This window comes from Solea solea, chromosome 20, assembly GCF_958295425.1.
Source record: "Solea solea chromosome 20, fSolSol10.1, whole genome shotgun sequence".
Lineage (NCBI taxonomy): Eukaryota > Metazoa > Chordata > Actinopteri > Pleuronectiformes > Soleidae > Solea > Solea solea.
Genome location: NC_081153.1, coordinates 20,102,926 through 20,159,380, shown reverse-complemented (window position 1 = coordinate 20,159,380; position 56,455 = coordinate 20,102,926). Strand labels below are relative to the sequence as shown.

The following is a 56,455-nucleotide window of genomic DNA, read 5'->3' as shown; positions in this document are numbered from 1 at the left end:
AACGTCATAGTATAGTATGTCGTCCAAAATCGGTCAAAAACGTCATAGTATAGTATGTTGTCCAAAATTGGTCAAAAACGTCATAGTATAGTATGTCGTCCAAAATCGGTCCACAACGTCATAGTATAGTATGTCGTCCAAAAACGGTCAAAAACGTCATAGTATAGTATGTCGTCCAAAATCGGTCAAAAACGTCATAGTATAGTATGTCGTCCAAAAACAGACCAAAACGTCATAGTATAGTATGTCGTCCAAAATCGGTCAAAAACGTCATAGTATAGTATGTCGTCCAAAATTGGTCACAAAAGTCATAGTAAAGCATGTCGTCCATAAACGGTCACAAAAGTCATAGTATAGTATGTCGTCCAAAATCGGTCAAAAACGTCATAGTATAGTATGTCGTCCAAAATTGGTCACAAAAGTCATAGTAAAGCATGTCGTCCATAAACGGTCACAAAAGTCATAGTATAGTATGTCGTCCAAAATCGGTCAAAAACGTCATAGTATAGTATGTGGTCCAAAATCGGTCAAAAAATGTCACAGTATAGTATGTCGTCCAAAATCGATCAAAAACGTCATAGTATAGTATGTCGTCCAAAATCACCCGAAAAAGTCAAAGTATAGCATGTCGTCCAAAATCTGTCACAAAAGTCATAGTATAGCATGTCGTCCAAAATCGCCTAAAAAAGTCATAGTATAGCATGTCGTCCAAAATTGGTCAAAAAAGTCATAGTATAGCATGTCGTCCAAAACTGGTCAGAAAAGTCATAGTATAGTATGTCGTCCAAAATCACCCAAAGAAGTCATAGTATATAGTATGTCGTCCAAAATTGGTCAAAAAAGTCATAGTATAGTCTGCCTTCCAAAATCGCCTAAAAAAGTCATAGTATAGCATGTCGTCCAAAATCGGTCAAAAAAGTCATAGTATAGCATGTCGTCCAGAAACACCCAAAAAAGTCATAGTATAGTATGTCGTCCAAAATCGGTCCAAAACGTCATAGTATAGTATGTTGTCCAAAATTGGTCAAAAATGTCATAGTATAGTATGTCGTCCAAAATCGATCAAAAACGTCATAGTATAGTATGTCGTTCAAAATCAGTCCAAAACGTCATAGTATAGTATGTCGTCCAAAAACGGTCAAAAACGTCATAGTATAGTATGTCGTCCAAAATCGGTCAAAAACGTCATAGTATAGTATGTTGTCCAAAATTGGTCAAAAACGTCATAGTATAGTATGTCGTCCAAAATCGGTCCACAACGTCATAGTATAGTATGTCGTCCAAAAACGGTCAAAAACGTCATAGTATAGTATGTCGTCCAAAATCGGTCAAAAACGTCATAGTATAGTATGTCGTCCAAAAACAGACCAAAACGTCATAGTATAGTATGTCGTCCAAAATCGGTCAAAAACGTCATAGTATAGTATGTCGTCCAAAATTGGTCACAAAAGTCATAGTAAAGCATGTCGTCCATAAACGGTCACAAAAGTCATAGTATAGTATGTCGTCCAAAATCGGTCAAAAACGTCATAGTATAGTATGTGGTCCAAAATCGGTCAAAAAATGTCACAGTATAGTATGTCGTCCAAAATCGATCAAAAACGTCATAGTATAGTATGTCGTCCAAAATCACCCGAAAAAGTCAAAGTATAGCATGTCGTCCAAAATCTGTCACAAAAGTCATAGTATAGCATGTCGTCCAAAATCGCCTAAAAAAGTCATAGTATAGCATGTTGTCCAAAATCGGTCAAAAAAGTCATAGTATAGCATGTCGTCCAGAAACACCCAAAAAAGTCATAGTATAGTATGTCGTCCAAAATCGGTCCAAAACGTCATAGTATAGTATGTTGTCCAAAATTGGTCAAAAACGTCATAGTATAGTATGTCGTCCAAAATCGATCAAAAACGTCATAGTATAGTATGTCGTTCAAAATCAGTCCAAAACGTCATAGTATAGTATGTCGTCCAAAAACGGTCAAAAACGTCATAGTATAGTATGTCGTCCAAAATCGGTCAAAAACGTCATAGTATAGTATGTTGTCCAAAATTGGTCAAAAACGTCATAGTATAGTATGTCGTCCAAAATCGGTCCACAACGTCATAGTATAGTATGTCGTCCAAAAACGGTCAAAAACGTCATAGTATAGTATGTCGTCCAAAATCGGTCAAAAACGTCATAGTATAGTATGTCGTCCAAAAACAGACCAAAACGTCATAGTATAGTATGTCGTCCAAAATCGGTCAAAAACGTCATAGTATAGTATGTCGTCCAAAATTGGTCACAAAAGTCATAGTAAAGCATGTCGTCCATAAACGGTCACAAAAGTCATAGTATAGTATGTCGTCCAAAATCGGTCAAAAACGTCATAGTATAGTATGTCGTCCAAAATTGGTCACAAAAGTCATAGTAAAGCATGTCGTCCATAAACGGTCACAAAAGTCATAGTATAGTATGTCGTCCAAAATCGGTCAAAAACGTCATAGTATAGTATGTGGTCCAAAATCGGTCAAAAAATGTCACAGTATAGTATGTCGTCCAAAATCGATCAAAAACGTCATAGTATAGTATGTCGTCCAAAATCACCCGAAAAAGTCAAAGTATAGCATGTCGTCCAAAATCTGTCACAAAAGTCATAGTATAGCATGTCGTCCAAAATCGGTCAAAAAAGTCATAGTATAGCATGTCGTCCAAAATCGGTCAAAAAAGTCATAGTATAGTATGTCGACCAAAATGTGACAAAAAAGTTATAGTATAGTATGTCGTCCAAAATCGGTCAAAAAAGTCATAGTATAGTATGTCGTCCAAAATCGCCCAAAAAAGTCATAGTATAGCATGTCGTCCAAAATCGGTCACAAAAGTCATAGTATAGCATGTCGTCCAAAATCGGTCAAAAAAGTCATAGTATAGCATGTCGTCCAAAATCGGTCAGAAAAGTCATAGCATAGTATGTTGTCCAAAATTGGTCAGAAAAGGCATAGTATAGTATGTCGTCCAAAATCGGTCACAAAAGTTATAGTATAGCATGTCGTCCAAAATCGGTCAAAAAGTCATAGTATAGTATGTCGTCCAAAATCGGTCAAAAAAGTCATAGTATAGTATGTCGTCCAAAATCGCCCAAAAAAGTCATAGTATAGCATGTCGTCCAAAATCGGTCACAAAAGTCATAGTATAGCATGTCGTCCAAAATCGGTCAAAAAAGTCATAGTATAGCATGTCGTCCAAAATCGGTCAGAAAAGTCATAGCATAGTATGTTGTCCAAAATTGGTCAGAAAAGGCATAGTATAGTATGTCGTCCAAAATCGGTCACAAAAGTTATAGTATAGCATGTCGTCCAAAATCGGTCAAAAAGTCATAGTATAGTATGTCGTCCAAAATCGGTCAAAAAAGTCATAGTATAGTATGTCGTCCAAAATCGGTCCGAAAAGTCATAGTATAGTATGTCGTCCAAAATTGGTCAAAAAAGTCATAGTATAGTATGGCGTCCACAATCCGTCAGAAAAGTCATAGTATAGTATGTCGTCCAAAATCGGTCAAAAAAGTCATAGTATAGCATGTCGTCCAAAATCGGTCAAAAAAGTCATAGTATAGTATGTCGTCCAAAATCGGTCCGAAAAGTCATAGTATAGTATGTCGTCCAAAATCGGTCAAAAAAGTCATAGTATAGTATGTCGTCCAAAATCGGTCCGAAAAGTCATAGTATAGTATGTCGTCCAAAATTGGTCAAAAAAGTCAAAGTATAGTATGGCGTCCAAAATGTGACAAAAAAGTCATAGTATAGCATGTCGTCCAAAATCGGTCAAAAAAAGTCATAGTATGTCGTCAAAAATGTGACAAAAAAGTCATAGTATAGTATGTCGTCCAAAATCGGTCACAAAAGTCATACTATAGCATGTCGTCCAAAATCGGTCAAAAAGTCATAGTATAGTATGTCGTCAAAAATGTGACAAAAAAGTCATAGTATAGTATGTCGTCCAAAATCGGTCACAAAAGTCATAGTATAGCATGTCGTCCAAAATCGGTCAAAAAGTCATAGTATAGTATGTCGTCCAAAATCACCTAAAAAAAGTCATAGTATAGTATGTCGTCCAAAATCACCCAAAAAAGTCATAGTATAGTATGTCGTCTTAAATCACCTAAAAAAGTCATAGTATAGTATGTCGTCCAAAATCACCTAAAAAAGTCATAGTATAGTATGTCGTCCAAAATCACCCAAAAAAGTCATATTATGGTATGTCATCCAAAATCACCCGAAAAAGTCAAAGTATAGCATGTCGTCCAAAATCTGTCACAAAAGTCATAGTATAGCATGTCGTCCAAAATCGGTCAAAAAAGTCATAGTATAGCATGTCGTCCAAAATCGGTCAAAAAAGTCATAGTATAGTATGTCGACCAAAATGTGACAAAAAAGTTATAGTATAGTATGTCGTCCAAAATCGGTCAAAAAAGTCATAGTATAGTATGTCGTCCAAAATCGCCCAAAAAAGTCATAGTATAGCATGTCGTCCAAAATCGGTCACAAAAGTCATAGTATAGCATGTCGTCCAAAATCGGTCAAAAAAGTCATAGTATAGCATGTCGTCCAAAATCGGTCAGAAAAGTCATAGCATAGTATGTTGTCCAAAATTGGTCAGAAAAGGCATAGTATAGTATGTCGTCCAAAATCGGTCACAAAAGTTATAGTATAGCATGTCGTCCAAAATCGGTCAAAAAGTCATAGTATAGTATGTCGTCCAAAATCGGTCAAAAAAGTCATAGTATAGTATGTCGTCCAAAATCGGTCCGAAAAGTCATAGTATAGTATGTCGTCCAAAATTGGTCAAAAAAGTCATAGTATAGTATGGCGTCCACAATCCGTCAGAAAAGTCATAGTATAGTATGTCGTCCAAAATCGGTCAAAAAAGTCATAGTATAGCATGTCGTCCAAAATCGGTCAAAAAAGTCATAGTATAGTATGTCGTCCAAAATCGGTCCGAAAAGTCATAGTATAGTATGTCGTCCAAAATCGGTCAAAAAAGTCATAGTATAGTATGTCGTCCAAAATCGGTCCGAAAAGTCATAGTATAGTATGTCGTCCAAAATTGGTCAAAAAAGTCAAAGTATAGTATGGCGTCCAAAATGTGACAAAAAAGTCATAGTATAGCATGTCGTCCAAAATCGGTCAAAAAAAGTCATAGTATGTCGTCAAAAATGTGACAAAAAAGTCATAGTATAGTATGTCGTCCAAAATCGGTCACAAAAGTCATACTATAGCATGTCGTCCAAAATCGGTCAAAAAGTCATAGTATAGTATGTCGTCAAAAATGTGACAAAAAAGTCATAGTATAGTATGTCGTCCAAAATCGGTCACAAAAGTCATAGTATAGCATGTCGTCCAAAATCGGTCAAAAAGTCATAGTATAGTATGTCGTCCAAAATCACCTAAAAAAAGTCATAGTATAGTATGTCGTCCAAAATCACCCAAAAAAGTCATAGTATAGTATGTCGTCTTAAATCACCTAAAAAAGTCATAGTATAGTATGTCGTCCAAAATCACCTAAAAAAGTCATAGTATAGTATGTCGTCCAAAATCACCCAAAAAAGTCATATTATGGTATGTCATCCAAAATCACCCGAAAAAGTCAAAGTATAGCATGTCGTCCAAAATCTGTCACAAAAGTCATAGTATAGCATGTCGTCCAAAATCGGTCAAAAAAGTCATAGTATAGCATGTCGTCCAAAATCGGTCAAAAAAGTCATAGTATAGTATGTCGACCAAAATGTGACAAAAAAGTTATAGTATAGTATGTCGTCCAAAATCGGTCAAAAAAGTCATAGTATAGTATGTCGTCCAAAATCGCCCAAAAAAGTCATAGTATAGCATGTCGTCCAAAATCGGTCACAAAAGTCATAGTATAGCATGTCGTCCAAAATCGGTCACAAAAGTCATAGTATAGCATGTCGTCCAAAATCGGTCAGAAAAGTCATAGCATAGTATGTTGTCCAAAATTGGTCAGAAAAGGCATAGTATAGTATGTCGTCCAAAATCGGTCACAAAAGTTATAGTATAGCATGTCGTCCAAAATCGGTCAAAAAGTCATAGTATAGTATGTCGTCCAAAATCGGTCAAAAAAGTCATAGTATAGTATGTCGTCCAAAATCGGTCCGAAAAGTCATAGTATAGTATGTCGTCCAAAATTGGTCAAAAAAGTCATAGTATAGTATGGCGTCCACAATCCGTCAGAAAAGTCATAGTATAGTATGTCGTCCAAAATCGGTCAAAAAAGTCATAGTATAGCATGTCGTCCAAAATCGGTCAAAAAAGTCATAGTATAGTATGTCGTCCAAAATCGGTCCGAAAAGTCATAGTATAGTATGTCGTCCAAAATCGGTCAAAAAAGTCACAGTATAGTATGTCGTCCAAAATCGGTCCGAAAAGTCATAGTATAGTATGTCGTCCAAAATTGGTCAAAAAAGTCAAAGTATAGTATGGCGTCCAAAATGTGACAAAAAAGTCATAGTATAGCATGTCGTCCAAAATCGGTCAAAAAAAGTCATAGTATGTCGTCAAAAATGTGACAAAAAAGTCATAGTATAGTATGTCGTCCAAAATCGGTCACAAAAGTCATACTATAGCATGTCGTCCAAAATCGGTCAAAAAGTCATAGTATAGTATGTCGTCAAAAATGTGACAAAAAAGTCATAGTATAGTATGTCGTCCAAAATCGGTCACAAAAGTCATAGTATAGCATGTCGTCCAAAATCGGTCAAAAAGTCATAGTATAGTATGTCGTCCAAAATCGGTCAAAAAAGTCATAGTATAGTATGTCGTCCAAAATCGGTCCGAAAAGTCATAGTATAGTATGTCGTCCAAAATCGGTCAAAAAAGTCATAGTATAGCATGTCGTCCAAAATCGGTCAAAAAAGTCATAGTATAGTATGTCGTCCAAAATCGGTCCGAAAAGTCATAGTATAGTATGTCGTCCAAAATCGGTCCAAAAAGTCATAGCATAGTATGTCGTCCAAAATTGGTCAAAAAAGTCAAAGTATAGTATGGCGTCCAAAATGTGACAAAAAAGTCATAGTATAGCATGTTGTCCAAAATCGGTCAAAAAAAGTCATAGTATAGTATGTCGTCAAAAATGTGACAAAAAAGTCATAGTATAGTATGTCGTCCAAAATTGGTAAAAAATGTCATAGTATAGTATGTCGTCCAAAATCATCCAAAAAAGTCATAGTATAGTATGTCGTCAAAAATCGGTCAAAAAAGCTACAGTATGTTGTCCAAAATGTGACAAAAAAGTCATAGTATAATATGTTGTCCAAAATCGGTCAAAAAAGTCATAGTATAGTATGGCATCCAAAATCGGTCAAAAAAATCATAGTTTAGTATGGCGTCCAAAATGTGACAAAACGTCATAGTATAGTATGTTGTCCAAAATTGGTCAAAAACGTCATAGTATAGTATGTCGTCCAAAAACGGTCAAAAACGTCATAGTATAGTATGTCGTCCAAATTGGTCAAAAACGTCATAGTATAGTATGTTGTCCAAAATTGGTCGAAAACGTCATAGTATAGTATGTCGTCCAAAATCGGTCAAAAAAGTCATAGTATAGCATGTCGTCCAAAATCGGTCAAAAAAGTCATAGTATAGTATGTCGTCCAAAATGTGACAAAAAAGTTATAGTATAGTATGTCGTCCAAAATCGGTCAAAAAAGTCATAGTATATAGTATGTCGTCCAAAATCGGTCAAAAAAGTCATAGTATAGTATGCCTTCAAAAATCGGTCAAAAAAGTCATAGTATAGTATGTTGTCCAAAATCGGTCAAAAAAGTCATAGTATAGCATGTCGTCCAAAACTGGTCAGAAAAGTCATAGTATAGTATGTCGTCCAAAATCACCCAAAGAAGTCATAGTATAGTATGTCGTCCAAAATTGGTCAAAAAAGTCATAGTATAGTATGCCTTCCAAAATCGCCTAAAAAAGTCATAGTATAGCATGTCGTCAAAAATTGGTCAAAAACGTCATAGTATAGCATGTCGTCCAAAATCGGTCAAAAAAGTCTAAGTATAGTATGTCGTCCAAATTCGCCCAAAAAAGTCATAGTATAGTATGTCGTCCACAATCCGTCAGAAAAGTCATAGTATAGTATGTCGTCCAAAATTGGTCAAAAAAGTCATAGTATGGTTATGTCGTCCAAAATGTGACAAAAAAGTCATAGTATAGTATTTCGTCCAAAATCGGTCAAAAAAGTCATAGTATAGTATGGCGTCCAAAATTGCCCCAAAAGTCATATTATAGCATGTAGTCCAAAATCGGTCAAAAAAGTCATAATAAAATACATGGCGTCCAAAATCGGTCAAAAAAATCATAGTTTAGTATGGCGTCCAAAATGTGACAAAAAAGTCATAGTATAGCATGGCGTCCAAAATCGGTCAAAAAAATCATAGTTTAGTATGGCGTCCAAAATGTGACAAAAAAGTCATAGTATAGCATGTCGTCCAAAATCGGTCAAAAAAGTCATAGTATAGTATGTCGTCAATGTGACAAAAAAGTCATAGTATAGTATGTCGTCAAAAATCATCCAAAAAAGTCATAGTATAGTATGTCGTCAAAAATCGGTCAAAAAAGCTACAGTATGTTGTCCAAAATGTGACAAAAAAGTCATAGTATAATATGTTGTCCAAAATCGGTCAAAAAAGTCATAGTATAGTATGGCATCCAAAATCGGTCAAAAAAATCATAGTTTAGTATGGCGTCCAAAATGTGACAAAACGTCATAGTATAGTATGTTGTCCAAAATTGGTCAAAAACGTCATAGTATAGTATGTCGTCCAAAAACGGTCAAAAACGTCATAGTATAGTATGTCGTCCAAATTGGTCAAAAACGTCATAGTATAGTATGTTGTCCAAAATTGGTCGAAAACGTCATAGTATAGTATGTCGTCCAAAATCGGTCAAAAAAGTCATAGTATAGCATGTCGTCCAAAATCGGTCAAAAAAGTCATAGTATAGTATGTCGTCCAAAATGTGACAAAAAAGTTATAGTATAGTATGTCGTCCAAAATCGGTCAAAAAAGTCATAGTATATAGTATGTCGTCCAAAATCGGTCAAAAAAGTCATAGTATAGTATGCCTTCAAAAATCGGTCCAAAAAGTCATAGTATAGTATGTTGTCCAAAATCGGTCAAAAAAGTCATAGTATAGCATGTCGTCCAAAACTGGTCAGAAAAGTCATAGTATAGTATGTCGTCCAAAATCACCCAAAGAAGTCATAGTATAGTATGTCGTCCAAAATTGGTCAAAAAAGTCATAGTATAGTATGCCTTCCAAAATCGCCTAAAAAAGTCATAGTATAGCATGTCGTCAAAAATTGGTCAAAAACGTCATAGTATAGCATGTCGTCCAAAATCGGTCAAAAAAGTCTAAGTATAGTATGTCGTCCAAATTCGCCCAAAAAAGTCATAGTATAGTATGTCGTCCACAATCCGTCAGAAAAGTCATAGTATAGTATGTCGTCCAAAATTGGTCAAAAAAGTCATAGTATGGTTATGTCGTCCAAAATGTGACAAAAAAGTCATAGTATAGTATTTCGTCCAAAATCGGTCAAAAAAGTCATAGTATAGTATGGCGTCCAAAATTGCCCCAAAAGTCATATTATAGCATGTAGTCCAAAATCGGTCAAAAAAGTCATAGTAAAATACATGGCGTCCAAAATCGGTCAAAAAAATCATAGTTTAGTATGGCGTCCAAAATGTGACAAAAAAGTCATAGTATAGCATGGCGTCCAAAATCGGTCAAAAAAATCATAGTTTAGTATGGCGTCCAAAATGTGACAAAAAAGTCATAGTATAGCATGTCGTCCAAAATCGGTCAAAAAAGTCATAGTATAGTATGTCGTCAATGTGACAAAAAAGTCATAGTATAGTATGTCGTCAAAAATCATCCAAAAAAGTCATAGTATAGTATGTCGTCAAAAATCGGTCAAAAAAGCTATAGTATGTTGTCCAAAATGTGACAAAAAAGTCATAGTATAATATGTCGTCCAAAATCGGTCAAAAAAGTCATAGTATAGTATGGCATCCAAAATCGGTCAAAAAAATCATAGTTTAGTATGGCGTCCAAAATGTGACAAAAAAGTCATAGTATAGCATGTCGTCCAAAATCGGTCAAAAAAGTCATAGTATAGTATGTCGTCAATGTGACAAAAAAGTCATAGTATAGTATGTCGTCAAAAATCGGTCAAAAATGTCATAGTATAGTATGTCGTCCAAAATCACCTAAAAAAAGTCATAGTATAGTATGTCGTCCAAAATCACCCAAAAAAGTCATAGTATAGTATGTCGTCTTAAATCACCTAAAAAAGTCATAGTATAGTATGTCGTCCAAAATCACCTAAAAAAGTCATAGTATAGTATGTCGTCCAAAATCACCCAAAAAAGTCATATTATGGTATGTCATCCAAAATCACCCGAAAAAGTCAAAGTATAGCATGTCGTCCAAAATCTGTCACAAAAGTCATAGTATAGCATGTCGTCCAAAATCGGTCAAAAAAGTCATAGTATAGCATGTCGTCCAAAATCGGTCAAAAAAGTCATAGTATAGTATGTCGACCAAAATGTGACAAAAAAGTTATAGTATAGTATGTCGTCCAAAATCGGTCAAAAAAGTCATAGTATAGTATGTCGTCCAAAATCGCCCAAAAAAGTCATAGTATAGCATGTCGTCCAAAATCGGTCACAAAAGTCATAGTATAGCATGTCGTCCAAAATCGGTCAAAAAAGTCATAGTATAGCATGTCGTCCAAAATCGGTCAGAAAAGTCATAGCATAGTATGTTGTCCAAAATTGGTCAGAAAAGGCATAGTATAGTATGTCGTCCAAAATCGGTCACAAAAGTTATAGTATAGCATGTCGTCCAAAATCGGTCAAAAAGTCATAGTATAGTATGTCGTCCAAAATCGGTCAAAAAAGTCATAGTATAGTATGTCGTCCAAAATCGGTCCGAAAAGTCATAGTATAGTATGTCGTCCAAAATTGGTCAAAAAAGTCATAGTATAGTATGGCGTCCACAATCCGTCAGAAAAGTCATAGTATAGTATGTCGTCCAAAATCGGTCAAAAAAGTCATAGTATAGCATGTCGTCCAAAATCGGTCAAAAAAGTCATAGTATAGTATGTCGTCCAAAATCGGTCCGAAAAGTCATAGTATAGTATGTCGTCCAAAATCGGTCAAAAAAGTCATAGTATAGTATGTCGTCCAAAATCGGTCCGAAAAGTCATAGTATAGTATGTCGTCCAAAATTGGTCAAAAAAGTCAAAGTATAGTATGGCGTCCAAAATGTGACAAAAAAGTCATAGTATAGCATGTCGTCCAAAATCGGTCAAAAAAAGTCATAGTATGTCGTCAAAAATGTGACAAAAAAGTCATAGTATAGTATGTCGTCCAAAATCGGTCACAAAAGTCATAGTATAGCATGTCGTCCAAAATCGGTCAAAAAGTCATAGTATAGTATGTCGTCAAAAATGTGACAAAAAAGTCATAGTATAGTATGTCGTCCAAAATCGGTCACAAAAGTCATAGTATAGCATGTCGTCCAAAATCGGTCAAAAAGTCATAGTATAGTATGTCGTCCAAAATCGGTCAAAAAAGTCATAGTATAGTATGTCGTCCAAAATCGGTCCGAAAAGTCATAGTATAGTATGTCGTCCAAAATCGGTCAAAAAAGTCATAGTATAGCATGTCGTCCAAAATCGGTCAAAAAAGTCATAGTATAGTATGTCGTCCAAAATCGGTCCGAAAAGTCATAGTATAGTATGTCGTCCAAAATCGGTCCGAAAAGTCATAGTATAGTATGTCGTCCAAAATTGGTCAAAAAAGTCAAAGTACAGTATGGCGTCCAAAATGTGACAAAAAAGTCATAGTATAGCATGTCGTCCAAAATCGGTCAAAAAAAGTCATAGTATAGTATGTCGTCAAAAATGTGACAAAAAAGTCATAGTATAGTATGTCGTCCAAAATTGGTCAAAAATGTCATAGTAAAGCATGTCGTCCAAAATCGGTCAAAAAAGTCATAGTATAGCATGTCGTCCACAATCCGTCAGAAAAGTCATAGTATAGTATGTCGTCCAAAATTGGTCAAAAAAGTCATAGTATAGTAATATCGTCCAAAATGTGACAAAAAAGTCATAGTATAGTATTTCGTCCAAAATCGGTCAAAAAAGTCATAGTATAGTATGGCGTCCAAAATTGCCCCAAAAAGTCATAGTATAGCATGTAGTCCAAAATCGGTCAAAAAAGTCATAGTAAAGCATGTCGTCCAAAATCGGTCAAAAAAGTCATAGTATAGTATGGCGTCCAAAATCGGTCAAAAAAGTCATAGTATAGTATGGCGTCCAAAATGCGACAAAAAAGTCATAGTATAATATGTCGTCCAAAATCGGTCAAAAAAGTCATAGTATAGTATGTCGTCAATGTGACAAAAAAGTCATAGTATAGTATGTCGTCAAAAATCCGTCAAAAAAGCTATAGTATGTCGTCCAAAATCGGTCAAAAAAGTCATAGTATAGCATGTCGTCAAATATCGGTCAAAAATGTCATAGTATAGTATGTCGTCCAAAATCACCCAAAAAATTCATAGTATAGTATGTCGTCCAAAATCACCTAAAAAAGTCAAAGAATAGTATGTGACCACCCACAGGGACTTTAACACCTTAACTGGCTAACTGCTGCTGTGTTTGTTGTAACTTGTGTAATTAGCATTGCAACATTGTAACTTTATTAAATGTAACCATCAGTTTTCCTCTGTCAGGTTTATTGGTATTGAAAAAGTATTCCTCCCAAGTAACATGGAGGTTTTTCTCTCAATGAGAGAACTCTTTTGAATTCACCGTTTAAAAACCCAACACTGACAACACTGCAAAAAACAGCCCTACTAGAAATCAGCCACATATTCTTACTTTTATTTTCTTGTAATAATGATAATGAGAAAATAATCTGTGTGCCTTAAAACGAGGAAAAACCGACTTTGAGAAAGTTGAACTCATCATAAGCAAAGAAATGCTTAGTCTTTCTTTACTTGATTAAGATGACTTTAAGCATTTATACCTCAGACTTTCTTATTTGCACACACCAATCTGTGATAATGGATTAATGTCTTTATTAAACACATTTTAATACACACACAAACCATTGTTTTCGCTAATGACATCTTAAAGTAAGCTGTGATATCATATTAACACAAAGTTAGGTATTTTCTCTTAAAATTAGATTTTTTTTCTAGTGCAAAACTTGCTCGACAAGATTATTTTGTCATATGTGAAATTTGAAAGATGTGGACAGTGAGAGGGTCAAAGCAAAGGAGGAGAAGTTGCGTCATGGGAATTGAAGGAATCCGTGTTTTGCAGGGATTAATGGACAAGGGCTTGTGGAATTAGAAATCTTATAGATCTTATATATTGAATATAAAAACTGCATAAACAGAATATAAAACACGTTTCATGTGACACACGTAGTATGCATTATGTTCCCTCCGAGTGAAGTTAGCAAGCGCAAACAGGATGCTAATCTGTGTGTTTTTAATAATGCGCGGTGTTCAAATGACAAATAAAAGAAAGAGACAGAGTCGACTGAGGATGTTGAATAAGATAATTCATCACACATTGTTGTACAAAGCCTGTGACAGGGCTAGGGCATCGCAGTAAGAGCCTCATTACTGGGCCCTGTAGTCACTTTAGGGGCCTACTGTTGTGAAGTCCGGTAAAATATTGTGGAAAATGTATGTAAAGTTTTGAAAATGAATTGGTGAAAATGTGTGGGAACAGTGTAAATTGTTGGAAATTCAGTGCAACATAAAACTGTCACACAGAGTACATTCTTAAGGCTGGAGGAAATGACTTTAGTATATTCTGCTACATTGTTATTCTACTTTATCTTTACCATGTAAATAATAACACTTATTAAACACTTTTTAAACGTATGGATATGGAGCAAGTATTGCCTCACAGCAAGAAGGTTGATGGTTCGGGACCTTGCATGTTGTCCCTGTGTGAGAGTGGATTTTCTCCAGTTTCCTCACACATGTTCATCCGTGTGTGTTTGCCCTGCGATGGACTGGCGACCTGTCCAGGGTGTCCCCCACCTTTTGTCCTATGTCAGCTGGGATTGGTGACCCTCATGTGGAGGATAAAGTGGGAGACAATGAAAGGAGCAAAACTTTTTTTTCCATTTTTTCCATAGTCACAGAAGAGTCATATTCCCCTTGTCACAGGCTGATTATTTCTCCTCATGGTCCCAATGCTTAAATTCTACCTCTCTTTACCAGGAACCCTTTTGTTTTCCACAGTGAAAATATGTGTATCATGATCTTTGCAGTCTGTGAGGTGTCTTTAAGATGCAGTCAAAGTGTCTGTTAGTGGTAATGCACTCGTCCAATCGTCCCCGTCCCCGTGACCAGGATGTCCGGCTGCCCGTTCCTCCAAATCTCCCTGACGATTCGTTCCCTCTCCTCCAGACGTCTGGCCTTCTCCAGCTCCTCAGCGGAGGCAAACACGTTCACACTCCTCAGAGTTCCATTAGACGGGCTGCTGCAGTCGCTCAGGGACGCCACTGTCACTTTGGGGATGTCTGCCTCTTCGCAGTCTTCCTCTGCGATGCTCTCCTCCTCCTCATCATCCTCCTCCTCCTCTGCACTGGACTCCTTCAGCTGTCTCCTCTCGGGGGATGGTGGGGGTTTGATGCGGCGCCGGGTCCTGCAGGTGAGGGCGGCCACCATGAGGCAGAGCGCCATGAGGAGGCCGAAACAGACGCCCATCATGAAGTAGAGGGCGAAGCTCTCTGGGTTAGCTGTGAGGGTAGAGGAACACAATCAGCAACACTGCCGGCGAGCAGAGGTTTGCAACTTCATTCAAAATTTCAACAAATAACTACTCAGGCATGTAGACATAGTCAAGACAACCTGCTGAAGATCAAACCAAGCTGATTTAAGTGACTGTAAATGTAGCATGCTTCTTGGTATCAGACAGGCTGCTCTGAGTATTTGAGAAACCGCTGATCTACTGATTTTCCTGCAAAACCAAACTGGGAGAAAATGTCTTGTTGGTGCCAGAGGTCAGAGGAGAGTGAGCAGACCGTTTCAAAATGATAGAAAGGCAACAGTAACTCAAATAACCACTCATTACAACCAATAAGACCATCTCTGAATGTATGTGTGTGATGGTCTACAGCACTTTATTACGTGTCCTGTGTACCTGATAAAGTGGCAGGTGAGTATAAATCAATCACAGGCTGGAAAAGCACACTGAGCTTTTACCTTTGATGTGAGCGTAGGTCGCCATGCTGTTACTGAGCAGCTCCATGTCTCTCTTCACAGGCTCCATCCTGGTTCACAGTGGGTTCAGATCTCTAACATGTCCGGGACTTTTCACTCTCTCGACTCCTGCAGCAGCAGCAGCAGCAGCACGTCCTGTAATGCAAAGACACAAGCACAGAGTTCACATGTGATATATTTTAATAAGGAACAAACAGGAAAGTCTGAGCTCATGCAAAACCCAGTGGAACGATTCCTCCAAAGCTCCCCTGTCATTGCTATGATTTAAACGCAGTCTATAGGTCAGCACAGAGGGACAATATGTTCCTCGTAAGTGTTTTACAGTCCAGCCTGTGGCGAGAACAGCAGCGTGAGGCCCCCTCTCGCTCTGTCTGATAGGGATGTTTACATTCATGACATCAGAGCCTGAGCTGGTTCTTTTCCTGTCTCAGGGACATGGGGGTTTTCTTTTTCCCACAGAAAACTGTTGCTCTACCTTTGACTTGTGTTTCCACTGGGGAAACTTCAGTTAATTAATGAAAAAAAAGTCAAGAATTAAAGGGGTAGTTCAGAGAAATTTATCAAAAAAGTACACACACTCACTTGTTGTCTACTGCTTGAGGGTCACACGGTGCTGGAGCCAAACCCAGTTGACATACACCCTGGACAGGTCACCAGTCCATCACAGGGAAAAGTCTACTCTTTCTATAAATGTGCTTTTATGTCCATAGCAGTTGTGACATAACCCATTAGAATCTCAACTCCTGCAATTTGACCGGTGCCATACTGAGTTTTTGCAGCTTGATCTCCTCGACCAGAGGTTTATCAAACCTTTTGTACCAAGTATCACCTGAGAAAATATTGCTCTCTTGAGGTAACACTATCGCCAGCGTTAAAATACAGTGGTGTAAATAAGTCGAGCTAAGTCAAAGTCACGTTCCTGTTATTTGTGTAACCCTGAATCTTGGCATGTGGGTAATAAGCAGGTTGCAGTTCAAACGCTGACAGAATTATTACCGACATGGCAGGACAGTTCCAACGTTCTACTTTTTATTCACACAACATGGGCATTGCATATTATATAACATAACTATTATATTTAATTGCCTATAAGAAGATATAATAAACTTAATTTGTAGTCATGTGCAATTGAAAAGGGTCAACATGAATTAATATGAATACAAAACGATATATACTTTAACCAAAGTTACATTTGTTTAATTTTCCACTCTGATCACATACCCTGATATATAAAGTAGAACAGTATTTCTGATTCTCCTTTAAGTTTCACCAGAGGAAACTTGCGTACCACTGGTGGTACACATACTGCACTTTGAGAACCGAAGTACTGGACATAAGCAACTGTTAAATACACTGGTGTCTACTCATATGTGCCATACTTTACTGTCTATTTTGCTCTAAATGGGACCAAAATTGACAGTTGAAAGTTGATTATAAACGATATAATAATATTGACTGGGAAGTAGAAGCTCATTTAAGCTCTCATAGACTTCCATTCAAACTGAGTTCTTATTATTTTTGCAGTCACCTGGTGGCTATTCAGTATATTCTTACTTCTGAGTTGGCTTCAGCCGGCAAACCGGAAGACTTTGCCACTTTTGTATATGTAATCTACGGTTGGAACTGAAGTACAGACCATTTATCAAATGACTTAATTGCAATACAACACGAGTGCACTCACAAGAAGGCAGGGGAGCAGCTGCAACAAATGAAAACTAATTGTGAGACAGCGGTGAAACGGAGCAGAAAAGAAAAACAAATTAACTCGCAGGAAAACAGTTTAATGTCTGTCTGTCAAGTTTAACTGACTGTGACGTTCCACAGCGACAGTTTATGGTCTGTATTGTTTACCAGCCGACCTACATCCATTTCATGTTCTGTCACAGTGACAAACCGCCATTGTCATTTAGCCTGTTAGCATGCTAATGTTTGTCAACTTTTGTCAACTCAGTTTATTTACACTGAACAGTCGTCTTTGGTTGATGTTGATGATTTTGTTTCTTTTCCTTATCTTTGAGCACCATTTATATTTTGAAAAAAAAAACAAAAAAACATTTAGTTGTTGATTTACAAGTGACTGCTAACTCCGATATAACCTGAATATGCTAAAGTTGATGGTTATTTTCAGGTAGTGGGTCCATGTAAAGTTGTTATAGACAATCCTCATGAATACAAATTTAAACAAAAACAATATAAATAGTTAAGATTGCTCCTGTTGGAATCATTAATGTCGACTCTGTACAGTATTTAAAGTTGGGGGTAGGCAACATATCCTTGGCTTTGACCAAGCACAAGCTGGTTTAGAGTTTCATCTTAAAACGGTGTTTTCAAACAAAAAATAAATCTGTATTCAGCTGCCAAATGATTTTCAGCTTTCATCTGAAGTCCACACTAACACTGGGAAATGTACATAAACCGGACCAATCAGGTTAACTGGACATGTGCGAGCTGAAGATGACAGGAAGCAGATTTATAAGACTGTAAATGACCTTTCAAAACACAGCATTGGGTGCTTTTAAATGACATCAGTGTAGTGTTGGAGCTGCACATACATACATACATACATACATACATACATACATGTCCCTTCAGTGGAAGCTTTCCTGCTCCACAGTTATTAACTGTCTGCACTTCAAAGCACCCCCCAAAAAAATCCAAAAGAGAGATGGACAATAAAGTTAATGAAAAATAAGTAGGAGCTCAAGGACACAGAGCTTTGATCACAACATGTAAGTTAACAATCTGGAGATGAAACTCATCAACTATTTTTTCCCCCTCATAATCCGGCCAACTGCAGCTTTAATGACAAAAAAATTTACCTCATGACTTTATAGTACGTTTTCTACGCGGCACAAACACACAAACTAGTGACTTGTAAAGCAGTTGTTTTCCGTGTAAGGGAATCATTAGAAATCAGTTGATTAAAAAGGTTTGTTAACAGAATCGTTCAGTGCTTCCTGCACGACTGGAGCACCAGAGTCACTGAACTGAAATAACACGGTTGTGATGGCTCACGATTGCCGGCTTCCAGCAATGTTAAATACACCAGACTCCTCTGTTAAATATTGAGATTGTACTCATTTCCTTTGCTAAATGTTGATGGAGAATGAATGAATGGAGATGAACGTCATGTTTTCAGGACTTTTAAGTCTTTCTAACTGATCTACACTTAGGCATTGTTCGGTTTGATTCTTGTTTTGATTCCAGTGACGACACATTCTGACCAATCAGTGAACGGCAGTCTGGCGATGTCACATATTAGTATTGGCTCAGTGTGTTTGGAACCTCGTCAGAGAAGGTACTAAAACAAAAACCCCACCATGTACCAGTTACTATCACTGATAGAAAATAATAATAAAAAAAAACGAGTAGAGTCATGCTGATTAGTGCTAGAACTGTGTTCTGGAAAAGCATCATTAGGCGGCCTTTGCAAACCAGAAATGATGTAAACAATCTTTCACAGCTCTGAAATTCTGCTGTTGAAATAATTCTTACCACGCAAACATATAATGTTTTTGTAATAAGCTTTTAACATTTATGTTACTGGTCCTTTAATGGAGCAGGAGTTTGACCCTAAAGTTGGGAGGATTTTTGTTTCTAAATCCTTGTCACAGATGGTCCCACAGTTACAGTAAAGCTGGATATAAACACGATGACGGATATTTCCCACCCCCTCACATTCCCTGTCATTACAACAACAATGTGCATGGGAGCTCAGTGTTTTCTTTCTACTATTTTCTCTCTGGGGGAAAAAAGCCAAACCATGATCTGCTCCGGCCGCTGCCACCGGGGGCCCCGAGTGTTTCTCTCCCACCCTGATCTTATCCTGGTGACTCTTGGCAGACCCTGAACACTCTTAACGGGCTTATCTTTAAAGGCACTGGCTGGTCGTCACGGTGGGGGCTGAGTCAGGACCCACTGACTCATGGGAAGAAGCATGACTCCATCTGCACTCTCAATTTGCTGCCTCCAGACCTTAACAGCATAAGTGGGCAATTTAGTTTTCAGTGCAGCTCATGTAAAGCCAAACAATGTTTGTTTTAATTAAAGACTTGGCTTTTACGTCCAGTAGTGCTTCCATGCCGTGTTTATCAAACATGTAGCCTTCGCCGCACTGTGGATTATCACCTTGTCATCAAGTCATTCCTCTCTGTAATTTGCTGGCTTAAAGGAGTAGTTTCACATTTTGGGAAGTGTTTGCTCTCCCCACCTACTGTAGCACCTTCTCCGCTCAACAATTAACAAGAGATATCACCGCACTTTGTGGATTTATGTGCCAAAATACTAAGGAAAGTGCTGCCATATTTATTGTATTTTTATTTTAAACGACGATATGTATACAAAAACAAACACACATTTGATGTAGTTTGATTTCTTTTGGACACAGTTTGAAATCAGTTAGTCTTTAAGTGATTTTGTGACGTACTGACACAGTCAGCCCCACCTTGTCACTGTCACTGTCACTGGAAACTAGCCTAGGACTTGGACACCTGCTGCCTCTGAAAGCATGGCTGCCAGGGGGGAAACAAGGAAAAAAACATTCTTATACATAACAACAAATTATATTTAATTATATTATAAATTAACACAGCACACAGGAGCTGTTGATCCTCTGCTGCCTCCATTTCTAAGTTGAAATGTGTTCCTGTGTTGCCATGAGCTAAAAAATGTTGATTTTCTCTATGAGATTTGGTGCAGGAGAGTGAGCAGTTTACAAACGTCAGAAAACTCTAGGATTATTTTCAGTGAGGGCAAGTTTCTGGGTCTGGTTCTCAGTGATGAAATCAGCACCTCATATAACCACACCTCAAGAAACCTTAAGATTTAAGATTTTCACATCGTCACTTTTTCTGTTTTCCAGACAAAGAAACAGCACCACACATACTTTATCTATGCAGAGCGGCACAGATTTATTCACAGTCTGTGGTAAAGTTCACCCTGTGCTGGACACACATCACAAGAAACAGAGGGAGAGACAAATGTCCATTTTACGCGGCCGCTCTCTTCGGAGCAGACAGATTTAACACCTAACATTTCCAGACAAGTCCAATAACTCGTTACTCCACACATGCAAAGCCCCGCAGCCCGAGCTGTTTATGTGACCCCGTAAAAGCACATTCCCCCTTCAACCCTGGGCACATTTCCTGCTTAGATAATCCCATTTAAGTCAAGAAAATGAAATCTGACACCTCTGAAACCAGGACATTATTTTAAACAAGGCACCGCGGCTTCCATCAAGAAGCTGCTGTCAGGGATGCAATGGTGCAGCTTCTGTAGCAGAAAGATGGTAAATGTTTTTTCTTTGCAATGATATTAAAAATATGAAAGATTTTTGTGTGGAAAGTGGCAACTGCAACTTTAATGGACTGTGGTGTTATAAAAAAAAAACATGCTGCAAGTTCTAATAAACCGGGTTTACTGCCTGAAAGCAGAGTTAACTGCAGTACATGTGGTAAAATCCACACACAAATTTAAAATAGTTTAAAAGTCTGGGATTGTGTCAAGTTCACAGAGTAATTTCTCCATGTTAATGTGCACGAAAATCAGAATTGACATGACAATAAAAAGTCAGAACATCACTCACCTTGATCCTGGATGTGACAAAGTTCCCACTGGCAAAACAAACACAACCACAAAGAGCTCAGACACTTGTGTGTCTGACAACATGTGGATAAAATCCTGTGTGTGAGACAGAGGCAGCAGGAGGTGAATGTTGCTGCTGGAGCGGACGAGGAGCAGCTCCACACTGTGATCCACTCCCTCTCATCCTCCAGAGGGAGGAGGAGGACCAGACACAAACAGTCCACAAGAGTTTCCTTTTCCTCCGAGATAAAATTAAACTCCAAAATAAAAGCCCTGATTAACAAAAGAAAAGAAAAAACGTTATCCCTCACTTTCATACAAATCTCACTTTACTGGACTTTTTTTTCCTGCTCCTGATGATGTCTGACCAGAGGGAGGTGATCTGACTCTGCTGGTCACACCACACAGAGGTCTGTTCTCTGTTTAAAGCCAAGAGGGTGGAACAGGAAATAGCAAGTTGGCTGCCCCTGGCACTGGGCAGCGGTGCTGTGGGGGCTCGTGGATTAATTGGGCTCTTTGTATTTTAATCTCAGCATCAAGGGGGGGGAAAAAAAAAAAGAGCTGGGCAGTAAAAGTTTGTGTCTCCAGAGTTTATTAAACAAACAGCGGAGCAGAGCAGCAGGTGCTGTTGTTCCCGGTGTACTTAAAGCTGTAGTGTGTAACTTTTCACGATGAATGGACTTCTGTTAGTTTAGTACTGAAGTACTAAATTCACATATACTGTATATGTGTACTTTACTTTATTTATATTTCTAGTAACGTGTACTTTTACTCCCTCTAACTATCTTTGTTACTCGTTACTACCAAATAAAATCAGAAGAAGAGAGGGTATAATTTGGTCTGTATTTATAAAAGAGCTTTTCTAGTCTTGTTGAGCTGCGTTCCACTACAACATGGGGTTAAATGTCTTGCTCAAGGACACATGTAGACTAGCAGAGCCAGGAATTGAACCCACAAACTTCCTGTTGAAAGACAACACGCCCTACCACTGAGCCACCATGACTCAATCCCTACTCCTCACTATTTTATTACTTTCACTTCTAAAACTTCAGTACATTTTATATCAGAAAATTACTTTTTTTTTATACTTAAGTACAGTAAAGGAGTAATATTATAAAAAGTGACTTCAACTTCTACCAAAGTCACTTTCTGATAACATATTTGTACTTTTACTCAAGTATCCCTTTTAGGTACTTTATACAAAACAGCACACTGGTGGATTATTTAGATTTTTCAAAAACTGAAGTTGGGCACTTGTTATATTTTTCTCATAATACTTATTTTCTCTGGGTAAAATACTGTTGTTGCAGGACTTGTACTACTTGTACTTTTAAATTGGTACTTCTACTTCAGGACACGAGTACATTTAACACTGGTGGAGCCAGTGACACCAAAGCAGTCTGTGTTATGTATTGTAAAAGAGACTGTTCATGCGGTGGAGCCTCTGTAACGTGCTATTCTGGGTCTGTAGAGTGTTGATGTGGCACTCGGTGGTGTTTTTCAGCCAAACAGTAAGCAGTCATTACGTGGGCTGCTGTCATTCAGACGCTCCCAACATTGGTTTTAAAACAAACATAAAAAATACATGTCGCTAAAAACACACAGAGGAAAAACAATGATCACGCTGCCAGAGGGAAATTCCTGTGTGTGGATTCCTCTTAGTCTTAATGCAGTGTTTCTATGTTGAAAATGACACAGCTGCTGAGAGTGCACACACCCATCCTTCCATCCATCCACCCACAGGGCCGGGTTTATCTTCCCTCCACTGCTGGTGTTATGTCAGGCTTGTCCTCTTCCTGACACGGTCTAGGAATAACATACCCCTTTGCAAATTCCTCAAATTCCCAATTGTATTTGTGCATCAGCAAAAGACTGGGGCGGCACTTTCCAAGTGAAACACTCTCTTCCTTTCAGCCGCTCTGCTCATTTCAATTGGCCAAAAGCACTAAGTCCCATCCATGCTCGGCTGGATGTCACAGTAAGAGAGTGAGAGAGAGTGACAGGTCGCCGCAGCAGGGATGTTTGTGAGGTACAACGTGACCACTTGTTTTTCTCTCCACCACACTGTCACTGAATGTGACTAATGTTTTCCTGCGTATGGGCAGTTATTAACTCTGGGCTGGTATCATCGTCAGAAAGACAGATGGGCTTTGTGGTGGATGACAGGATGACTCAAGAGCAGATACACTGACATTCATTGGCTCACACCCACACTCACTATTCCTCACAACAGCTTACCCTAACCCTATATGTCACAGTAGCTTCCTTTTAAATTAAAACTTACTTTAATTAAAGCTGTAGGGTGGAAGTTTCGGCAATTTTTGTTGTTATTCTGCCTTATAGAAGAAGAGGAAGAGGCCTCCTGGATGAGAGGTGAAGAAAATCAAAAATCACTTGTCTATGCAGTAATACTGTTTGTCATGAAACCAGACACTCACAGCTAATTATTTTGAGCTTTGAATTATAAGTAAGAACTAGTTATTTTTGCACACACAATTAGTGATAGTGAATTTATCCTCTGGATATAACATTATGACACAAAAGCCGGACACAGGAGCAGTGGGCAGCACTCTTCTGCACCCAGGGAGAAATGGGGATTTGGTGCCTTGCTCAGGGGCATCCCACCCCTTGACCCGTTTGGGGTTTGAACTGGAAACCCTTCAGTTACAAGCCAGATTCCTTTCCTCTTGGCCATGAACTGCCCACAGAGTAAACCTCAGTCTGTCCCTCTAAGTGATGACTGGTCACGTTCAGCTCTTTAACATCTATAGTTACTGCCCAATAGATCATTAACTGGACTCTTTCTGTGGAGTCATGTTCACTTCATGTTAGTTGATGGACAACATACGGAAATAAGCCCATAGATACAGTCTGGCACATTTAAATGGAAGTGATCATTAACGTGTACCGTGTCTTTTCAAAACAAAATAAAACATTTAAATCTGGGTGAGCATCTCTGTACAATGACTTCACCTATTAAAAAAACCCAAACAGTTTTTAGTTTGTTACATGCAAAAATGATCATAATCACTGCGAAAACACAGCATCCGGTTGAAACTGTGTCTCAGGTCATGTGAACAGCCTTCTACTGGTTCAGCAAATCAGATTTATGATTTATTTATTATTATTTTGGTCATTTAGGCTATATATGTGTATATCAAACCCAGCAAAGATTCCAAAAGAGAGCATACAAAAAGTCAGAAAAACTGTGTTTTATTGTGTAAAATGAACTTCAGTAGAATAATAAGGCTGTACCATTTTCCTTTCTCTCAACCATTTAATGACCCTCAGAAATTAATCTCATGACCCAAAGTCCAGTAATTCATCACTGATTGACAGTGATGCATCAAAAAAATGTATGCCTCCACACTTGCACAGTAGGACCCCAGCGAGAGTTGTGTGTGTCTTTGTACAAAAAAGATAATAAGTTACTTGGTTTTCTTGAACTCTTTTCTTCCTCCTCCTTGACTGGCAAAGTTGCGGACTCTGTGGATCTTGGCCAGCTGGCTCTGTATGGTCTTCATTATGTCCATGTGGTCTGGGATGTGAACATAGCGGACATTCCTGCCGGTGATAAACATGTCCTGCAGCTGAGTGAGCCGACCACGGCGGTCCCTGTACACCACCTCCTCCAGGCGTATGTTCATGAAGGCGTCCACGTTGACCACGCGTCCCCGGGCCGTGCTCTCGTTTCTCAGGTCCACTGTGGTCACCTCTCCGTGCAGACCCTGCAGCAGCACCACCATGCTGTTCTCTGCAATCGTACGCTCACGGATGGAGTTGACGACCTCCACTGGATTGGAAGACGACGGCAGGGATTCACCTCTCTCTGACTCCATGTGCTATGATCTGCAAGCACCAGACAAACCTGCAACCAAAAGGAGTTTGGATTAAATCACAGAAATGACTGCTAAACTGCTTTAAGATATTTCACATCTCTGTACTCTTCTATAAATTTGTTTGATTACATTAATTGTCCATTAGACAAGCTTTTATAGTTAAAAACTAATGTTTGTAAGCTCCTCACTCCCCCACACAGAAAATCAGCATTTTTTAGTGCACAGCGACACATGATCTGCAGCTACCTTGTTCGGCAAATTTGTCGAACTTGGGAAAATCCCAAAGATGGATTTCCAATAACAAAATACCACATTTTAATTTACAAAGCGAAGCAGCAGTGGATCAACAACTCCTGTAACAAATATCCATTTAAGAAAGGAAAACATAAAAGGGGCAGAGGAAACACCATCTCACCGGTATGCAAACAACTAAACCAAATAATAAAATAAGACAGAGAATACATACATGCTGAAGAAACAGGCATTAAAATAAACAATGCAGGATTAAATGAATAAGTAGAAAGATTGAGAGTAGGGCTGCAACTATTATTTGATTATGGATTACTAAATTAATTGTCAGCTATTTTGATAATCCATTTTTTTTAGTTTCCGCTTTTTATTATTAATCTGTTTTTTGTTTTTCCTAGTTTTATACTTACATGTCAAGAGCTGCTGGAAAATGTGAATTTCCCCCATGGGTGAAATTCATACTGTGGGTTTTTTAAAAAAATTAAAACAAGCTTCTTATATTTTCATGTGAATATTTCATGGTTTCTTTGCTCCACATAACAAATAGATCGTTAGAACCCATAACGTTGGTTTGTGGACAAAACAAGACATTGGAGAACATGTCGAAGCTTGGGAAACACTGGTCAAGATTTTTCAACATTTTCTGACATTGTATGGACCGAAAAGCACATGATTCATCGTACAAATAATCAAACAATTAATCGATTATGAAATTATGAAAAATAATTGTTATTTTCTAGCCCTGATTGAGAGAAATCAGCAGGTAAACATTTAAGAAAAGATGCACACTTCTTTATTGATTGTATGCCATTGACTTGGAGCCTGAGTCTGGACCTGTAGTCAGCTACAAAGTTAACGTGCAGCACTTAGAAAACAACAGATTATTTCTCTTATCTTTCAAAAACATAATAATAATACACTTGTTTACAAAAGGCTCCTAATAGCTAATTTCATGTCTGTTTGTTTAAGTAGACAAACAGAGGTTGACGTTTGGTAGACGCTAATTTAGCCAGCATTACTGACTGTTAGCATTAGCAGCAGCTAAATAACGTGGAGCACACTCTCCACAGCTCAAATATAAAACTGTCAGCCTCGCATGTTGTGAGTAACATTTACCTGCAGCGGATAAAACTCCGTTTCATAAGAAAAGCTGCACCAAATCTTTGCAGATGGACACAAAGCAGGTTGGTTTAAGTTCCCGCACGAACAGCGTCACACCGCGGAGACGTAATGTAACGTGATGGCGTCATATCCTGAGACTGATACTACGCTAAAACAAAACAACAGTGCCCTCCTCCGGTGACTGCAGGAACCACATAAACACGATCCAAGCAGTTCAGTGTGTACCTCTAACTCTATTTATATATATATATATATATATATGTATATATACATATATCTTTATTTATTTATTTATATTAAATATAAATATATAATAAAATAAATGAATACAACTAGTTTACAAATTTACACCATAAATGTATGATAGAACACTAATTATGTACTAATTATATATTACTAATTAATGTTATTTTTTTACTTATAATATAATATATATATATATATAATAATGGACCTACAATATGTAAAAAAAAAAAAATTGAATGGACAATTGGACACATTTGAATAAATACGTTATACTTTATACTTTATGGGAAAATAAAATAATACTTAATCAAATATACTGAATGTTACAGTTAATGTAATTAAAATAAAAAGTAAAATATAAATCTTAGAATGTCCTCACATGTGCATCAGTGTTAAAACACCACATGTAGAATACACTAATAATTGTAGGTGAGACATGATGATGCACTGATATGAAAATCAATATACATTCTACCTGTACATTATACATTGAACCTCTGATGTCAGTAATTTTTAGGCTAAATTTTAGTCTATTAAGTTTCAAAATAAGTCTCACTCAAACATCTTTAACTTTATCACCAGCACCAGTGCCTGTGATAAAGAAGAGGGAATAATGACACTGATGAGGGTCAAAGGTCATCCATCATGGCCAGCAAATCATCTCCTTTGGTGCAGCTGGTAAATTCAGGCTGTTCTTGTTCTGCAAACTGGCCAGCGATTTGAGCGAGCTCAGTCGAAGCCGGTTCATCCTGGAACGACAAAATCCAAACTTATTAACTCATGTTCCCATGTTCATAACAAAGAGGAAATTAGAATTTATTACCTAATAATATAAATAATATTAAACTGCAACATATTTGCATACTTTCTCTCTCAGCTTTAAAATTTGCTTCCACACCGTCAAAAATGAAAGCAGTGAGCAGTATTATATCACTCTACCTGCATGGCCTGAATACTTATCAATCCAAACATAGAGTCGTCAGCTCCTCTTGAGTCACTCCTGTTAACCAAAAAATGACAGACAAAGTATTTGTGAGAATAGACAAAAGAACAAAGACAAAAGACAACAGACAAAAACTTACGCCTGATCGTCCTCTTCATCTGTGGTAAACAGGTTGATCCAAAATCCAGTTTCAGTTTCGTCCTTCATGCTTCCCATCAGACGTGCCAGCAGGTTCAGTTCCTCCTTGGCCAGAGGATTGGGAGTGTCATTAGTCTGCGGAATGATGATTAAAAATCTTAAATCAAGAGTATACTGTTTATAGCACACAATGGCAGGAAAATATGATGACTGAGAGAATTGGTCTCAAACTGGCAAATTGTTGTGTTCATAATATGCAAAATATAGAAGGATATAAGCTAATTATACAACGTAAACAACTAAATACAGCATTCAGTGAAACGCTTATCGACCGTTTGCATAGAGTATGTGCAGTATAGAGCACAAACAATAATGTATTATTGCAGTAGCATACAGTACATGTTTAAATATCTAATAACTTATTTTTTATATACAAATTAATACCCTCTTTCTGATTGTTATTTTATTTAGTTGTTGTTTATGTGGTTATCCATCTTGGCTTGGCCTCACTTTAGATGTGATATACTAGAAAATGTAATTTAAAAAATTATTATAGATTATTATAAATTATAAATGTACTGTATGTACATAGAATAATATTTGGGTTGGGTATAACTCATAAAAGATTCCCAAAAATGTCATTTTTTAATTACATTTCAATCCACTGTGGTTAGACTATATACTGTTGTCATGCGACAGAAAGCTCCATATATCCATACAGCGATTAAGTTGTTGACACACTGTATTTACTTTTAATTACGCCAATGTTACATAACATATGTACAGTATGTGATGGAAATAACTACACACCTTGACAGGCGGAGCCTTGCATGTCTGTGTCTCCTCTGGGTGGTGCACAGTATACCTTAAAATGCATCAAAAAAGAACACGGTGTGAAACTGTACATCGGTGGTTCATGTGTGTGTGGTTACATCCCACCACAAAGCATGCATACATGTTCACGCCCAGGGTGATGACTCTGTCTCCACGCAGCTCAAAGCATCCCTCTTTGACGGAGCTGCTGTAAGTTCCTCCAGTGGGGAACTGGCTTCGTCTCACTTCTCTGCCCTTGCTGTCAAAGGCCCTGTGGAAACAGGAATAAGATGATGACACTCTGGAATAATTTGTAGTATCGCATGAGCAGTTGGAGAGAGACATTTTATCAGACTTAGTCATATTATCTTATTATATATTTTATATATATATCCTATATAGTATTCACAGTTGCATTATCATCTCACGCTTCGTTAATGAAGAATGGCTGTGGTTGTAAGATGCGCTGTCCTTTCACTGAAATGTTGTACCGTATTCTTTTACAGACAAAATAAATTTAATTTAAGATTCTCTATGAATTTAACTGTATTTGAATGACACCTAGTAAACAGAATGTCAGCTATTTTGATCAATTAATCAGTTTTTTTTTCATTATTAAAAGAATTTCTGTGATTTTCCAGCTTCTGAAATGTGAATATTTTCTGGTTAATTTGCTCCATAACAAAGAAATAATTAAAACTTTATGCTTTTAGTTTGTGAACAAAACAAGACATTTAAGAACATTAAAGATTACTCCATTAATGGACAGGTTCATACAAGTGTTATCTAGTTTATATAAAATGCTAGAAATGGTTAGCTGTTGACTACTGTAACACATATGGAAAAAACATTATAATATTTCCCCAATTACGATGCACAGGATTATGTTAGATGAAGGCTAACCTTACATAACTGATTTGTCCTCACAAACAGTTTCTAATATGCTTTAATCTAGGGTTAAGTTAGGCAAATAATGTTAGTGTATGAGTATTTACTTAATGTAATCATTGTACAAATGTATAGTACACTAGTGTTTGAGCTACTGCTAATACTACTACTACTAGCTACTACTGCTAATAAGGGGCTAAAGTTGTTCCTAGCTATTTAAACATTAAATATTAAATACTTAAAATTTTGACCTGTTGGTGCTGCTGATTGGGCAAATATATAGTGCATATGTGTCGCATGTTCACATAAAACTAAATAAAATAACCCAAGACCGATTTGATGCAGCTCCACGTTTTGCTCTGATGTGGAGGAAACAGAAGTTGCATTAACCAATAGATGAGCGAGTTTTCTTTTCCTTCAGTAATTCTTGATGCAGCGCCACCTCAGAAGAGAAGGGGAATACGTTACTCAAAAGGTTTGGTTCATTTCACTGTCACTATTAGGTGTGAAGTTTCAGCTTTGTCCTACCATGTTTCACCTTAGGGGGTGCTACTGAGCCATTCTGCAACCACTTTTATGTATTTCCCTCTTTATAAAATGTTTGTTTTCACCAACTACTGTGTGAGGGCTCAGGAAAATCAAGAAAATGGACTCTTCCAATGTTTTGCCTACCTAATTAACCCAGGAACATATATCCCATGAGGCACTGGACCTGACGTTGACAGGGCAAAGCGTCCATTAGGATTCTGGACTTTATTCTTCAGAAAAAGCGACAACTGTGGATCAAAGACAAAAAAAGTGCTGGTAATGAATAAAAACGATTCATTTGACTTAATGGGCTTATGATAGTAACTCACGCGGACATGCATGTCTTGAAAGAAAATGAGCAGTGTTTGTCTGAGCAGCTGGAATTCACCCTCTGATAATGATGAGTACACCTACATCAGGAGGAAGAGAAAAAAAACAGGTAACACAGGATGCAGCACGCACACCACGACACCATGTCACAATAGCAAAAGTGTGAAAAATAAATTGGACGATTTGCAATTGATGATGAACACAAATGAGTGATGGCATTCTGTATTCCATTTAACTGCCTCAGGCACAGGATGATGAAGTGACTCATATTTTACTAGAAACCAGTGGTGATTGTTCTAAGACGTATATATAGTATATAGTATATAGTATGTAGAGAAACAGCTGCTCATTGTGTGTTATTTACTCTGCGATGTATGGCTCATTTTCATACGTACATATACACTGTAAATAAAAACACTATTCTAGCATTTCAGTTTTACATAATTATGTCCTTGTTGTTCGTTTGCAGAATGTATGTAAGAATTTATGTATAACTGAGCCTGAAATGAGCTTCCCCTGACCAGAAACCGCCTTAACCATCATCAACCATCAACCAACAAGTCAGCTGTGTGAAAATGCCCTGATGAAGACGGAAGATAAAGACATGACAGCTGGAATCTAGACAGTACAGACAAACTTGTATGGATTCTTTTGACTATTGTTTATCTCCACAAAGAAGACACTGTTAACTTCGAGTACATTTCCGCGCAGTTATAATGTCAATGTCTCTTTATTGACAATAATACCTCTATCATTTTCCGATGCATCTCATCCACTTGGTTCACAACCACAGGAGTGTCTTTCACAAGTTCCCTGATGGTGTCGATGTGATTGTATGTGATGAGCAGCAAGTCTTTTGGCCGTGGACAAAGGAAGACTTGATATTTGAATGCCATAAGCATCAGCTCATAAAGCTATAGGAGGAAAGAGAAGTAAGAATTGAAAAGACTCAATCAATTGACAGTGCTAACGTGTTCCACTTGAGGATCAACCTGGATTTGCCCACACTGGTCTCTGGTACATACCTTGTCCATGCTGGCCGGGTTCAACCTCATGATGGAGGCATGTGCTAAGCGAGTCAGCACTGTTTTTAGAGTCCTGTGAGAATACAGCTGCTGAGGTTTGAGAAGTTCATCAACAAAGGCTTTACTGAACATGGTCGCAGTGATGTCATTCATTACTACAAAGGAAAGGACAGAAAAGGAAAGCGGTTTATTTTGGATAGACTTTACTTTCTGAGGTTTTATGTTCGTGATATTATGACGAATGTGTTCAGATGGACTCAGATTCAGGACATTTGGAAACTGGAGGGTTGCATTTCGGGCCGAATTTGATCTTAATCGTCATACATCTTTGAGTAAACATGTTGTGAACGAGCACCGATTAACCCCTCACGACCAGTTCCTAATCAGCAATCGTATGGTCGGATGAAAATCAAACCTGTTTTGGTCGCCCCTCGTGAAAGTAACGCGTCCAGTTATCACACCATATAGTGTGCACAGATAAATCATCACATTTAGTCATACAGTTTGAACAGGAGGTTTACAAACGATTGATAAAATATGCCCAGCTTAACATGAACCGAGTTCATATGAGGGCTGAGCGACATGGGAAAAAATGGGATATAGCCTAAAAGTATCAAGATATTGTTTATACTGGGATATAAAAAGCTGCACACAGGTTGTTTCTCTGGGCTCATGAAAAGTACACAATGTACTGTAATTATACTAAATTAAAAAAAATCGACTGTTCATGATTTGTATTACATGCTTAAAATATAGTTATTACCTTTCATTTGAGATAATAAGTGGTATTTATTTATTTGCCTTTTTAATGTTAAATAAAGGATATTTACGTGTGTATATGTCTATAAATATACTATATTTATAGTCAATGAAATTGACAAATTCTGCCACACAAATACTAAAAATGTAATTTTGTTGAATCCTATCATTTTTTTAAATCAATATATGAGTTCATTGATAATATTTTGTGCATTTCAATAATAATTTAACATAATGAATGTGATTATCAATGCAACAGCCTTTAACATCAGGTTTTAAACTTTATCACAATATGATGATATCCAAAACCTAAGACCATATCTTGTCTCATGTCACAATATAGATATAATATTGATAGACTGAAAGAGTGACAGGTGAACCAACGTGTAAGTAATTGGTGGAATGGGAAACAGGATGTATTAAAACATTATGAAAAATGAATGCCACACCATTATGTGCATTTTTGTCTTAAATAATACCTTTGATTGGGTTTGCTGTTAGCATTTTTTGGCAATAGTACAACTTAATGTAACAGACTGCAATTAACTGTAATTCTGTTAGATGAATGAGGTGGTAATAACATACCAGTATCTACAGATAGTTAACTGGTGAGGCTTTTGATGGCATTTGCCTACTATACCAACTGATCAACCAGCCTTTCCTAACCAACCTAGCAAACAATAGACATCATACAATTGTGAAATGTTGTAACACTACTGCAGGATTAAATAACGTTCAGGGTAAATGTAAACTGTAATAATAAGTCAAACTAAAACGATTTGCCATGACTCACAACTAACTAAATGTAAAAACTACAGGAGTGGAAGTAGCTAAATATGTAGGCTACTAATACACTAGGATACCTCTTTTTCTGTCTTTATCTGACCACACTCCTGCAAGACAGGAAAAAAAAGAAAGGTAAATATAATTAATTTAGGGTTTTATGCACATTGGAAATATGAGATGCACAAGCTCAGATTAACATCTGAGTGCTGCAGATTGTCAGGGGGAGGGATGAGTGGGAACACATCTACCAAGCCTGTCAGGTCTCTTTCTACGTCTACCTTTCTCTGAGTTGTCATCAGACGTGTTGTGAGCTTGTAGGCGTTGGTCCAGTATGTAAAGCATCTCTCCACCAAGGTTAATGAACACCAGGGGGAGAGTTTTCAGGGACATCTTGCAAAATCAAAGGAGGGATTAGCTCCAAGGCAAAAGCTGGTGCAGGGTAGGTGTTTGGAGCAGTTGAGCCTCTTGCTGATCAAAGATACTCTTGATATTTAGCATTATCTGATAGTTCCTGTTGTGAATAACTGAGTTGCACATGTTAAAGTCTTATCTGATCATGATTCTGCCGATAACATTTTCCCCTTAAGATGCAACAGGTGGTCAGGAAGAGGATCAGCAGAGGCAGAATATAAGCTTATTGGCCAGGATAAGGATGACGTCACAGCACAGCACAACCAACCAGAGAAGGTACAGTATGCATTCAATATATGAAGAAAGAAAATACAAAACCATACCAATAACCCTCACTTATAGGCTTGATGTCAACTATTTAACCTTTCTGCAGTAGTAAACTTACTTTATATTAAAAAAGTGAACATGCATCTATTAATCTGCTTCTATAACAGTCTTTAAAGCCAAGACAAAGTAAGAAAAAGAATGAATAACCCTATTTAAAAGAAAGGAAAAAAAAACAAGCGTTTTTGGTCATAGTCAGTGTAGCCATCTACTTTATTTGGCGTGCCAACCAGTCTCTAATGTCATATCTTGTACATGCAAAGGATGGCCACACCGACAATATCATCTTTTCATTACCTTTTCTGTCCCTCTCATTCAAAATAAAAGATAGCAGAATAGAAACATGCAAATTAGAGTCTATCTTTACTGCTATAGTAAGTAACAGTGGACTCCAACGCAATCAATAGCCTACACAGTCACAGTGACAAGGTAAAGGCATTTCAAGGCTTGTCAAAAAGGATTGGCGAGTGAAAAATGTAAAGACAATTTGGAAAGATAACTGGACAAGTTCGTCGGACAGCTGGCAAACAATCTGCCAATAATCAATTATGGAGATCCCAAATTACATCTGGATTTTCTCTATGTAAGTTGAACCAAATTTTGCTGATTATATTGTTGTGACAACATTTTATTAGGGTGTGCTTTAAATCATTTGCATGGCTTGCTAAAACATACAACAAATATGTATTCAACAGTCAAACTTTTTCAGATTTAAAATTTGAAAGAAATTCTCAAAATATAATCTCTATTCTACCACCAGAATTGCCTCCTGTTCAGGTTCAGGGACAGGTTTCAATAATGACCCAGCCATTGATCCACGTTTTTATAACTTGGAGTGGATGAACGCGATACCTGATGAGACTCTACTATCTGCTCTCTCTATACCGGGAACACATGAAAGCTTATCATTACATGGAGGACCTCTTCTTAAATGTCAAGTTTGGACTTTGGACACACAACTTAAATTGGGAATACGGTATTTTGACATGCATGTTGGGATTTGGTTTACGCAAAAACATATTTCTGTCGGTGATAGTCACTGGTTGTTTTGGCAGAAGATTTATTTTGATGAAGCACTTGAGATTTTTGTAAACTTTTTGAATGTCCATAGAAGTGAGGCTGTGCTTGTGAAAGTAACTTTACATGGATTATTTAAGCAAAAAGTCAGAGAACTTATGATGAAATTGATTGAAAAGTACAGAAATAACATATGGATGGAGTTGTCAGTACCAAATATGCAACAGGCAAGGGGCAAGATTGTTCTTCTCCAGAGTGACACCTTCTCAATTGGAACAAATAACCATGATTCTTTTTTCTTTGAAAACGACAAGCTAATCAATGTGGAAGTCAAAATACGGAATATCAAGTCACATCTCTGTGGAAATTACATTGTGTTGACTAACAGTGCAGCATCAGCTTATTACAGAATCAAAAAAAGGGCTCAAAAAGTTAACAAGCAGATTTATAGCTTTGTGGACCAACATAAAAAGAGCTCCACAAACCAAGGTTGCATAGGAGTCTTAAGTATGGACTTCCCAAGTGCTGAACTTATTAAAAACATAATAGAAATCAAACCATGTAACTGTGTAAAAGGTGCAAAGCAAGAGTCACAAAAAACAGCTCAAGTATTGCCTGGGAAAGAATCACAAACAACTGCTGAAGACTCACCAGTGCCAGAGATAGATATAACTGAAGCACCACCTACCCCGGATTCAATACCTGAGTCAGAGTCCACTATGCCTGTGCTAGAGTATACAACCAAAGAACCATCTGCACCAGCATCAACAATACATGTGCCACAGTCAGATACAACAGCTAATGCAGAGCCTTCACCAGAGTCAGCAACAATGAAAGCAGCAGGATCTGTGTTAGACACAACAACACTCGGGCATGATCTGGAAACAGTAGCAGAACCAGGACTAGCACAAGAATCAACCACAACTGGACCAGAATCAGAAACAACAATAGAGGCAACACCCAAGCCAGAGTTACTAACAATAGCTCAAACAGCACCTGGGCTGGAGTTTGAAACAACAAATGAGATAACAACTATGCCAGGCTCAACAGTGCCTGGCCTGAATTCAGAAATGGCAGATAAAGCAGTGTCTGCACCAGACACAACATTACTGAGGCCAGATTTGGAAACACAGGCAGAACCAGCAACTGACCCAGACTCACAAGTGCCTGTGCTAGAGACACAAACAACTGAAGCACCTTCTGCCCCAGATTCCACATTACCTGTACCAGAGTCAGATACAAACAAAGCACCATATTTCCTGGACTCAACTATTCCTGTGTCAGCGTCAGATATAACTGACACAGCTTCTGCCCCAGGCTCCACTATGCCTGTACCAGAGTATACAACCACACAACCATCTGCACCAAAATCAACAATGCATGTGTCACAGTTAGATACAACGGTTAATGCAGAACCTACACCACAGCCAGCAACTATAAAAGAAGGCGGATCTGTGTTAGACTCAACAACATTTGGGCATGATCTGGAAACAGTAGCAAAACCAGGACTAGCACAAGAATCAACCACAACTGGACCAGAATCAGAAACAACAATAGAAGCAATACCCAAGCCAGAGTTACCAACAACAGCTCAAACAGCACCTGGGCTGGTTTTGGAAACAACAAATGAGATAACAACTATGCCAGGCTCAACAGTGACTGGCCTGAATTCAGAAACGGCTGATAAAGCAGTGTCTGCACCAGACACAACAACACTGAGTCCAGATTTAGAAACCAAGGCAGAACCAACAACTTCCCCAGACTCACTAGTGCTTGGCCCAGACACAGATACAACTGAAGCACAGACCGCCCCAGATTCCACTATGCCAGGGCCAAAGTATACAACCGAGGAACCATCTGCACCAGCAACAACAATACATGTGTCACAGTCAGATACAACAGCTAATGCAGAGCCTTCACCAGAGTCAGCAACAATAAAAGAAGCAGGATCTGTGTTAGACTCTACAACCGCTGGGCATGATCTGGAAACAGTAGCAGAACCAGGACTAGCACAAGAATCAACCACGACTGGAACAGAATCAGAAACAATAATAGAAGCAACACCCAAGGCAGAGTTACTAACAACAGCTCAAACAGCACCTGGACAGGAGTTGGAAACAACAAATGAGATAACACCTATGCCAGGCTCAACAGTCCCTGGCCTGAATTCAGAAACGGCAGATGAAGCAGTGTCTGCACCAGACACAACATCCCTGAGGCCAGATTTAGAAACCAAGGAAGAACCAGCAACTGCCCCAGACTCACAAGTGCCTGTGCTAGAGACACATACAACTGAAGCACCTTCTGCCCCAGATTCCACAATACCTGTACCAGAGTCAGATACTAACAAAGCACCATATTTCCCGGACTCCTCTACGCCTGTGTCAGCGTCAGATATATCTGACACACCTTCTGCCCCAGGCGCCACTATAACTGTACCAGAGTATACAACCACACAACCATCTGCACCAAAATCAACAATGCATGTGTCACAGTTAGATACAACAACTAATGCAGAACCTACACCACAGTCTGCAACTATAAAAGAAGCAGGATCTGTGTTAGACTCTACAACATTTGGGCATGATCTGGAAACAGTAGCAGAACCAGGACTAGCACAAGAATCAACCACAACTGGACCAGAATCAGAAACAACAATAGAAGGAATACCCAAGCCAGAGTTACCAACAACAGCTCAAACAGCACCTGGGCTGGTTTTGGAAACAACAAATGAGATAACACCTATGCCAGGCTCAACAGTGACTGACCTGAATTCAGAAACGGCTGATAAAGCAGTGTCTGCACCAGACACAACAACACTGAGTCCAGATTTAGAAACCAAGGCAGAAACAACAACTTCCCCAGACTCACTAGTGCTTGGCCCAGACACAGATACAACTGAAGCACTGTCTGCCCCAGATTCCACTATGCTAGGGCCAAAGTATACAACCGTGGAACCATCTGCACCAGCATCAACAATACATATGTCGCAGTCAGATACAACAGCTAATGCAGAGCCTTCACCAGAGTCAGCAACAATAAAAGAAGCAGGATCTGTGTTAGACTTGACAACATTTGGGCATGATCTGGAAACAGTAGCAGAACCAGGACTAGCACCAGAATCAACCACAACTGGACCAGAATCAGAAACAACAATAGAAGCAACACCCAAGCCAGAGTTACTAACAATAGCTCAAACAGCACCTGGGCTGGAGTTGGAAACAACAAATGAGATAACACCTATGCCAGACTCAACAGTCCCTGGCCTGAATTCAGAAATGGCACATAAAGCAGTGTCTGCACCAGACACAACATCCCTGAGGCCAGATTTAGAAACCAAGGAAGAACCAGCAACTGCCCCAGACTCACAAGTGCCTGTGCTAGAGACACAAACAACTGAAGCACCTTCTGCCCCAGATTCCACAATACCTGTGCCAGAGTCAGATACAAACAAAGAGCCATATTTCCCGGACTCAACTATTCCTGTGTCAGTGTCAGATATAACTGACACACCCTCTGCCCCAGGCTCCACTATGCCTGTACCAGAGTATACAACCACACAACCATCTGCACCAAAATCAACAATGCATGTGTCACAGTTAGATACAACGGCTAATGCAGAACCTACACCACAGTCTGCAACTATAAAAGAAGCAGGATCTGTGTTAGACTCTACAACATTTGGGCATGACCTGGAAACAGTAGCAAAACCAGGACTAGCACAAGAATCAACCACAACTGGACCAGAATCAGAAACAACAATAGAAGGAATACCCAAGCCAGAGTTACCAACAACAGCTCAAACAGCACCTGGGCTGGTTTTGGAAACAACAAATGAGATAACAACTATGCCAGGCTCAGCAGTGACTGGCCTGAATTCAGAAACGGCTGATAAAGCAGTGTCTGCACCAGACACAACAACACTGAGTCCAGATTTAGAAACCAAGGCAGAAACAACAACTTCCCCAGACTCACTAGTGCTTGGCCCAGACACAGATACAACTGAAGCACCATCTGCCCCAGATTCCACTATGCTAGGGCCAAAGTATACAACCGTGGAACCATCTGCACCAGCATCAACAATACATGTGTCGCAGTCAGATACAACGGCTAATGCAGAACCTACACCACAGTCTGCAACTATAAAAGAAGCAGGATCTGTGTTAGACTCGACAACATTTGGGCATGATCTGGAAACAGTAGCAAAACCAGGACTAGCACAAGAATCAACCACAACTGGACCAGAATCAGAAACAACAATAGAAGCAACACCCAAGACAGAGTTACTAACAATAGCTCAAACAGCACCTGGGCAGGAGTTGGAAACAACAAATGAGATAACACCTATGCCAGGCTCAACAGTGCCTGGCCTGAATTCAGAAACGGCAGATGAAGCAGTCTCTGCACCAGACACACCAGTACTTAAACCACAGGAAACACGGGAAGAACCAGCATATGAGTCAACAATACCTGGGCCAGCAACATATGCCCCTGCTGTATTAGACTCAACAATACCTTTTCCAGATATTACCACTGAGGCAGCACCTGCACCAGACCCTAGCAAGCCTGGGTCTGATACTGAACCAATAGTTGAGCCTGTGTCTGGGTTGTCTACTGTACTTTCACCATTTTTAACTGAATCTGTGCCAAAATCTTCATCTCAGCAAAATTCAAAGCCATCACCTGGACTTGAGTTAGAATCAACAGCTGGGGTAGCACCTGCATCAGACTCAACAATATCTAGGTCAGACCCTGGAATGGCTACTAATGTAGCACTTGCACCACATTCAAACAAGCCTGGTTTACCTGGGGTGGATACTAAATCATCAGCTAAAGTGGCACCTGGGTCCTATTCTGTTCTCCCACACCCTTTAGCTGAACTTGTGCTAGGATCAACAGTGCAACACATTTCAGAGCCATCACTTGAGTTGCACACAAATGTAGAAAAACCCCTCCATGAACCACAAGTGATAAATCTACCAGACACCATGCATGCTGCAGGGCCTGTGCCACATCCAGTTGTTCTACCTAATATCCTTCCTCCAGTAGAGATCGAGAAAAGACCACAATGGAGACATCGTAATTGTCATAGAGGGTAAGAGCAGTGAGAAATGTGAGAAAATTCAACTCTAAATGATATTACTTTGGAAACAGAACCCATGGGATGTACAAATTAAAAAACTCTACCAAATTATTTGCTCATCTGTTTAATTTTCTGTTAATATTCACATGCTTTGTTTACGTTGGTTACTTGAAAGTGGTGTTTCTTTATAGATAAATGTAGAAGTAAAAATGTAATAATAAACAAACTAACAAAAACAAATAAAGAAATAAAATGGTATACAGGAAGTCTTAGAGAAGAAGAATGCACATGTTTGAAAAATAAGTTTTGGGAAAAGATATTGACACAGAATAATACAAATTGTTCCTTTGACACCCAGGTGTGTCAAACTCATATGACCTGAGTAGGACTGCAACGTATATTTGATTAATCGATTACTAATAGATGCTAAATTAATCATCAACTATTTTGAGTGTTTTTTTAAACAACTAAAACAAGCTTTTGGATTTTTCCACTTCTTAAATAAGAATATTTCCTGGTTTCTTTGCTTCATATAACAAAGTACTGATTACATTTGATTTGTCGTCAAAACAAGACATTTGTGAACATCATCATCTTGAGGTTTGGAAAACACTGATCAACATTATCTGACATCTTATGGCCCAAACAAGTGCTCTAATAATGGACAGATTAATCGATTATGAAAACAATTGTTAGTTGCAGCCCTAGACCTCTGGGCCAATGAGTGTCTAGTGTGATCAAGAGGGGGCCGGTCTCCCAGAATTTCAAAGTATGGAATGATATTATTTACAATAAAAATAAATATATCAATATCAAAAACAGATAAATATTGTTTAGACAAGTAATGTTTTCATTATAACATGGCCCGCCGTCCGTGTTGGCGTCTGGGCCCCCTTGTGGTTTGATCCGGCCCTGCTCATACATCAAATACGATCGCAACAGCTCAGTGTGCAGCAGTTCAACAAATATGGTTTTAGAAAGACGCATTCATTTTTGATAAGCCCCCATTTAAAGTGAAAGTTACATCATATCCGACTTCGCGTAAAGTCTATTTAGTAAGGATACTACAAAAAATATGCATGAACATTTGATAGAAAATAAGCAACATTAAACTTCAGGTCATCGTATTTATTGTAGTATTTTGTCTGGAGAGGTTTTTTGGAGTCTGAAGATTAAGGTGTATGTAAGTATAGTATAGTATAGTATAGTATTAAAATGTAAGATTCTTACATTTGAACGCATGCTGATTTAGGTCGTTTTTTTCTCATGGACGAGAGCGCAGGTTACTTCACCTTTAGTTTTTCAGGAATCCCGGCATGTGACTCACCCAAGCCTCCCAGCACAACCCTCCCTGCGTGCTGAAGTCAGCTACAGGGAAACACGAATCTTACTTCCTTGTTTCGGCTCACAACTCTTCAAGAAGCCACACGCCAGCACGCTCCTCTGCAGTGATCACATGAAAGCCAGGGTGAGAGGATACTGTAGCCTGTAGTCCACCGGTGTGGTTTCTCAAGTCGTATCCGACGCACAGGTACGTCCTAACTTTTGTTATGACATTTTACATAGAGAGAGATTCTGTTTGTATACTTAGAGAATGACAGGACTACCTTGGCTCTGGTTTTGTTGTTCTGAGGGAAATGACCTGGATTTAGGTGCCTAGATCCAGGTGTGGAGTTCACCAGCTTTGAAACTGTTTTAATTTCACAGAGAATCAGAGAGGTAAAAGTAGGGGAACATGACCAAAATGTGACATTTACAACAGTAGTTACTTTGCAGTTTAAGTGAGTTAGTTAAAATAGTAACTCCCAAGCAACAGTATCATAACAAAACAAGTGGGGCTGAAATAATGACTCGATTAATCAATAACCAAATTAAATGTGTGTTTCCTTTTCATTATTAAAAGTTTTTTTTCTGATTTCCCAGCTTCTTAAATGTGAATGTTTTCCGTTTTCTTTGCTCCATATAAAAAATAAATAATTAAAACTAAATAATTTTTGGTTTGTGGACAAAACAAGATGTTTGAGAACATCATAATTTCCAGGTTTGAGAAACACTGATCAACATTTTCTGACCTTTTTGGACCAAACCATTCTGCGATTAATCGAGAAAATAATTGACAGATTAATCAGTTACGAAAAAAATTGTTAGATGTTATTACAAAATATGTAATCGTGATAAATCTGCGGCACAATATTTGATTCATGCTATGTATATTAACACTTAATAATTAATAATCTAACACTACAACACATTTCAAATCATGATAAATGTATTTACTTTCATAATTTTAAATACATTATTCTGACAATGCTACTGAATGCAGTGTCTTAAGGATCTACTCTGTGTTTCAGGACTCTTCACAGAGAAGTTGTAATGTTTCTGACATGAACAAGCTACACCGATGTAGGAGGGATGAATGCCGGCGTTGCTTTTCCCCCATCGGTGCACCCGTGGAGTAAAAACCCCTCCAAGGCCTGCCTCAACCCCACAGACTCTGACGCTGCTGCATGGATCTTCCCTTCACTTCTCCCTGTTCAAAACTCCTGCCTTCCTTCCTGTGAGAAAATGTATTCCTGTGATCCTGACCCCTACCTGGACTCACAACACACAGAGGCCCAAATAGACTTCTTCCACAAGCTGGGCTACTCCACGGCTCAGGTCCGGTCCATTCGGCAGAAGTTTGGCCCCAACGTAGACACAGATAAAATTCTCGGACAGCTGGTACAGATCGGGCCCAGTCAGGAAGCCAAACAGGGGCCGGTGACCACGATGTCGGTGCTGCTGCCCAAAGGAGACGTCCAGCAGTTACAGGGTCCCACCATGCAACTGCCTGTTAGTGCGGCGTCCACACAGAGCAGAGACGAGAGCAGTGAGGATGAAGACGCCCTGAGACCCATCGTTATAGATGGTAGCAACGTGGCCATGAGGTGAGAAACTATGAACACTTTCAAATGGAGAAGAGCTGTAACGGTACTGAGTGTCTATCTGATACTGGGGAGAATCTCCAGGTCAGATATCAGAAGGAGTAAAAAATCGAACATCCAATGCGATCTAAAAACCCTACATTGCACATAATGCTTCACTAAGCACTGATTGCATTTATTGGATCAGCACATGTGTAATACAGTTAGAATAGTATGTTTTTGAAATGACTGGTTATGGCTTTGTGGTAAATACAGCATAAATGTGTTGGTAACAGCTTTAAAAATGGCAGTTTTATCAGAACGATAGCGGTGTCGGCAGATACTCCGACAAGAAAAAGTGGTAGCCAAACTGGTTTTCAAGCAAAAACATGTCCAAAACCTATCGTTTTACATTAATCAGAACTGAAATGATCATGATTAATTGTTGTTTTGAATTTGGAACTTATAATTTGTCATTTTTGGAAAGCAAAAAACACCATCGATTTTTGAACGATCGACATTTAAAGACACTTTGGGCTTTATTTTTGCATTATTTGCTTGACGCTCCAGTGTCGGTATTATTTGAAAAAAAAGAAAGAAGATGAATTAATAATGAAAATAAGCAACGTCTGCATCCCTCATATTTATATTCAGATTAGGGTTTTTTGAGTGTGAAACCACCAAAGGGAAATTGTGATATTTATTCACCGAATTTCCTGATATTCTCTCGGAAATTACTAACATTTAATCTGTCATGACACACGATCCTAATCTTATGTCCACTTCCTGACTTGTGAAACGTTGATGAAAGCACATTTATTGATAGCAGCTTAAGGGGAAATACAGTGGAACTTTCAGTCCCAGTCCACTGATGAAGATTAAAAAAAACACTTCTCCTCCTGCTGTCAGACCCTCGCAATCCAACAGAAAATGTGCACTTTTAATTGTTCTTCCGAGTCCTGTGTATCGTAGCAAAGGAGGCAGAACCAATGTGTGCAAAGTGCAATATGTAAACAATATAACTGTGCCTTATTTTCTTATCAGGAAGTCTGCAACCCTAGGTTTAAATACATGACTGTTATTGATTTCAACTTTATGTCTAATTTTAGTGCATAATAGAATATGGAAACATATTACAATCATGATTAGAAACATTTTACAACACGTTTTTTTTTTTTTCACCAAGTTTGGCCCAAATCAGTTCATCAATAATTCTAATTAACTTGCATACTAATATATATATATTTTATAGGGTGTTAAAGTTACCTGCTTGGCAGAAACAGGTTTGAGCTTCTCACTAGATCTCTTTGTTGTTGGCTCTGTGTTTGCATGGTTGAACCTGCTGGCCTGAATGACTATATTTGAATATAATTTAGAGGACAATACCCAGCCATCACAGAAACAGCAGCATTGGAGATGGAGGTTTGACAGAAAAGTAGGGACCGATATGACCCCCCCCGCCTGGTTTTACAGGGACGTACACATGTAGTTGGAGGAACAGATGAAGGGGTGGGAGAACAAACACAAAACCAAAACACACAGTGTGTGTAAACTGAGTGCGTGCATGAGAATACAATCTGTCCTTCTGCCTCTCCCAGCCAGGCACGCCCGTTCAGGCACGTTGTACATAATCTGCTCAAGTATGCAAATCAGAGCACATGTGTGTGTAATGTGTGTCTTCTAAAGACGCCCTTTCAACAGGAGCAGCCATTGCACCAAGTTACCCTGCAGTGCAGTCACCTTTCCTTCAAACTTGACACATCCAAAAAGCCCTTGAGGCATTTGTAAACTTAAACAGTGAGATTTACACAGTAAAGTTTGCTCAAGGAATTACTAGGGCAGTGTCTATTTCTTAATCTATGGCAGGGGTGTCAAACTCCTAACAGAGGGGGGCCGAAATTAAAAACTGTGTCCAACTTGAGGGCCGCATGAGGTCAAATAGCAAAAAGTTCAGAACAAAGGATTTTTCCATTGCCCATTTCCATCTGTCTGGCCTGATTTCCTCAACTGTATTTCAGTAGAACAGCACAAACGGACTTGTAATCACATGTATATTAGCCAATCATTTTTACTAGCTGTATAAAGCTAAATAACCCCCCTCTGGTTCCGGGCTCTGTGTTTTCAAAGTCTACATTTCATTTGCGATAACTTGATGACTGTGGTACTAATCAGTAAATCAGTGGGGAAAAAAAGCAGGAAAGACACGACATATTGTCTCGCGGGCCTTGAGTTTGACACCTGTGATCTATGGTATGATTTAGATACAAGCAAAGAATTGGTTGTATTTTTAATTATTATGTTATTATGTAGTTGTACCTTCAGACTTAAGATGTCCCTTGAGTATGTGGACATGCTATAGGTGAATAGAATAGAAGACGTCGTAAAGCTCTTGGGTGTGTGTGTGGACTCATTGTGTTGAGTTGTATCGATAAGAGCCGTGAAGTTATTTGAATATCAAAGAGTGAGATTATAAATGACACTTCATTCGTTGTTGAAAACTTTTTTCTTTTTTTTTCATTTAATATTTAAATGTTTACTCATTCATTATTTTTCCTGGTTTCTATTTATTCATTCATTCCTTCATTCAGCCACGGCAACAAGGAAGTATTCTCGTGTCTGGGAATCCAGTTGGCAGTGAACTACTTCTTGGACCGAGGCCACACTGAAGTCACTGTGTTTGTTCCCTCGTGGAGGAAAGAACAACCTCGGCCAGATGTTCCCATCACAGGTCAGTCAGATGAAGGGAATTCACCCGAGTTTGGACACTGTCCACTTCCTCGTTCACCCCACACATTCTTGCTGATTATCTGACTTGGATAATATTTCTATTTCCAATAAGTAAAAAGGTTGTAGCCTTCCAAATGTGTGTAATGTCTGTTTATCTCAGTTTATATCACTGTGAACTCTTTGTCACATGGCTCATACTGTGTATCCCATTGTCTTCTCTAAAGTTTTTTTTAATGTTTTATACTACTTATCTACTACTCGTAGTAGTTTAGTAGTTTAAAAGTAGTAGAAATAAGAATGAAAATAAGTAGGCTTCTGTTTCTAGAAACGGTAAATGCTTAGATTCTCACAGTGAGTGTTGCGCTAGCTGGGAAATACCCAATGTCAGTTTATTTCCTATAAGTAAAGTAGTTTTTATCAGTGGTTTATCAAGGCATAACTTCAAAGATAAACATGAGGGTTTTTTTCTGACGTTGTGAGAAACCACCTAATTACCATACTGTTCTCTGTTGCTATAACAGCCCTTGGGTGGCCTACATTTGGAAGTGGCTTCTGATTCAGCACCGCTTGTTTGCAGTTTCTACTGCTGATCAACATTTTTTTTTTGCATGAGGATGTTCTTGTTTTGTGTTAATATTTAACTAAGTCCGATCTATTTGCTCAGACACACAAAGGTTAAATGGAACTATGACTTCCTGAAATTTCTTTTTTGAAAAGCACATTGTGAAAAAGTTTGTCCATGTAATTACAAGTGCAAACTGTAATTTGTGTGCCTTTGTATTGATAGATAATTGATAGAGAAAATCAACCCTTTTGCATCGTGACACTGACTTAGTTGCTGTTGTAAAAACATGTAAACATGGACACTTACCCTTAGTCAAAACCTGGCTGCCCGAAGTGACACTAGCAGTCCTTTGGTGACAGAAGTTACAGACTGGAGCTTTAAAATAGAATAGTTTTATTAACGAACAATGATCTTGGTGCTCGATGATGTTCAGAGACCTTGGACGATATGGAGAAGACATTTGGCATTCATTTATTGACCTTCGTATTTTAAGTTGGGCTATGATAAACAATGACTTCATGCAACCCTGTGTTTGGTTTACAGATCAGCACATTCTGCGTGACCTGGAGAGGAGGAAGATCCTGGTGTTCACGCCGTCCAGGCGTGTCGCGGGCAAACGAGTGGTCTGCAATGATGACTGCTTCATTGTCAAGCATGGCTACGAGTCTGACGGCATCATCGTGTCCAACGACATGTACCGTGACCTTCAGGGAGAGAAGCCCAAGTGGAAGCGCTTCATTGAGGAGAGGCTGCTGATGTACTCCTTCGTTAACAATAAGTGAGTTCTCCCCTCCAGACAAGAGACTCACTTGTATACGTGGGAAGTTTTGAATGCCACATGCTTGTTACGCAAATGGTTCACTTGTGAGAACCCAGGAAAACAAATTTAGACATTTCCTTTGCTAAATGTTGGAGATTAACACAGGTTTTCAGGATTTTTAAGTCTTTTAAACTGATCTACAGTTCGGCATTGTTCGGTTTGATTCTTGTGTCGGACCTCATTACTCTTCCAGTGATGACACTCTCTGACCAATCAGTGGCCTGTAGTCTGTTGACTTCACATTTTAGTATCGGCTCAGCTCGCTTGGAACCTCTATCACCAATGGAAAAGCAAAAAAACGAGTAGAGTGGACTTGAGTTGAGCCGAGTAGTGCTAGAACTATGTAATGGAACAGCCACATTAGTGGGTTTGGTGGAAGATGTGAAAAGCTTTAAAGTTCTTGAAGATTAACGTTTGAATTTCTCTCTGGTGCAGGTTCATGCCACCTGATGATCCTCTTGGCCGACATGGTCCGACTCTGGAGAACTTCCTGCGGAAGTTTCCGAAGACTCAGAAAAAACATCTGTGCCCTTATGGTGAGACAAAAAGGCTGTTTTATGTGAAATACTTTCGGCCAAACATGTTTAAACTCCAATATCATGCAAATGAGTAGATATTCCTGGTCCTCAGAAGATGAATCCTCAGGACTTTGGTGATCTTTTAGCATCAGCCTTAAATCAGTTAAATTTGAAAAACCTGCTGAAAGTTGGATGGATTGTGAGGAACTTTGTCTCAGACATGTTCACGATGACATTAAAGGACTTCTAGTTAGATTTATGATCAAATACCTGCAAAACTAATGATCTTCACTGTATTCCTGCCAAACACATTTTGCTGTGCTGACCTCACAGAGCTGCTGGACCGGCTGTAAAACTCTTCCTTCTTCTTCTTGCAGGAAAGAAATGTACTTATGGAATCAAATGTAAATTCCACCATCCTGAGCGAGCCAAACAGTCCAATCGATTGGTTGCCGATGAGCTTCGTGAGAATGCTAAGCATCCCTCAGCCGCTCAGAAACAACCCTCCACGTGCTCCAGTCCTGTGCCTGGACAGAGCCTCCTGCTGGTCGAGGACATGGCCAAGAAACTCACTCTGGGACACGAGAGCAGCTCAGTAAAGAAAGAACATAAAAATGAACAGGGGAAGACAAGCCATCGCTCGAGCAAGAAAGTCACATCCAAGAAGGAGAAGTCCGGCCAACGCTCCACTCCCTCTGAGCATGACTCAGTGCGGCAAAGTGAATCTCATGAGCAGCTTGACTCTGGTTTAGGCTCCATAGACAGTCAGCAAATGGAGGCTCCCTGGAGTCAATGTGATTACCAGTATGGGCCGAAATACAGGAACTGCCAGCATGTATGCAATGTACGACAGCAGTGCTGCCCTCCAAGAAGTGCGCCATGTAGCTGCTGCTCTTATGGTCCTCCCTCTTTGGGGATTGCACCAGATTTCCAGCACCACCCCCAACATCACAAAATGGGGCCCCTGAGCAGCCACAGCCCTGACGTAATACCCCACAATCTGCCCCATTACCATGGCTACGGCGCGTACCCAGTCAGCGTACCTGCTGCATACAGTCAGCCAGCAGATTTCCAGCACACCAGAGTCCACAAACACCAGCAGCAGACGTACTGGTCCGATCCCTTCGGTGGTCACCATCCGGTGGTACACGGCCTGCCGGGGAAGCACTTACCGCGGGAGCTTCTGCAACCGGGCCCCAGTAGAGAGGAGAGGGAGGTCGTCCGGAAAAAGCTCCTGGCCATCTTCAGTGTCCACCTGGTGCACATGGCCATGGACATGTTCCCACAGGTGATGGATCCACAGGTGCTTGTCGCCGAGATCCTCATGCTGCAGAGTAAAAACCCGTCACTCAGGTGATCCGAGTCCAGCCTGCAGCCACTTCCTTCAGGGGAAGGAAGAGACATGAGGCTGCAAGAAACCGTGATAAACATGAGTTTGTGTCATTTTGTATTGTGGTATCCACCTTTTTATTATAAACTGTAACTGCAGTTGATACAAATTGTATCTTTATTTAAAAAAAAAAAAAAAAAAAAAAAAAAGTTCATTTCAGTGCCACTTAATGGGTTTTAAAGAGGTCAAATCCTAACACTCAGGTACACTCAGTGTCCACTTTATAATATACACCTGCACAGTTGATTTGAAATACAACTCCTACCTTAACATTTAGGCCAGTGTGTTTCTATGAGGTACAGACTGGTTTTCGTGGCATTGTAAACCACTCACTTCTTGCACCAAAGTCCAAAGTTGATTTTACATCATTGCACACTGGAGTTGTTGATCCACTGCTGCGTCCATCAGGAAGTTCTAATGTGTCATTTTTCTTGGTTTCGGGGTTTGAAATCCTTTGTTTGGATTCATCCAAGTGACACAATCTTACCAAATGAGGCAGTAGACCAGCAGCTCCCATGTTTCCATGAACTTAAAAAGCTGATTTTTTCTATGTTGACGTTGGTGCAGGATCATGAGTGCTTTAGAAACTTCAGTTCCCACTGGGAGAAGGCGGCCTGCGGGCGAAATAAAGCAGAATACTATTAGTATTCTATCTTTTTACTCGTATATAGCTGAGCTAACGCTTCTCCAACGGTGGCACCAGAAACATTTGATCTTTGTAGTAGACGACAGTATAGCAGGGCCTGAGCTGGTCACTGAGTGTACACACTGGCATGGATGAGATGAATGAAATATGTGTCATATTGGCACAGTGCAACATTTACACTCTCACCACTAACTACAGCTAAGGGTTTAGCAGTAATTAACTTGTACCAACCACTCAGTTGTGGTTTGATTATAGCATTTTAATGCCATGACATGTTAAAGCCCAATTAACAATGATGGCAGTGAGTCATTTTAACCTCACTGATAATGAGTTTTGAAATTGAAATCTGTTCTCCTAATGCTGCATATTCCCAGTTCAGTGTATTTAATTGAACGTTTTTGCACTTGTGATCACAACAGTTTGTCGATACTGCTCAGCCTCTGACCACATTTTGTACATGCTGTACATACTTACACAGAGTTAACACAATGTCCGTCTGTGACACACCGTAATTCATGAGATTTACGGTGTGTCACAGGCTCTGCAAGCAGACGTTTGACAAGAATGTACCTGTGTATAATGTATACTCACTCTTCAAATGAGGGCAAAAGGATTTATGGTCCCTGGACGTTTTACACACGTAATTTTGTTTTTATTAGCAACAGTTATTGATGTCACTGTTATGGAATAAAAATAAAGTCGTGTACATATCAACAGACCAGGTTCAGCTTCTAAGTTTCAACTGGTTGAGCATTCATCATTCACTCTTTATAACATAAGCACTGTGTGTGTGTGCATGTGTGTGTGTGTGTGCATGCGTGTGACACACCCCTGACTTTGTGGCGCAAGAAAATATAGTTTCAATAGAAATGAATGCAGCAGTTATTACTTAAATATTTGAGGAGTTATTACTTTCACCTGAAATGCTTGTGAGCAACATAACATAAGTAAAGGATGGATTTTGATTCAATATTTTGGGGATGATGGAGGCTGTGGCCTAATGAAGAAACAAGTAGATTTTGGTGGGGATGCACATTCAGAATTTCTGAAACCTCCACTGAGTTTGTTTCTTACAGTGTTAAACTCTTAGAACACAGAGCGTTTTTCATTACTATGTTTAAACGTATCGTATATACAGAGGTTATAAGAATGTGCAATGTCTTATATCCTTTTTTCAACACAACCTAGGCAATCTAATAATAATAAAAAAACATTTTCACCAAATATATAAACACACCTGAGCAGAGTATGCAAAATGTTTAAAATCGTCCAATTTTTTTTTTAAATAATTCCAAAATCACTTGGCTCGTTTTTCGTCTATTTTGTGACTTCTGTACAATTATTACTACTTTATATCACAACTAAAAATGTGATATAAAATGAATCATAACTGTGACTTATCAACACAAAAGAAGCCTGAATATGTGACCTATTAACAAAGTTGTGTATTATTCCCATGGCAATTTACCATGGGTGCACCTGTGTCACTAAGGGTTAAGACACTTTATCTGTATCTGGATTCACCAGCAAAATCTTCCTGGTGAATCATTCCCAGAAGTTATTTCACTCATAAACTAACAACCACAAAAATGCCTGCAAGAAAACACAACCTCCTGCATATAAATTAGCAAATGACACGGAGAACTGTGAGTGTGACAGGTCCTTAAAGAAGACTGAGAATCGATTTGACTAAGTGCAACAGAATGTCCATCAACTCCATTTAAACAGGCGTGTCTCCAAGTTCATTTCAATAAGTATAACTCTGTGTACAAATTGTGTACAATTACTTTTTTTATGGTTGCAGTGAGAACGCGACAAACCTTTTATTAAGAAAAAATGTGGGTGCTACAGTACAAAGTGAATCCAGTACAAGCAGTGAAAGTGCGTAGAGAGGTTGGCGTTCACGTGGATCACACTGTTGAATACAGCGGTGAAATCACCTACCAGTGCTTTAGTTTTACTGGGAAGTTGATAAATATTATTGTCTGTTGTTATAATTAGGAATGAGCCGATATGATGCTCGGATATCAGACTGATAAAAATATCATATATATGACATGCTTCACTGTGCAGGAACTGTAAAGATGTAAATAAAAATCAGCAATGGCATAAACATTTGTTACAGTTGGAGAATTGTGTCCTTGAAGTAGCTTAAAATGGCTAAATACATAGTTTTAAAGGGGTTTGTGATGTCGGTAACGCTGTAGCTGCTTGAGGTGGAGTTTTACCCACTGATGAAGTGAAGTTGAACCTTTTTAAAGAGCAGTGTTGTAATGTAACAAAGTTCAAATACTTTGTTACTGGGCTTAAGTACAAAATTCACTTATCTGTACTTTATTTACATTATATCTAGCAACTTTTACCTTAACTCCACTACATTTCCTCTAACTTTCTTTGTTATTCATTACTACCAAATAAAATCAGAAGAAGAAGAGTTGGTATTATTGTCTGTATTTATATAGAGCTTTTCTAGTGTTGATGAGCTGCTTTACACCACAGTTTTCACCCATTCACACACTGCAACATGGGGTTAAGTGTCTTGCTCAAGGACACATGTAGACTAGCAGAGTCGTACATTTTATATCAGAAAATGATTTTTATACTTAAGTACAGTAAATGTCATAAACTTTAAGACTTTTACTAAAGTAGTATTATAATAAAGTTTCTTCAACTTCTACCAAAGTCATTTTCTGGGTAACATACTTGTACTTTTACTCAAGTATCACTTTAAGGTACTTTATACAAGACTGTACATAGTCAGTGTCGGTTTCCAACCGAAACAAGAGGAACAATGATTTTAGCCACATAATAAAATCTACACCTGCACAAGTCTACGGTGTCTTAAGGAATACTGACAAGAGACAACAGACAAGACTTCACGATCCACTGCTGATGTGTAATTCTGTCCCTTCTGTGCTTAGATACTTTGCTCTGACTTGCTTGAGTGACACAAACTCACCAAACGGCAGTAAACCAGTAGCTCTCGTTTCTTTCTATCAAGACTGAAATCCCTGTCCTGAAAGTGTCATTTTGTCCAGTCTCTCTCTGTCAAACAAAACTATATGTATGAAAGAAGCAATGTTTTTTTTTTTTTAATTGATAATATCACTGAAGAAATATGGTAATGTTGTGGACAAAAGCTGCAGCAAGTGTTCAAGGAGGAGAATGTAGTCAAAAGTCATCATAAGACAGGGTGAACATATACATTGACACAGAACACGTTTGTAATATTTGCATGTTTGATTCTTTTAACCCCTTCATCTGTGCAGTCTTGTGATGCCGAGTCAACAGATCGCGTTGTAATGCAAGTTAAAGCAAACATTCTGAGCCACGCTGAGCTGTCACAACTTGTTCTGCACTAAACCAGAGAGAGAGAGGACAAGGAGACAATCACTCACTCAAGCACTTCATGCGTGTCATGTGCGCACGTCTGCAAAGAGACACCAGTAGACACCAGGCAGTGGCAGTTTGCTCTAATGAAACAACATCAAATGAGTTTGCAGTGCCATCAGATAATAGTCTCTTTGGTGACAACATGTGCAGAGGTGAAGGACATACTTATTCAAATCAGTCGCTGACAGTGGACCAAATAAGCTAAACCTTTTAGTTCACCTCCGCTTTAATGCAATGAGCGGTTTGCTTCATAATAAGGCACCAAGCAAACAACTTCAAAGTGCTCACACTGTACTTTCCCACGGGGCAATTCAAAACTGAATAAACACATTACCCATTAACACATTCACAAATACATACTGTATGCAAATCACACACCCACACCCACACTCGCGCGCGCATACAACATGTGGGACAATTAAAGGTTTTGTTGTCTAATATTAGCACACTGGGGTGGGAATAAACAGGTCATTTTGTGTGATTGATATGCCAATTACCCTGAGAAGAAGGTGTGGGCCTTTTTAATGAGCAAGACAAATAATTAAGTTAATGATAGCTTAGCAACATTTAGCTTCCTATTTTTTTCCAGAATAACAGCATTTACACTGATGTGTATCTGTTATCTATGAACATGTAGCTAAATGCACGCTTGAAGCTTGCATGTGAAACAAGTGCAGTGTAGTCCATTTTGTATTTTAGGACACTTTCTAATATACTTGTCTTCAAAACTGAATGTTGCACTTTGTTATTTTACACATACACTATTCATAAAGGTTGCCGCCGTGTGTTAATAAGGAAACAAGCTTTGATCACATTTGTGTGTTCCTGCAAACCGCAGATTTGTGAGAGCGCACGTTTCTGAACCAGAATGACGTCCTGGTTTAGGCTCAAAAAGCAGCATCAGCGTCGTGTGTTTAAAAACACTGGATGCTGAATGTCCTCAGAACTCTATGAGAGCCATGAAAAAGACACTGCTGATCAACACATGACACTAGAATCAATAATCATTGTTTTCATGAGAACATGGGGATACAACATGTTTGTGGTTATTACAGCTGGACTCCATGTCATATTGGAATAATTTAGCTTCACATACATCGTAGCTTGTGTTTTACTTCATGGAATATTTAATAATTTATTAAATATATTTATTTAGCATTTTTACATATTTAACCGATGAAATTAAACACATTTTAGCTCCACATACTTAACCCTTTAACAACTAAACCTCAAAATGGCCGTCTGGTGTCTGGACTTTTGTTTGCATATTTTAACCATAAAAGTTAAACCAGAAAATGTCCTGTGAGTAATTGCTTTTGCCCATTTTTCCAGAATATCTTTCAATATCTGGCAGTTATTTACTATTTACTGCAAGTTAAAATAGTGTATTAACAATTTAAAAAATAAAAAGTTTTGTTGCGAAAAAACACTGTAGTTGTACATGAACACCAGATTGTGTGTGTTAAATTTGAAATATGAACAGTATAGTTTTTGCCGCCATGTCCAAAAACAGGCCAACAAATGTAAACTACATAACAGACATTTTACCCAAATCCCATTTCATCGTTGGTGACATTAATGGGACATAAACTCAATTTCAGAGAATAATTCCTGGGTGGATATAAAACAAATGCTGTATTTTTGTGCTGTGTTGTCTGGCGCTTTCTCCCTTACTGTCCTTTGAAATGTGTCTGTCAGTGTTGACTAACTTTATTCCGTGTGCAGTTTTTGGCAGTGGGGTGGTAGGTGGCAATGATACACAATAATTAGTGCTGTCAAGAGATTAAAAAACGGAGCGATTCATTAATTATGATCTGTAATTATCTGATTTAATTAATCCCTTTTTTTAATCGCACCTAAAAATTACTTGGAAGAGCCCTCAACTTGAGGTATTTTCATGGCTTTATAAAGTCATTTATTGTTTGAACAAACTTGAACAGATGCAGCCATTTACATTACGCTGTGTTTTTTTTGTCAAACTCCAAATAATTCGAAACTACAATGGTGCCGTCTGGGCGTTTTTGAAATGTAAAAGTCCTGTTCATTGGGCCAAGAACTGTCACATGCTCCTCCGTTTTCGCGTCTCCTCTCTGTAATCATCAATGTCCACTTCAGGGTGCGACTGACCATTGTTTTCCAACCTCAACAACTCAAGCACAAGAAGCCCAACACATAAAAACGGACTTGATAAAAAAGCAACTCGCATACAGAAACAGTTAGAGATTAAACATTTGATGTGCAAAATATGACTGTAATGTGTTGTTGAGTCAAAGTTATGATTCATTTTAGATCACATTTTTAGTAGTGATATAAAGTAGCAATAATTGTGCAGAAGTGACAAAAATAGTAGTGTTTTTCTTTTTTTTGTTCATAAACACAATGTGACATTTACATATTTCATAAATTCAATCGGATTTTAAACATTTTGAGTACTTTTTGCTCAGGTGTGTTTATATAGTTAGTGAAAATGATGTGTTATTTTTCATCAGATTGCCTTGGTTGTGCTGAAAAAAAGGATATAAGACACTCCATATTGCGCATTCTTATAGCCTCTGTATAAACTGTATGTTTAAACACAGCCTAAAAGCTCTGTGTTCTAAGGGTTAATTAGAAAGTTGTTAGCTGTTGATCTGAACATCTAAATCAAAGAAATAACTTCATTATAAAACAATAAAGCTGGAATATAACATCAGACATCAGAGTTAAAACTCCTGACTGTAATGTGTCACCGCTCTGTTCTATACTTAACTTACTTAATAAGTACACAGAAACTTCCAAATAGTGAGATTTTAATCTTTAATCTTTCATGACCCTCACACGTCTCACATGTGAGAGCTTTAAATGTCTTGTAGTGTGATCTATATTAGCCTGCCTCGTCTTTCTGAGAAGCTATAGCTCGCACCAGCTGCTGATGTCTTCATTTCGGGGGAAGTTAATAACCACATTCACAGCAATTCTGCTGTCAGTCACTCAGCGCCTCTCTCGCCCCGTCAAGTACGTGGATTAAGGATTTGTAAAACAGCGCAATTGAAGGGGAAATAAATCACGGGTAAGTAAATCATGTGAAGCCAAGAAGACACGCATGACATGTTATAATTGCCATAAAACCTTAATCACCCTCAGATCATATTTTCAAAGTAAATAATTGTGGATTGTTGTTGAGGCATTTCACACACAACACGGACATGTTTGACTTCACATGACGCAGCAACACTACCAATAATAAAGAGTCACATTAATGTCCTTTTGATAAAAACAAGTCCAATTTACTCATTTTATCTCTGTTTTGATTCCTTAATTCCAAAAAAAGCCACACAAAGCTGAGTGGAGCTGCTGTTTCAGGTGATTATTTGCTACAAGTACAACATTTTACGTTGTAACTTTGTTTGTTTGGTAAATGACAGAATTTATCCGAGTTCCAAGAGAGATTAAAAAGAAAAAGAAAAATGGCAGCAAAATGACAACAAAGTCAACAAAAAACTATAAACACAGGTCCAAAAAAAATTAAGAAATCAAAGGTAAAAATCCATTTTAAAAAAGTAATGATATAGAAAGACTAATAATTCAAAAGCTGACAACTTCGTCAAACAGACAAAGGAGCTGGAGTCACATACTCCAATACGTGTTTAAAATGCCATCTCTATACATGACTCATTTTGTCTGCAGCTTATATGCAAATGATGTGGTTGGTGTGCATTACAGGTTACACACAGGTGTTCAGCAGCAGAGAGAGAATCCGGGTTGCAGATATGTGACAGGTGGAGATGACAAATCACACGCAGCGTTGTCTCCTCCCGCTCACTCATGACACTGCAGTTATTGTTCCACTGACAAAATGAGAGTGCGTCGACTTTCTGTGACCACTTTAATACGTGTGCAACCTGAGATACGTCTCAACATCAGCCATTTCCGCCACCTTTACTGTACAAACACAGGCGTTTGACAAAGCTTCCTGTGTCACTTCACAATAAAATAAACTGACAAAAACGCAGTCTTGTATAAAGTACCCAAATGTGATACTTGAGTAAAAGTACAACTAAATCACTTTTTTTAATAAAATTACTTAAGTAAAAGTCTTAAAGTATATGAAATTTACTGTACTT

The 56,455-nt window shown here is 38.5% G+C and overlaps 6 protein-coding genes across 9 annotated transcripts; 3 read left to right on the top strand and 3 right to left on the bottom strand.

Moving 5' to 3' along the window:
- Positions 1–12,919: 12,919 nt before the first annotated feature.
- eva1bb (eva-1 homolog Bb (C. elegans)) lies at positions 12,920–21,395 on the bottom strand. The gene is made up of 3 exons (XM_058618463.1): positions 20,891–21,395; positions 15,289–15,441; positions 12,920–14,822 (listed from the first exon to the last, which is right to left on the bottom strand). Exons 2-3 carry the CDS (start codon positions 15,353–15,355, stop codon positions 14,389–14,391), a joined length of 501 nt encoding a protein of 166 aa, XP_058474446.1. The 5' UTR covers positions 15,356–15,441; positions 20,891–21,395; the 3' UTR covers positions 12,920–14,388.
- A 1,248-nt stretch (positions 21,396–22,643) lies between these two features.
- On the bottom strand, positions 22,644–26,206 carry lsm10 (LSM10, U7 small nuclear RNA associated). 3 transcript variants are annotated; one of them, XM_058618467.1, is made up of 4 exons: positions 26,094–26,206; positions 25,388–25,438; positions 24,322–24,757; positions 22,644–23,251 (listed from the first exon to the last, which is right to left on the bottom strand). In XM_058618467.1, the coding sequence occupies exons 3-4, from the start codon at positions 24,726–24,728 to the stop codon at positions 23,227–23,229; spliced, it is 432 nt and encodes a 143-aa protein (XP_058474450.1). In that variant the 5' UTR covers positions 24,729–24,757; positions 25,388–25,438; positions 26,094–26,206; the 3' UTR covers positions 22,644–23,226. The 3 variants fall into 3 exon arrangements, with proteins under 3 accessions (XP_058474450.1, XP_058474451.1, XP_058474449.1); XM_058618468.1 differs by lacking the exon at positions 25,388–25,438 and having other exon boundaries at positions 26,098–26,206; XM_058618466.1 differs by lacking the exon at positions 25,388–25,438 and having other exon boundaries at positions 22,646–23,251.
- Positions 26,207–26,725: 519 nt separating this feature from the next.
- Positions 26,726–40,785, bottom strand: oscp1a (organic solute carrier partner 1a). 2 transcript variants are annotated; one of them, XM_058618461.1, is made up of 11 exons: positions 32,834–33,427; positions 32,633–32,662; positions 31,011–31,165; positions 30,732–30,899; positions 29,985–30,065; positions 29,800–29,903; positions 28,382–28,510; positions 28,237–28,291; positions 27,428–27,561; positions 27,285–27,345; positions 26,726–27,094 (listed from the first exon to the last, which is right to left on the bottom strand). In XM_058618461.1, exons 1-11 carry the CDS (start codon positions 32,943–32,945, stop codon positions 26,975–26,977), a joined length of 1,149 nt encoding a protein of 382 aa, XP_058474444.1. In that variant the 5' UTR covers positions 32,946–33,427; the 3' UTR covers positions 26,726–26,974. The 2 variants fall into 2 exon arrangements, with proteins under 2 accessions (XP_058474444.1, XP_058474445.1); XM_058618462.1 differs by lacking the exons at positions 32,633–32,662; positions 32,834–33,427 and adding an exon at positions 40,621–40,785.
- Positions 34,526–36,819, top strand: LOC131447880 (mucin-2-like). The gene is made up of 2 exons (XM_058619956.1): positions 34,526–36,642; positions 36,729–36,819. The coding sequence occupies exons 1-2, from the start codon at positions 34,526–34,528 to the stop codon at positions 36,817–36,819; spliced, it is 2,208 nt and encodes a 735-aa protein (XP_058475939.1).
- LOC131447010 (mucin-2-like) lies at positions 37,103–39,480 on the top strand. The gene has a single exon (XM_058618459.1). It carries the CDS (start codon positions 37,235–37,237, stop codon positions 39,404–39,406), a length of 2,172 nt encoding a protein of 723 aa, XP_058474442.1. The 5' UTR covers positions 37,103–37,234; the 3' UTR covers positions 39,407–39,480.
- A 10-nt stretch (positions 40,786–40,795) lies between the features above and the next one.
- On the top strand, positions 40,796–48,423 carry zc3h12ab (zinc finger CCCH-type containing 12Ab). Its single transcript, XM_058618460.1, has 6 exons — positions 40,796–40,921; positions 41,742–42,317; positions 44,882–45,021; positions 46,129–46,363; positions 46,841–46,941; positions 47,301–48,423. Exons 2-6 carry the CDS (start codon positions 41,803–41,805, stop codon positions 48,278–48,280), a joined length of 1,971 nt encoding a protein of 656 aa, XP_058474443.1. The 5' UTR covers positions 40,796–40,921; positions 41,742–41,802; the 3' UTR covers positions 48,281–48,423.
- The last annotated feature ends 8,032 nt before the right edge of the window (positions 48,424–56,455 follow it).

Coding starts and splice junctions, on each gene's coding strand:
- eva1bb (XM_058618463.1), bottom strand. CDS start 15,355: ATGGAGCCTGTGAAGAGAGACATGGAGCTGCTCAGTAACAGCATGGCG. Junction 14,823..15,288: donor GACCTACGCTCACATCAAAG/GTAAAAGCTCAG, acceptor CTACCCTCACAG/CTAACCCAGAGAGCTTCGCC.
- lsm10 (XM_058618467.1), bottom strand. CDS start 24,728: ATGGAGTCAGAGAGAGGTGAATCCCTGCCGTCGTCTTCCAATCCAGTG. Junction 23,252..24,321: donor AAAGAGTTCAAGAAAACCAA/GTAACTTATTAT, acceptor CCTCTCATCCAG/GAGGCCTCTTCCTCTTCTTC.
- oscp1a (XM_058618461.1), bottom strand. CDS start 32,945: ATGTCCCTGAAAACTCTCCCCCTGGTGTTCATTAACCTTGGTGGAGAG. Junction 30,066..30,731: donor TGCATCGGAAAATGATAGAG/GTATTATTGTCA, acceptor CTCCTGATGTAG/GTGTACTCATCATTATCAGA. Junction 28,292..28,381: donor ATCACCCTGGGCGTGAACAT/GTATGCATGCTT, acceptor ATGCATTTTAAG/GTATACTGTGCACCACCCAG.
- LOC131447880 (XM_058619956.1), top strand. CDS start 34,526: ATGCAACAGGCAAGGGGCAAGATTGTTCTTCTCCAGAGTGACACCTTC. Junction 36,643..36,728: donor TCCACAATACCTGTACCAGA/GTCAGATACTAA, acceptor CTTCTGCCCCAG/GCGCCACTATAACTGTACCA.
- LOC131447010 (XM_058618459.1), top strand. CDS start 37,235: ATGCTAGGGCCAAAGTATACAACCGTGGAACCATCTGCACCAGCATCA.
- zc3h12ab (XM_058618460.1), top strand. CDS start 41,803: ATGAATGCCGGCGTTGCTTTTCCCCCATCGGTGCACCCGTGGAGTAAA. Junction 46,364..46,840: donor TACTCCTTCGTTAACAATAA/GTGAGTTCTCCC, acceptor TCTCTGGTGCAG/GTTCATGCCACCTGATGATC. Junction 46,942..47,300: donor AAAACATCTGTGCCCTTATG/GTGAGACAAAAA, acceptor TTCTTCTTGCAG/GAAAGAAATGTACTTATGGA.